General features: G+C 36.6%; 1 protein-coding gene across 1 annotated transcript; it reads right to left on the bottom strand.

Moving 5' to 3' along the window:
• Window positions 1–47,062: 47,062 nt before the first annotated feature.
• On the bottom strand, window positions 47,063–71,421 carry LOC118187529 (astacin-like metalloprotease toxin 5). The gene is made up of 6 exons (XM_035357770.2): window positions 71,267–71,421; window positions 58,604–58,674; window positions 57,563–57,644; window positions 55,123–55,237; window positions 49,497–49,672; window positions 47,063–47,431 (listed from the first exon to the last, which is right to left on the bottom strand). The coding sequence occupies exons 1-6, from the start codon at window positions 71,331–71,333 to the stop codon at window positions 47,211–47,213; spliced, it is 732 nt and encodes a 243-aa protein (XP_035213661.1). The 5' UTR covers window positions 71,334–71,421; the 3' UTR covers window positions 47,063–47,210.
• Window positions 71,422–72,089: the final 668 nt, after the last annotated feature.

The raw sequence follows: 72,089 nt of genomic DNA, 5'->3' as shown, positions 1-72,089 counted from the left end.
GAGAAGGTAACGTAATCATAAGTAAGTGAGAGTCTTAACTGCTGAACCTGTTGTGTCAGCGCTTCTTCTTCTATGCGTAGATGAAGTGGTAGGACTCCTGCCAAGATGTTTAGTGCATCAGTAGATGTTGTCCTGAAGGCCCTTGTAATTGAGAGAAGGAAGGGCCTCTGTAGTGAAGACAGGTGCCGGATTTTGCCTCCCTGCATAGGGAAGGCCCAAATGGCCGCTCCATAGGACACCATCTTCTCGACGACAGTAAGATATAACGCTTTTTGTATGTGAGAATTAATCCCCCAATGAAATCCGCGTTGCATTCTGAAATGCTGTGCTATGGTTTCTGTACGCTTCCTTAAATTATGTATGTGCGGCATCCATGTCAGTTTTTCATCTATGTATAGGCCGAGGTATCTCAAAACACGGACAATTTTAATTCGACGATTTTTGATGCGGATTGTCGGTCTTCTAGTCAGTGATCCTTCCTTCTTTGCGATTAGTAGAATTTGACATTTGTGCTCTGCTACTTGGAGTTTTTGTCTGTTGCATTGCTGGTAGAATAGATTGCAAACTTCCTTTGAGTTGGCCTCCAATTGTGCTCTAGTACGTCCTCGGACAAGTAGAGCAACATCGTCTGCATATGCGAATATGGAGGAATGCATTGGCAGTGTGAAATTTAGGACTGAGTTGAAGGTTGTGTTCCACAAATGGGGGCCTGCACAGGACCCCTGTAGACATCCTCTGGTTTGGGTACGCTTGATAATCCCACTGTCGTGCACTATTAGAAGGCAACTGTCCGTTAGGTAATGTCGCAAAGTAAGGAAAATATTGCGTGGACATTGAACTGTTCTGAGTGCTTCTAAAATTGAGGGCAACCACAGCATATCAAATGCACTTTTCAGGTCTTACTGATTAGTGCAGTATGATAACCGTGGTTGAGATTATCGTGTATAGCTGAATGTATATCGTGGAGTGCATGCAGTGTTGATGACCCTGTTCGAAATCCATATTGCTTGGGGTGTAGATATTGGCCTCTTTCTAAGTGGTGTCGTAAGCGATTCATTAGAAGCTTCTCATATACTTTTCCGAGAGCCGAAAGTAAGCAGATCGGTCGGTACGAGGATGGATCTGAAGGGTCGCGATCCTTTTTTAGGAATAATACGACCTGGCCGACCTTGAATGCTTTTCGGAACGTACCTGTTTGTAGCAGCTTATTAAAGAAGGCTATAAAAAGTGGCAAAGATGCTCTTATTGCTGTTTTGATGATTCGATAGCTTATCCCGTCTGGTCCCGGTGCCTTGTTATTGGGAAGGAGTTTCAGGACTTGTAAAACTTCCTGCATGGTGAAGTCTGGATCGTCTGCAATAGACGGAGTAGATTATGATATTACGAGTCGTCAGAATTGTCATCTTGACTAAAGACATGGTCCAGGATATTTTCTAGCGTATTTTTGGTGGATTCTTCCGTAATTAGTGATTGCTCTGGTGGTATGAATTGAAGACGCACGGGTTTAAAGAGCTTGTTAGTGGCTATTTTGTGGTGCAGCCCGTAAATTCCTTCCGTTTCAGTACAGAATTTTTGCCAGGAATGGATCTTGGCCTTGATTATTAGTTGTTTATATAATGCTCGCTCTCTTTGAAAGATAGGTAGGGTAGTGCTCTGGATTTCATTACGCCGTTCGTGCTTTAATCTGCGTCTGAGCGCACGGCATTTTTTCCGTTGGATGGTGAGCTCTGTGTTCCACCAGTTAGTGGCGTTTAATTTCTTTTTGGATCTTGTTGGTAAGAGCTCTTCGCAGGTGTCATGAAGGGTTTTTATGATGTCGTCGGTTAGCGATTCCATATCACTTTGTGTATTGGAATTTTTTAGGATTGGGGTTAGATTGCTTAATCTTTGATCAATTTTCCGAGAGAACTGTCGCTTCTTATTTGATGGCATGTTATAACGTTTAATAATTTCTATTTGTGGTAGGCTATTGATTTTGAAGGTGATAAATTTGTAGTCTGATAAGCTATCAGCTTCTTCTACCTTCCAGTCCTGCACATGCTGTGCTATCGGCACCATAGAGAGGGTCAAATCCGGCCAGCCAACAGGAAAAATTCTGTCAAAGGTTGGTGGAGAATATATGGAATTATGGAGAATGAGATTATGTGTTGATATGAAATCCTCAAGTTGTCTTCCTCTGGTGTCGGTACTGTTGTAGCCCCAGTTGGTATGATGAGCGTTGTAATCTCCAGCTATGATGACGTCTGACAGCTTGGTTCGTTGGAGAACTGACTGTGCTAGTTCAATCGTGGTTTCTAAATCCTCGGCTGGGGAAGCATATTGTGAAATGAGTAGAAGGGAGAAGTTGCTGGCTTGAAGAAGGACTGCACTTAACTCTTTTTGCTGCTCAATAATCAGAGGAGTCCAGTTAGGTTGACAACATACTAGGATAGCGAGGGCCGGTTGCGTCTTCTCTTGCTGCTGATATATCGTCCATTTAAGTGGGAATCCCACTGCTTGGCCATTTCGTGTGTACGGTTCTTGTGCTAGAATGAAGTCGATACTGTGCTCGATGGCAAATGCTACTGCTCTATTTGTCGCTGCTTGTGCCCTCTGTAAATTTATCTGTAGGAATGCAATTGGGCTCTGTGCTATATTAGCCGTATTTATTTTTTGGAAACTTTCGTCGGGACGTGAGGTTGCTGTTGAGCGCATTAAAGGCGCTGGCAGGCTTCTATGCTGTCTCTGATGGTCTGCACTCTTCGCTGGTACTGCGGACAGTCGGGGTGGTAGACTGGGTGGGTAAAATTATGTCTTGATCCATAGCGTGAGTTTGCGTCCCCGCAGTTAATGCACTGCGGTTGATGTGCATCGCATTCCCAAACCCCATGTTCTCCAGCGCAGAATGAACAGTATTGCTTTTGGCTTCTGCAGTCTGCCTGCGTATGCCCGTACTGCTGACACCTGTAGCATCTCTTGATGCCAGAGTACTCTGTGACTTTGTGGGCCTGCCATCCCAAGAAGATCTTCCTTTGCTGCATGATGGCACTAAAGTTTGTGGGCTCACATTCGAATACCCACTTGACTTTTCCTTTACGTCGTTCTCTGAGACGGTGGAGGGCTTGAAGGTGTTATTGGGCATGTTTGTAACAGCACTGATTTCCTCAAGCACTTCCTCGGGTTTTGTAGACTCTGGCAGGTCGTGAATTGCACATCTTGGCTTGCGCTTCTGAGGTCTACTGATTTCCGCCGGGATTTCTTTTTGCTTGATGTGCTGCTCGAGAGCTGTGGCATCGTCGCTGGTGTTACAGATTACTTCAATGCCGCCTTTGTTACTTCTGATAATCTTGTCTATTCCAACCTGAATCTTCGTGAGGGGTACTTTGGCGTTGAGCTGCGTTCTTAGTTCCGCTTCTGTAATGTCGGATTTCGGCCCTATGAAAAGGCTTTGTGTCTTTGTTTTCCAGACGATCTCAGCAAATGTCGGTCGGGTGACAGTTGGTGGTGGTGTTGAGACCTGTTAAGAATGCTGTTCGGAAGTCGGATGTTGCTGAGAATGTGCTAATTCGCAACAAAGCACAGTTGAGTTATTGACTCCGGTATCGACTTTGGCAGTTTTTGGTATAAAGTCTGGTCCTTTTATGGCTAGCGTTTGTAATGCGGCCAGAGAGTCTAGGAGGCGAGCACGGAGTTCAGTTGGTAAGAGGAATTCAGCGTTTCTTTTAGTGATCGTTACCTGTCGGATGTCTTCGTAAAAAATGGAAATATTTTCTACGTAAGGCAGATCTGAAGCCAATTTCTTAGAAGCGTCTAAGATGCTTTGTGTGTTAAATGATTCTTCGTCAGTTGTAAGGGCCGAAGGACGTGGCATGATTTGAAGGGAGCACCGTGATGGCAGTTATTGTAAAGAGTCTATTCAGTGGTACTAGAAATTCGTTACAATAAAAACTAAAAAGTTCGCGTTACACTATTTTGCACAATTCGCTGATCACTGAATGGAACACAGTCACCACTAGCACTACTTTGCACACTAATTTACACTTACTAATAAACATTTGAAGAAGCCTTTTAAGTTGTATAAAGGACATTAATCAAATTAGCAGTGAAATGTATACAAATTATAAATAACTTAATTAAATCAATAATTAAAGACTTATAATATGGTAATTAGATTAATTGCAATTAGCATTGTTCAAAGGTGCCGGGGACCTAGAGTACAATTAAAGTGCCGCTGTCTATAAAGAAGCCTATAAATTATAAGATACAAATAAGTGCAATAAGACTATACCGGTAATTAACCCAATTACTAATTTAGCACTATACTTAAATACACAATCAAATCAATGGGATGGGTAACAAGAGCCTTCTAGGCAATTTGAGAATTATTAAAATCGCACAATTTGTGCGAAGTTATGAAAAATTTAGCGGTAATTAATCAGCATGTGAATAACAATACATCATTAATTAACACATATTTACGTAAACACTTTTATAATTAATCGAGTTTCCGGTGTAAAACCTGAGGATACTAGACACCTATTTTGAGTAGTAAATAGTGTCAAGTATTGGCTGAAGCCAATCTGTTGGTTAATCTGCGATTAATAAATTAATTATAATGTCAGGCTGTTCTACCTTGGCTGCTATCTTCTCTGTTTTTCATCTGTAGAGCAGGAACAGTAATCCAATTAGCACTAGTGAACCAGAATAGCGCTTGCACAAACACAACTCACACTGCACTTGGACGCTTATCTTCTGTGTTTATATTAGACGCTTATCTTCTTCAGTTTTTCATACTAACTTCTTGAATTTTTGAAAGTCCAATAATTAATGTCGCAAATTAGTAACTTTGGTTCTAATTGGTCGAATTTTATGAAATTTGAAACTTTTACTTCTTGTTAGTAGAAAGGATGTTTGCTGTTGGAATTAAGTTGATTCAGTAATTAGGAGTCTAATTAGGCAGATGGTGGTAATTAGGCCACTACCTACTTTTTCAGCCGGATGCGAATTCCTTTGGGTGGTGAATCACCCAACGGTATTCTAACGGTCGCTAGAGTTGAAGCTGCTTCAAATACACTATTTGAAAACAGTAATTAATTCATATTTAAATTACTACTTAACCAAATGACGTTAAACTTCTTCCAAATTAAAGTGAAAAACCTGGGCTATTCAATGGTATTAAAAATGACCTGATCCGACTTGCAGTTGTTTGGTAGCGGTCCACAAAGCTGGTCAGGACGGTCAAAATGGCACTGTAATGCTAACACAATTAGTAAAATCTTGAAAATTCCGTAATTAAATGCCTAATTGTCATACAGTCGAAAATCTTGTATCACCGTTATCCTTGCTGCTTCTGTTATCTAAATCAACTACTTTTAAGACTGCAGGATAATTATTTCCGTAGTTATAGACTGAATCGGCGGAGCTCAAAAAATACAACCTTCACTCTCTCGAAGCTTTGTCGAGTTTTTTCGGTGAAAGAAGAAATAGAAAAAAGAGTTCTTCTGTCAAAGATGAAATAGAAGATAGAGTGTCGCCTGTGGAGCGACGAGTCGAAGGAAGAGTTTCGGCCTTACAACAACAAATTGAAGAAAGAGTTTCTGCCGTCCAAGGACATATTGAACAACAAATCGAAGACAGAGTTTTTGCCGTCCAAGGACATATTGAACAACAAATCGAAGACAGAATTTCTGCTGTCGTCGCCAAAGAAGTTGACACTTTAAAGAAATTCGTAGCGACGGCAGGAGCACTTCGGATGTTTTAAAATTTCTACCCATGCTTGCTCGTCCCTCTCTGAAGATATCGACATATGATGGGAAGACCTCCTGGCAGGTGTATAAGACACAATTTTCTATTTTGGCGGATGCGAATAGATGGGATTCCGAAGCTAAGGCCTGTCATCTCGCTGCTTCTTTAAGAGCCGACGCAGCGGATATCCTTCAGACTCTTACCGAAAACAAAAGGTTAGATTTCGAAGCTCTGTCCGGCGCCTTGGAGCTGCGCTTCGGGAAGAAATGTTTAAAAGACTACAGCAGGCTTCAATTAAAATCCCGTCAACAGAAGCTCACCGAAACACTTCAGGAGCTCGCCACGGATGTTGAAAGGCTGTCACATCACTCCTTTTCGGAGTGCCCAACAGAAACAAGGGAAATCCTGTCCCTGCAATATTTCATCGATGGCATCCGGGACCCTGAAATACAGAAAGCACTGCAAATGGCGGATGTTAAAGATCTGAAAAGAGCTTTAGTGTACGCCATGAAACTCGAGGCAGCCCAGCAAGCCACCCGTCGAGACCGCCATCCAGTCAGAGCTGCTCGAGTCCAGGAGCCAGGGGATCAAGTCACTGCTCGTCTAGACGATTTAACTAGACAACTGAACGCCTTGAGACGGAATATTGGTGAAACGAAACCGACCGTAAAGTGCTGGAACTGCGGTGCTGAAGGACACATACGACGAAACTGAAGAACACCCCAGGATACGGATGTTAAAACCGCTCCTAACAAACAGCAGGGAAACTAATTAGTGGCCATCTCGCGGGGCGGAGGTTGCCAGATAATGAAAAGCCCCAGTTTAAAGCGCTTCAGATTTCTGCAGTGAGAGGCGGCAGTAATGGACTTTTCATAATAGGACATATTAATAGAGTTCCTTGCAATATGACGATAGATACAGGAGCCAACGTTACCATTATCCGAAAAGATTTGGCTGAACAACTGGGAAACAAACTTATCTGGACGCCGCCCTGCATTACACTACAGACTGTGTCCGGTGAGAAGATCGACATCGATGGAAAAGTAAATGTTAACATCACGTTTGGAAGTGCCGCTTACCATCACACGGCATATGTAGCAGAGATCACTGATTCTTGCATACTCGAATTGGACTTTCTAAGGAAATACAATTTTTCCTTGGACTTTAAAAATAATGAATTGCATTCTACATCTGAGGACATAGCGTTATTTGGAGTTAATGATGAAGAAGTTAAATATGTTCATAAAATCATAGCACAAGACAATATCACAATACCGGCAAGAACAGAAATTTTACTTCCTGGATCCATTGCCGAAAACAGAAATTTCCGCTACAGCATCATAGAATATCCCAATAACTGAAATAGCCCAAAAGGAGTACTAGTAGCCTCAACACTCGTCGACATATCCAGAACGGTTAGCCCGGTGAGAGTCGCCAATGTAACTGAGAAGGGGAGAATTATTAAGAAAGGTGAAGTGGTTGCAGCATGTACTCCAGTAACCAGCGTTGAAAGAAAGAGTAACATCCAAGAATCCGTGTCCTCAGAGAGCATTACTTCGGAGTTATTGCAGAATGCGTAATTAAACAATAAAGAGAGGAATGCTGCCGATCGCGTCATTAAAGAGCTTCAAGTTGTTTTCTCCCGCTCGTCTTCTGACATGGGTCGAACTAGTTTGGCAACCCATAGAATAGATACCGGCGATCATTCCCCGATCAAGCAACATCCAAGACGTCTACCGTTTGCTAAACAGGAAGAGGTGCGAAAACTGTTAAAAGATATAGAAGAAGGCGATATCATCGAGCCTTCAGTAAGTCCATGGGCATCTCCCATCGTCCTAGTCAGAAAGAAAGACGGCTCAACAAGATTTTGCGTCGACTATCGCCGTTTGAATGAGGTTACGAAGAAAGAGAGTTACCCTCTTCCTAGAATTGACGACATTCTAGACACTCTTTCTGGAAGCAAGTGGTTCTCAACACTTGATTTAAAGAGTGGGTATTGGCAGGTAGAAATACAGCCTGAAGACCGAGAAAAGACGGCATTTACTACGGGACAAGGGCTTTGGCAATTCAAGGTGATGCCGTTTGGACTGTGTAATGCGCCGGCAACATTCGAACGTCTTATGGAGACTGTTTTGAAAGGCCTTTCCTACGAAGCCTGCTTGATATACCTGAACGACATCATCATCGTCGTAAAGAGTTTTGAAGAACATGTAGAAAATCTTAGGAAAGTGCTTCAGAAACTGAAAGAAGCCAATCTGAAGCTGAGTCCCGGTAAATGCAAATTGTTCCAAAAGGAAGTGACTTACCTGGGACATGTCATCTCTGCAGAAGGTGTGCGCACGGATCCTGAAAAGGTATCAGCGGTTAAATCCTGGAAACGTCCCGAAAATGTCCATCAGCTGAAAAGCTTCCTAGGGCTTTGCACCTACTATAGGAGATTCGTGAAGGACTTTTCTTCCATAGCAAGACCCCTTCACAAGCTGACAGAGAGCAAGCAAAGATTCATGTGGACAAAAGAATGCGAGGATGCATATAACAACTTAAAGGAGGCTTTAACATCTGCTCCAATCCTGACGTATCCTCAGTTCGATCGACCATTTATTCTCGACACCGACGCGAGCAATGAAAATGTCGGTGCTGTTTTGTCCCAAGAAATAGACGGCCAAGAACGTGTAGTGGCGTACTGGAGCAAGTGCCTGTCTAAACCGGAGAGGAATTATTGTGTCACCAGGAAAGAGTTGCTCGCCATAGTCAAAGCTGTAGAACAGTTCCATCACTATCCATACGGCAGAAAATTCCTGCTCCGCACTGATCATGCATCATTGACCTGGCTTTTAAATTTCAAGAATCCTGAGGGTCAAATAGCCAGGTGGATACAGAGACTCCAAGAATATGACATCACTATCCGTCATCGTAAGGGATCATCACACGGAAACGCCGACGCCCTGTCTAGAAGACCTTGCTAAGAAAGCTGCCGATATTGTTCCAGGACGGAAGCGAAATACGAGCTGCTGACTCCTGTCGCAAGACAAATTACAACATCAACATCGGCTGATCGAGAACCGTGGAGTGATGATGAAGTCAGGAAAGACCAGCTGGAAGACCGCGACATTAAACCGATAATTGATTTAATGGAGTCATCAACCAGAAAACCTACCTGGCAGGACATTTCTATCTGTAGTCCTACAACCAAATAGTATTGGGCACTCTGGGATTCACTTCACATTCGAAACGGCGTCTTATACCGGAAATTCGAATCGGATGATGGGAAGACGTTCCGATGGCAGCTGATACTTCCAAGATCCCGTATTCCTGATGTCCTTAAAGAACTACATAACAGCCCTACGGGAGCTCGCTTTGGAATAATGAAGACCTTACAGAGAGTTCCTGAGCGCTTTTACTGGAATAATGCAAAGGATGACGTGCAAAGTGGTGCCGATCCTGCGATGCCTGTGCAGGTCGGAAAGGACCGAAGAGACGCAGCCGAGGCAAGCTGCAACGTTACAACGTAGGGGCGCCTTTTGAACGTATTGCCTTTGACATCTTAGGACCTCTGCCACGAACTGCTGATGGCAACAAATACATACTCGTTGTCATTGATTACTTCACCAAGTGGCCTGAAGCGTATCCTATTCCTGATCAAGAGGCTGTTACAGTAGCTGAGGTGATGATACAGCACTGGATTTCCAGGTTCGGAGTGCGCCTTCAGTTACATTTCGAACAGGGAAGGCATTTTACCTCGGTAGTAATCAAAGAACTATGCAAACCACTCGGCATTGACAAAAACCAAACGACAAAATTACACCCCCAGTCGGACGGCATGGTAGAGAGATTCAATCAAACCATCCTTAATAACCTCTCATTAGTGGTTTCCAGAAACCAGCAGGACTGGGACAAGAAATTATCGCTGTTTTTACCGGCTTACCACAGTTCTGTCCACGAGACTACCGGCTATTCTCCATCACAAATGCTCTTCGGTCGTGATCTTCGTCTGCCTTGTGATCTATTGTTTGGCCGCCCTCCGGATGCTCCTTCATCGTCTGAGGAATATATTCAAGATCTCCAGGCCCGGTTTGAAGTGATGCACAACTTTGCACGAGAGCGAGTCAACTTGGCGACGGAGAAGATGAAGACCCGATACGACACAAGAGCTACTGAACATCAATTCCACGAAGGAGACAAGGTGTGGTTGTGGAATCCGACTCGACGGAAAGGACTCTGTCCGAAATTACAGTCACCTTGGGATGGCCCGTACACAGTCCTAAACAGGCTGAATGACGTCGTGGTTCGAATTCGTAAGTCTTCGAACTCTAAACCTAAAGTCGTTCATTACGGCAGGTTAGCTCATTACTTATGGCCATAGTACATAATGTAAATAATTGTAAATAATGTAAGACCATGGTCCTTTTTGTTTTTAAATGTGTATTTGATTTGATTTGTATTTAGTATTTAGTATTTGATTTGCATTTAGTATTTGATTTGTATTTGATAGCATTTGTTTAAGCTATCTATTGCATTTATTTTTCATGTTGTTTATTATTGTAATGTAATGCTTATTAATGCATTTACGCCACAGTTGTAAGTTTGGCTTCCCGGGACGTGCAGTCCTTGGGAAGGGGGCAGTGTTACGAATTTGGTATTTAAAAAGCTAATGTTAGTTCATTTATAAATTAAATGGTTTTATTTCTCATGCAGTGCAGCGCGTGACGAATATTAAAAGAAAGCTAAGCCGGAAAATTGAAAATACAAGAGCGCCTGCATTAAATAAAAAAATATCTCTTTTTGATTTCGAGAAAGTACTGGAAAATTCTAGCGCGTGATTTTAAAATCTTATAAAAGGAAGAAAACATCTCAGTTAGTTGTAGTTGCTTAGTTTGTTGTTGTTTAGAAAACTGCTCTTGTTGATTGTAGGGAATTCGCGGATTAGCGTTCTTTAGCTGTTTTGAATTACGTTCTATTGGACATTTGAGTAGTTAAAAGATAACTACTGTGAGATATTGTAATACTGCATGATAATTTGAGAAAATTTAAACATTTTTGTTCTGATAATAATACATTTTTGTTCATTTTTCATCGGACTTGTGCATTCATTTCGTAACGAATCCGTACGCACGCAACAATACTTTATTATACACTTCTTTTGTGGGCAGATCATTAGATCTTGCCCGACAATCTCAGACTTATACGTTTGAATTTTTATAGCTTTTTTTCCTACCTTTTTGAGTGGTAAAACAGCCTTCGTGTATGGAAGTAAAAAAGGAATCGTATGATTAATCAGTTAAGTTAAAATACACAAAACTGTCTACGAAAAAGGTATAGGACGTCTTCACATACCGTTCTTTTATAAATTAAACTCGATCAAATTTGATTAAACCCTTGAGGGAAACCATAAAAGATTTGTGATGCCAGCCTGCTGAGCTCTCTTGAAACAAATCACGGAGAAAATCTCTGAGAAAGCATAGTGTAATTCTATATTTGAACTATAAATATAATTTCAAGAATACATTACTGTATTAAGATGTTCTTTTTCAAATGTCAGTTAATTTTATAAATTTCACTAAGCGTGTACGAATAATACAGAATAGTCATAAAAGATTTCTCCTTAGCGTTATATTTAAAATCACATATTTCTTCAGTTATTATATAAAACAAGCGAGATACTTAGAGTGAAATTTCTTTTCATATTTCTTTTTAAAAAAAGGGAAAGCATAAAAGCAAGTTTTTAAAAAAGAATTTAGTATAAATTAAAGCATACCCTCTTTCCACAAATGAATGTAGAAATGCGAAAATTACCCGAAATTTTTCGCATCTGGGGAAAAACGGTAAGAATTCGTTTTAGAATGTTCGTGCTCCTTCTACGGCATATCCCAAATTTTGGCGCCAGTTGCACGATTTCGCGCCAAATCTGGCAATCCTCCCTTTTCTTGCTACTTTCTGACAACCCCAAACTCGCTTTGCGAGGAAGGTATCTTACCGCAGATGGGCATTTCGTAAAAATACATGTTTCTAACAGCTTAATGTATGGAATATAGTACGTTTTGAGAACGTGCAATAAATCTCAGTGATAAATTTTATGAGCAATAGCGGCGTAACTGCAAATCATATAAAGTAATTGTAACGCCCAAAATTTCATACCCACTCGAAAGTCATTAAAAGGCTGCTTGTGGAGGGGGAATCACCGGCAACAAAACATAAGCAAACTTTTCTTTTCTCAGTGAAATTAATGACATTTGACATGCAAATTTATTAAAATATTAAGTTAATTTTGAATAAAATAAAATATAAATAATGTTTGCATTTTTATAGCCTTTTTCTACCTTTTTGAGTGGTAAAACTGCATTCGTGTATGGAAGTAAAAAAGGAATCGTATGATTAATCAGTTAAGTTAAAATACACAAAACTATCTACGAGAAAGGTATAGGACGTCTTCCCATACTGTTCTTTTATAAATTAAACTCCATCAAATTTGATTAAACCCTTGAGGAAAACCATAAAAGATTTGTGATGCCAGCCTGCTGAGCTCTCTTGAAACAAATCACGGAGAAAATGTCTGAGCAAGCATAGTAGTAATTTTATATTTCAACTATAAATATAATTTCAAGAATACATTACTGTATTAAGATGTTCATTTTCAAATGTCAGTTAATTTTATAAATTTCACTAAGCGTGCACAAATAATACGCAATAGTCATAAAAGATTTAATTTAACATAATCCATTAATCAATCAAAATGAACTTTCATGTATTGCTTTTTGAAGGTATACGATCGATATTATCAAATTAAAAAAATCTGATGTGTACACCTCATGACTTCCTTGTGCGGAATATTAAATAATACGCCTTTTTTCTTGCATTTCATTTAAAATTATTGGATTGAATTAAATCTGCTTCGTCGATAGTGCATAAACCACAATAGAATAAAAGCACTCTTTAAAATTTACTATATTTGTTTACTATAGCGACGCGCTGGCGCTAAGTTCACTTAACAGCGTTACATTTCGTTCATATTATAACTCAGAATGCACACAATTTATATCATTTGAAGAATTATGTAATCGTTGCCCCGTGTTCTCTTCAAATACTATAATAAATCTAGAACGATGTATAAAAGAAATTAAGCAAACAAAACAAATAAGAAGCAGTTTTTCACAGACGATTGAGTATTTCTCATTGAATTAATTCAGTTCTCACTTCGCGACAAGGAAAAAATACATAAAAATTCAAAATATCTATATTAAAATTGCGAAGTAAATCTTAAACACTTACTTGCTCGAAAAAATTCCAGAAAGGATTAAGCATGATTTAATACGCAATAATAAATGAAGGCGTTATCTTTGTTGTGGCGAAGCTTAGTTTCTCTGGATGGGCTACAAATCTACTACTCTGCTGTTTCAAATGTAAACAAACATGTCCGTCATATTATTTAAAAATTAAGCTTAATCGCACCTAAGCAGCTTTGAAATTGTGGATAATTCTACAAATATTGCGCACAGATTTACTAAAGGCATAAAAACCTTAACCGGAAGGTAAGAACAACATAATTAAATAATTTTTAAAGCAAAAAATGCACAATTTACAAACATATAAGAATAATAAAACTGAAATCACTGAGCCGAGTAACATAGTGGATATATACTTTATACTTTTATACTTTTATATATTTATATACTTTTGGTGCTGCCGATTGCAACTAAAATACGACGTGCACATCTACATGTTATAGCAGCCCTATATACAAAATTTCAACGTTTTGAGGATACTCAATTTTGAGTTATGCAAGACACATACGTACGTACAGACGCCACGAAAAATTCTCTTCAGAATTCATTTTAAATCAGTTTTATAATTTTTTTTGGGGGGAAAAGAGTCTTTTATTTTGTCCTTACGTACATATGTCACGCAAAAACATCGTTCAATTGCATTCGATAGCGGTCAAAATGGGTATTTTCGTTGAACTATAATGCCTGAAACTTTTCGCGATTACAGTACTTCCATTTTACTTCGTACAAGGAAGTAAAAAAAACTGAGCTCTCACGGTTACGTTTACAAGGAAAAGTTTTCGAAATTTTTGAATGCAACACGCAATTTTTTTTTCCTGCGCAAGTTGATCAGCGCATTGATAAAACATAAATAGCGTTGGAACGATACACGTACCACGAAAATTATCAGCTTAAAACATTTGTAAAGAAGAGCATTGTAGAGGTCCAGGGTCAACATACAGAAAAGGCGCATTGGGGGGATGCACTTTGCATAATTCACAGGGATAAACAATAGAAGCACCAATTAGAAAACACCGTGTGCAAAAATATTGTATAGAGGAGAAATTAGGATTAGTATGCAGAAGACTCGTATAAACCAAAATTGCCTCTTTACTTTTGCTTTCAAGACATTTAAAAATCTCATAAATGGATAAGTATAGCTATGAGCATTATGCTTCCTGGAGGGATAACAGTTGGGTATGGGAATTTTCTTATTATCTGCTCAGTTTTCCCACGTATTTTGAATTACATTCATAGGATCGGTGTAGTAGAATCGACACTGCATAGTGTTCAGCTTACCTATTATTGACACTTCATGGTATCTACATGGCGTGAAATTAACACCAACACAATATCGACACGATAAAAAGTAGATCTTGATTGTGTTATAATAGCAAATTAGAAAATTAATGCACATTTGTCACTTGTATGGAGCTGTCACAGGCATACGTTCCACAGAATCGACACCGAATAACATCGTCATTGCCACAGCATAGAAAAGGCTTTTAATTAACAACAACGCATAATAAATGATTTTGATTAAATTATTATTTTTCGTTTACTTTTTGATTCACATTCTACACAGAATCGACACCAGTATAAAATATTAACTTGTTTTTCAGCTACAGTGTCGATTTTGTGCCGCTGGAGAGGTAGTTGATCTTACACATTGTCGACCCTTTGCTAAATTCCCCGTACTTTGCTACTCTGTGGGAAAATGAGCCATACATTAAGTAGTTAGTGTCAATAATAGTTTTACAAACTGCTAATGCAGTAATTACAAAAATTTCCATTCATATTACGATTAGAGCTATACAATAAAATACCCATTTCACCTTATTTAAGACTCTCTCTATTACGATTCACACAAAATATGAGAACTAATAAAGCCAGTCTCTGTTAGATTCTGACTGAATTTAAATTCTGGTGGAAAATATATAAGAAATGATATGTTGTTGTTGTCGTTACTTATGATCATTTGTCTGACATAGTCAGCCCAAGCTGGCAAGGAGTACCCTTTCGTGGCAAGGAGCGATAGATTACACCTGCCGTTGGCAGCAACCTTGAGCACCATTTAGGTGACAGTTCCGCCCCCCCCCATTTTGATGGAGAGCACCTTTGAGGAACGGGTTCAAGGGTCTTCCACTCCTCTCCCCTTCTACCAAACCGCACGAGAGGACTTTCGGTTCGCCTCATATTTACAGTGTCGTCATGCCGCACCGACACTGTACATTTACAAACATTCATGCCTTCTCCGTGATTCGAACCCGGGTCCTTCGACACGGCAGTCAGCGACGTAACAACTATACCGGAGGAAATGATATATTTTTCATTAATAATATCTTCTAACAGAAAATATTTTTCATTGGTAGATTAAGCGAATGTTCTTGCGCATTCAGGTCTAATTTCTAATTTTTAATTTATTTGAAACCATTGTTTGAAAAATAACGCATTTGAAATTCTACAAACAGTTTAAAATTAAATCAAGAAATTTTACAATTGGAACAGGTACTTGCATCAGCTTTAGAACAGTCGGCAGCACAACAAAGAGGTTTCTTAAGAAAACACAGCTGAAATTGAAGCCTTTTCACCCTCTTGCGCCTTCATTTGTCCTTTCCTATATTGTTAAGGTGCAACGAATCAGATTGTGTGTCTTTCCCGACGTCTCTTTCCAATACCATTTCACGGCGACGAAAGTGAAGAGTGGGTGGATTGCCAAACTAAATCAGGAAGGACGAATTGGTGAATGTCATCGAAAGAGAAACCATTTATTCCTGGAAGGGGAGGGTGTAAAAATTTGTACCTTTCAAAGAAAATCGACTCGGGAATCTGTCACTTGCAGCTTTGGGGTCTGTGGAATAGATGAGAAAGAGGTGTGACTGCAGGAGGAAAATTTATAGTCCTATCAATCTACTACAATAGAGAATTGAAATGAAGAAAAAGTTGTTCCTTCTTTCTCGAGCACATTTCTGATTCAGAAAATTGTATGTTATCGAATTAGAATACCTAGTTTTATTTATTGAACAATGCTCCAGTTGGAACGAAACACATAAAAAATAAAACTGTGATGCTAACAACTGAGGATCTTGAATTGAAATTGCCAAAGAGAAATTGAACGGACGCATTCATATGCACGTCAGTTTTATACTTTTACTCTGCTGTATTTTGAAACGCTGTAAATATTCTAGTAATAATTCGTGTATGAACTACCTAAGTTTTCACTCTCAGTCACAGTATATTTAATTAAATAGTTTTCAATAGCTAATAAAGTATTTTTTTACTTTTAGCTAAAACCGATATTCTTAAAATTTGTAAACATTTTACTTTTTAGTGTGCCATTTCGAAATGAAAAAGTTAAATTATTTGGATTAAAAGTATATTATTTAAAAATCACTGTATGAAAGTAACACGCCCGACATCATCCATTTTCGAGGTCTTTCGATCTATTCAATAGTTAATATGACATTCAACTCATTTAACATTTCTCATTTTCAGATCCGATCTCATCTCTAAAATCATAAGGATACTAAAGGATTAAATCTTTTTATTTAAATATCCATCTTTGTTAGCAAATATACGATAACTAAAAAATCAAAAGCTTTTAAAACGACTAACGAGAAATAGCGGCAGTTAGAACTGGTGGCAAAATAACCGTGAAAGTCATTGAGTTTTAATGATTTTCATAGTCATTGAGTTTTAATGATATTCATTAGTCGACAATGAAAAAAATTGTGTTAAGAAGCCTATTTATCACTGTCATGAAATTCATCGTTCTTACTTCCTAACTACTCTTTTTCATACAAAGTATATTTTAAATCACAAAACAGATTTTGAATAAATTAAGTTATTTTTAAATCTTAACATGCATAATGTTTATTCATGCCTAAAGTAGTAGGTACTTAGAATTATCGGAAAGCTTAAATAACTTTTTAAATCTTTTTAGTTCAAAGGGGTATTAGTTTCAAAACGGTATTTTGAGTCGTTTCACTTTTCAAACTGTTGCCACCAAATATTATCGCCATGTATTATATTTAAGAAACTAAATAATGAAGAAACTTCATGAATGTTTCTCGCATTGTGAAAAAACAACGGTACCTAGAACCATCCAATTTTGAATAGCGTCGTCCTCCAACCGCGCATGGGCACTTAGACGCCCAAATTTTGCGTCTCGAATTTGGTTTATTATTTATTTCAAATTTTGTAAAACTTTAACGAATTTTTAATTAAATAAATCAACTATTTCAAAGCTAAAATGGCAACACTACGAAAAAATCCGTTTCATTTCCAGCAAGCGAGACCGTGTGTCGGAAATTCTAAAGATATTGATAATATATTGCTTTTAAATATTTTGTGATATTGCTGTTGAATTGCTGTTGAATTTTGTGATATTGCTGTTGAATTGATTTTGAATTAACACTACGAAAAAATCCGTTTCATTACCAGCAAGCGAGACCGTGTGTCGGAAATTCTAAAGATATGTTGCTTTTAAATATTTTGTGATATTGCTGTTGAATTGAGTTTTATGTGGTTTAAGTGAGAAGAACATGATATTAAATAAATAAAGGTAACACACAAAACGTTAAAACAAAACGCCGGTTTAGGCTTAATATAAAATCTGAAAACTTTCAAAGCGCAGGATATTTGAAAAATGCGCTTAGATGCTGTATTTTTTTAATCATTGATTTTAGGCAACTAAGTAGTAAACACCAGAAAGCAGGTGATGGAAGTAACATCAGAGAAAAGGGCTGTGACCACTGCCATTTTGAAACATATGATACCGGAACATGACATAAACATGTTTGAATGATGTCATACATGATTGTTTTAATTTTTAAGGCAACGACAATATTTTTACAAAGTTTCGTTTGTTTTGGTAGCAATGACGAATTCTTTTTGTTTTCTGGAAACGAATCCTTGAACCACCTGTTTTGGATGACATAAGTTTTCCTTTATTATTTGAAATATTTTATATGATATTATTTTTAAAAATTTAATTTGTCATTAGAATTAATTGTTTAATCTACAATTATTTTTAATAAGTTAATCTGTCAATATTTTTAACTGAGCAGCTCATTATTTAATAATTCATTTCATTATTAACGTCATTATTCATAACATTTCCTTTTCCATGAATTTTTAAAGGCTGGGATTCGATCCCACAAACTCATATACGGGAAACTCGAATTTAACCCAAAGCCAGGTATATGCACTTTATAAACAATTTTTTGACTTTGTCTTATTGTGAAAAAAAAATCCCAGTTACTAAACTAGAGGCCTGTTTCATAGTGACCGAAAGTCACGCCATAGTTCATGACATGAACTATGGCGTGACAATGTTCAAAATAGTTCATACAGTCATTAGTAGTAGGTCATACAGTCATTAGTAGTAGGTTCATACAGTCATTAGTAGTAGGTTCATACAGTCATTAGTCATTAGTTCATACAGTCATTAGTCATCTCTGCAAATGTTCAAAATAGTTCATACAGTCATTAGTAGTAGGTACAATACATTAGATGAGAAAACTCTGAATATCTCGTCTTAAGTGATAGTAGCATAAGAAATAAGAAATGTAGTAGTCCAACCATATATAATGAACATTGTACGTGTTAAGTCGATTTTAAGTTACAGAAACTATTATCCATGATGTCCTCCAGAGGGAAAGGATATGCAAGCTCCAGTTTAAATTTTGTAGACCGAGGAACATATGTACGATTGTAACCTGGACGCCATAATTCTGTTAGGATGAATAGCTAATTAAAAAGGAGTACTACGTGTACAAAGGAACTCCTCTTCAGATTTAATTACTTAATTATTATGAAACACAATTAAGGCTATTGCAGTTAGGGACATAAAACTTATATGAAGAGTACATTTAAGGTAATAATATTTAAGCATTCAAGTTACAAAGTGACTTTATTTGCAGAACATCATGTATAATTCCTTTATTTCAACACATAGACTGAAAAGCTGTAGTCTCTTAGACCGTCATCCCCCCCCTCCGACGACTGATAGGTGGCGCGTTTGAGAGCCGTGTGGTTATAGACTTCCCCTCTGTCTAGTATGAAGTCTCAGAGAAGAGCCAGGAATATGTTTCTTTGATCTGCGTCATCTGTGAATAGGTGCTACAATATCACAATCTCTTGAAACGGGCAGTTCAACTGTAAATGTAGGACTTCGCTGTTGTTAAGTCTCAAGGGCTTCATCTGAGTTAGCTCGGTCAGGTCATATGAATCTGGTGAATGACGGGTACTCACTATGTAAGGCATTCGCGTTTGAGCATGAATTTTCGACTTTTTAAAATTTTGTGAGCTGCTACTAGGATGTAGCGTCATTCATACTCTTTCACCTTGTTTATAGGAAGCCTTTTGTAGTCGATGATCATAGTATGTCTTTTGTTTGTCTTGCTTCTGGTCGATGGGCCTTTAATATCTGCTGTTAAATAAGTAAATCTTTTGAGTTATCTCAGTCACGAAGTTATCATTGTCGATTAGTGATCGTATGCCGTGGCTAACATCATCTGCTGTTCCTAATTCTCTACAAAATTGCAAAAAGCTGTTGTGTATTTAGTGGTTTCACACTTAGTAGTGTTCACTGAAACACGAATCAGTGGCAGTTTCTCTTCCCAGGAGCCGTATTCATCTCCCACCAGTTTAGAGATTAGAGGGTTTTAGATTCCTATTCTTACGCTCAGATGAGTTTCTTTAGGGATAGTACAGAGGAGTGAGTGAGTGAGTGCACCGCTATGATGGCTTCCGACCACGGAGATGAACCAAACGGAATTATATACCATCACGGCGGGGAAGACTCCAAAGTAACAAGGTTGAATATTACATTCTAATAACAAACTGCAAGGCACTGAGCGTTATTCTCGTTATCTGCTTTAAGTTCTGAACATTTGAAACATAATATTATCCATGATTGTTTCTGTTTAGGCAGTGTCTTGAGATTTTCTCTATTTTATCAAGGGCTATTCTGCTTTTGAGTGTGCTAGACGTCCACATTGGCCGTATCTTTTACGATAAAAATCCATTTCTTACGGACGAGGTCTCTGGGAGAAGTCCAAAAAATCAATAGCCAGTGTTTCCCACCTTTGGTCATAAACTGACGTTCTAAGAAGACCGGATGGTTTCTGATTAGTCAGTTTGTATCCGTTACATTCCAAACTTTAACGTATCAAGAGATGTATTTGCGCATCCTTGGAAAATTGTATCTAGAGGCAACTTTATTGTAAATTTTTCAACCCCATAATGTCCAACGTTTGCAGCATCATGGTGATGTTCTATTTCCTGGATAGGAACTATACTATTAGCCAGGAAAGAATATAATTCTTTTTTTAGCAATTCTCGGTTTGAAGGATTCATTATATAGTTTGATTTTGCAACTGATGGACTGTTGTTGTTGTGTTGTGTTGAGACTTAACCGCTTGTCTGATAGAAACATCAGAACAAGCCCATGAAATTTATCGTGACAACAAGTAGAACAAGATTGGGACTATCATTGGCTAGAGCCTTGAGCATCATACAGGTGACAGTAAGGCCCAATTTTGATATACGGATCCCCGGGGAGGATGGGTCCGAAGGCCTCCCTCCCCTCTTACTTTACTCCCAATCTGTCTAGAGGAGTTTCGGGTTACCATGTATTTAGAGAGTCGCATGCCGCAAAGTGTTTACAAACATGTATGCCACTCCGGGAATCGAACCAGAGCCCTTCTGCATCTGAATAGGTTCCCCTAACCACTATATCATTTGGGCGGCCTGGACTGTTTCCAGTATTAATACTATGTTCACGATATGGTATTGGCTCTCTACATGGTTCGAAGCAACTCTTGAGTTTTTGCAATTAGCGGCTTAGTTGAGTACGTTGTTTTGTATTTAAATGTTTACCTTCGTCACTTTAAAGATTCACTAATGAAGATGTTTCCAAAGCTCTAGCTGAATTGGAAATTTATGATTTTTTTTTTTTTTTTACATCCATTTCTGAGAGTCAGAAATGGATGTAAAATTTTCAGTCTTGAAATTCACCTAATAGAAAGTGTGCTGGGAAAGGCCACCTTATAGAAAGTGTTAAATAATTAAAATTGCTACATACGAATAATTAAAAATAATAAAGGAAAACCTGTGTCATCCAAAACAAACAGCTCAAGAGGTTGTTACCACAAAACAATGAATTTCATCATTGAACCCAAAACAAAAAAACTTTGGAAAAATGTTGTTTAAAAAAAATACATTAACACACACACACACACACACACAAAAAAAAAAAAAACTATCATGCATGACGTTATTGAAAGTTATTGTTATATCATGCATGACGTCTGTGTCACTTCCGAGTTCAAATGATTCAAGACATATACAGCCACGCCCCTTTTATGTGACGTCACTTCCGTCATCTATTTACCAGCACTAACTACTCATACGTCGGGGGATTAATGATTAAAAAAATAAAGCTTCCACAAGCGTTTTACAAATACCCCGTGCGTTTACTTCCTTTATGCTCTAAAATTAAAAAAAAATATTTAACATATTTTGTTTTACTGTAATTCTATATATTTGAAGTATAAATGAACATGTTATTCCAAACACAGGATTCAAAAGGTGCTGCCACCCCCTCCCCCCCGAAAAAAAGAGTTCTTTGTCACAAAAAAGGGAAAACTTTGAAAAAAATATTATCGCTGTAATAAAAATTTAAATTATCATGCACGATGTCATTCAGAGAATTCTACATCTTTTTCATGATCGAATATCGCGCTGATGATATCATTTTCGCCTGCCAGTGGTTTCTGGCTAACGTTGACGATATTTTTAAAAATAAGAAATTTCGTAAAGTAAGGAAGAACTTTTTATAAAGAGCAAGTTGTGTTAAACATTATACTTCTATGCTCCAAAAGCTTGAAAAAAATTTATATTATGTGCTAGAAAACAGCAGTATTTGAAGGTGGATGTTAAACGACTTTAGCGTATTCTAAATAAAAGCAATGTATGAACATATACAGAACAATATAGTTCGTGTTGCAGAGTAAACGAAATTGAAGTACGTTTTAAACATTGAATGATTTTGCCTTTTATAATTACTGTATTTTCCTGATTTCAAGAAGACCGTAATCATTCTGAAGAAAAAGTTCAAAAAGTTCGCTTTAACATTTTTTAAATGTTAATTTTAATAATATGTCGCTCTTTACCTGAACGGAAAAAACACATTGATAAAAAATATTATTGACATTTGAATGTTGCATATTTGCATCTTATTTTTTTCCAATTTCTTACTAAATCTTTAAAATACTTTTCCGAGACTTGACATCTGCGTTTTATTCAATGCATGAACACACGTCGTCAGACTGCAAACGTCAAATTTAAATAAGTAACTACGCCAAGGAAAGTCCCCAACATTGTAAACTAATTCAACACTGCTGCCAACTGTATACTACTCTATTGCTGAGAAAGAGGTTATTGATTCTGACGTTCAAATCAAGCTTTTGCTGTTCATAGCTTTGGGAGCTAAGTAAATGACATTTGAACTTCAACTCAACTCAACTCTGCTCCAATATTTGTTTTCTTCGTTGCAACCTTATACGCATTTAGCCATATCTGGCTCACAGAATGGCTTATTTCTGGGAAAGACGATGCTAAGCATCTTCAGAAGAAATTTGTTTTGCTTCGAAAAACGAGAAAGAAAAGGAAATACCTTCCGCGCGAAATAAGATAAAAGACTGAAGTAAATTTCTTCCGGCATTGCGTTTCTGAAAAGGTGAAATTGCTATTTTCTCCGCTTTTTGGCTGATATTATTAAATTCAGGGCATCGTGAAGAAAGAAGAAATATTTGATCAGATAGCCATTTTCAGTTCTGAAAGAATAAGGGTTTTTCGGCTGCGAAGTCAGAAATACGTACAACAAGTTTTCGGTGCAGAAATGCGGTACTTTACGTCGTTTGTGAACTGGATAAAAAACTTCTTGCAAAAAAATTTTAAATTAGATAAAATGTGAAGGCATTGTTCAATTATTACTCATGAAATGTTTGAATTCAGTGATTTTTTTTCACATTTTTGTATTTTTGAGCATTACTTTACAGTACGTAGAGCATGTGAAATAAACTAATGTTAAAAAATGTCCAGTGAATTAAAAAATTCAGTAAATATTTAGGGAAAAATTATTATTTTAACTAGATGATTACGTCCCAGAATAAAAATAATATTTATTTAACAGTTTAAAATAAACTTTCACTCAAAATTAAGCGGCCTATGGCATGCTACATAGTAATTCGTTATTTCACTTGAAGAAGTTAAGAAATATAAAAGGCTGAAACCTGAACTTAGATAAAATAACATGAACTACGTATTAGAATACAAAAAGGAGAAAAAAACCTGACAAGCACTTATGGTAGAAATTTGTCAGCAAGTGATTTAATTTTAAGTTTTATGACAATCCTATAGGTAGCTCTCTAACATAAATAAGCCTAAGCTGTAGGTCACACAGTCACGATGTGGAACAGTCTCGTCGACAACAAGAAGTAGCAGAGAACTCAGCCCTAGAAATAATATCCTGGGTAAAACTTATCATATTTGATTTATTGCAAATGAATAGTTATCAGAAAACAGAATTTGCTAAATAGTTCATGATGTCTCATTAATTACTGCCCTGGAAGGATGTCTAGATTTCTTAATGGTCAGAGAAGTATCTCTATATCTTACCAGGATTACCTGTTGATGTTAGTTGCATGCGACTGAATATTATTATGCTTTTAAAAGGGACATTTGGCATACTGATTATACAGAAAGAAGTTTCACCATATCACTTCAATTTACTTGACAAATTTATTCCCCCCAGGGGGTCGACATAGAGAACCCTGCGAAGCCACTGGCTACGATTTGTACCTAGGCAGTCTCCATGGGGGTATGCAAATTATCAATTTAGTGGTTAAACCTAAAGGCCCCGCAAAGAGCACTTACTGGTCGGCCAGTGGTTTGACAAGTCTTAGAACTCAAGGCTGCAGTAGCCCAGGGTGGCAGTCCCGGGGTACTTCCTGGGGGTGGCGCCCCGCGTTTTCTGGGTAATGTCCTTGTGCGATGAGCAGCCCGTGTGACTGGCAGGTAGCAATCATCAACTAACATCAACAGATCAGTGTCGCAAAAGCGATGCCTCTCTCTCCAAGGTGCGAGGGTAGGGTTTGAATCCCTGTGCCTGGTTCGGCGGGGCGAGAGAACTCTGGGCCGTTCCCACTGGGGTTTATCTGAGCTAACGAACACAACTAACGTAGTCGACCTATCTCCAAAACCAACTTTCCCCCATAGGGCAGCAAGTTGAAAAATTTGAACTGCAGGCACAGCGGAGCTAGTCGACACATGGAACCGAGTCCGTTAGCTCAGATAAACCCCAGTGGGAATGGGTCTCTAGTGTCATTTGGTTAACGGAAAGAGGGATGTCCACAGTTTAGTTTATTTTGACAGATCTGCATGATATAACTGTAGTCATTATGCGTAACAAAGGTGATCAGCTGCTTATGTTGAAGGAACACCAAATAAAGCTTACTTTGTAAAGAGCTTTGTTTCGGAAAAGAATAAAAAGAGAACAAATCATGTGTGCCTGTTACCTGCAGACTCTTCGAATCATTGAAGCTCGGATGATAACGTGAATCACCACTAGAAGGTGTTTCTAGCCGCTAAGTAAGGTGGTTCTGCAATGTTTTACAATAACGTAGTAGCCATTTAGATAATGGAGTACCCCAATCTTCCTGTGGATTAAGTTGACTGGCAGTTATGAATTAAACGTGTGATATCGGGAGCTGCAAACATTCTGCTGTTCATTGTATTCTTCCTTCTTGGGATGATGTTTTTTGGCATAGAAAAGTGTTTTAGATTCATCCAATCAGGCGTACGAAGATTTTTTCCCTTTTATAGATGATGGAATTTTCAGACATTGTAGAAATATGTAATCCATCTATTTGATGCATCTAGCGATTATGTTTAAGTACAGTTTACTCTTCTTCTCTATTTTTGCTTCTCTAAACATTTATGAGTTCGGCTATTTCATTAGTAGCACTCTGATTAATAAAACTCTAAGGATTATTACTTTGTTTGTTATTTAGTTGGAGATTTTTACTGCAATATATGCTTTAATTAAACAAATTCATTTATTGTAAAGATCATTTTAACTGTTTAATGCGGCACTACTCAATTGTTCTCAAGATCATGCGGATAACTTGAAATGAAGTATGATTTGATGGAATTTTCAGAAATTCTTATGGTCAGATTTTTAAAATATCGAAATCTGAGCACTTTATAGCGTTTATGTTAAATTGGAATGCGGTAATTTAAATTTGGATATTACTTAATGAATTAAAAAGTCAGATTCCTAAATCGTCTTATTTGGAAATGGTGTGGATTTTCTTTATCAAGCCGGATGCATATTCGAGGTTGCTTGCTTATCTGTTTACTATTTGATGTAAAGTATGAAAGAAGAGAAAATCTGAAATCCTCTTCTCACTTCTTCTGTTTATTTATTTTTGTTTTAGTGGGAAAATGGCAGATTTGAATCGAAAAGAAATCGCTGTCGATAAATACAGAAAAAAACGTCAGGTGTTTTATTATCTGTGATTAAATTATGACATATGGCATCAGTGTCAAAAAAGTATTTCAACATCCCATTTGAAAATTGAGATTATACGTTTAAAAAGAAAAGATTTGTTTCCTTTCGGTGGAAGAGCTATAAAGTGTATTTAACGAAAATCAAAATGCAGTTTACGCTCTAGTGAAGCATGTTAATTCTTATATCTTGCAGCATTTATTTCTGTGCCCTTCTTAAATCTATTGAAGGTAAACATAGATATGAATTAAATTAATATCAAATCAATAAAATCTGAAAGTTTTCAGATTTTAAATTACGTCCAAAGGGGCGTTTTTTTAACGTTTTGTGTGTGACCTTTATTTACTAAATATCATGTTCTTTACATTTAAACCATAAAATTCAGTTCAATAGCATTGTCGCAAAATAATTTTAAAATGAGCATATCTTTAGAATTTCTGGATACACAGTCTCTCGCGCTGGAGATAAAATTGTGTTTCTTCCCCCCTTTCGTACGGTGTTGGCATGGTTCGCTTTGAAATCATTGAGATTCTTAATCAAAAATTCGTTAAAGTTTTACAAAATAGGAAATAGATAATAAAACAAATTCCAAATTTGGGCTTCCACATGCTCATACGTACTTTTGGAGTTACTGATTGCAATTAAAAAAGGAGGTACATAGCTAAATATTGTAGCCGTCCAATATACAAAATTTCAGAGCTGTACGGTCGACTGTTTTTGATTTATACGAGATACGTAGTACATACGTAAGTATGTACGTGTTATGAAATTGTTATGCATTATTTTTGTTGTGTATATTTATTACGTATTATTTTACTGTGAATAGGGAATTCTTAGTGATTATATTAATTTACTGTGAATAAAGAATTTGTACTGCTCTTATTTAAGAATTAATGTTTAATGTTTAATATTTAGTATTGTTTAAACTTTTTGTTCGATAACGGCAAAGCTCTTTTAAGTTTAGCTAAAGAGTTTGATACAGCTAAAGGGCGGATTTTTTTTACTTCCTTTCTCATGAAGGGGTCGTCGGATTGCGGCTAGCTGCGTTTCCTTCATCTTTTATTGCGAGGGTTCAACACGGGTTTTGCTCGTTCGGAGGCGAATAGTTCTAAAGGGCAGCGATATTTGACAGACTTATGGGTTGGAAAATAACTTTCTGGTTTGCGCGCGAAAGGGTATGTCATCTTGAAAGAGAGGACTAATTTTCTTCGAATTCTGGGGGCTATTTGTTACCTCTGCTCTAGTTGGCTAGCAGGAGTTCTAGTTTTTGTTTAGGACTGGTTAATTTTAATTTTCTTAATGTTTGAGCCAATGGTGAATTTAGAGGCTTTACGTTTTGAGCGTCAACTGAGGTTTTTTAAGCCGTTGCACGAGAGGCAGGAGCAAATTTTGTTTAGCAGATTTTCCAGAGCCTTAGCTGTTTGGAACCTTCGACGGCAGCCCCTTTGGGGCCGGCTGCGGTCAGCGATGACCAGTTACCACCTTTCTCCGTGGTTTGCCTGCTGCGGGACCGAACCGTGTGCGATGCGGGTTTGTTGGCGTGATGCAGGCCGGCGAGAAATTTCCCGTTACTCGGACTTGTTGTCTTTCTTAAAATAATTTAGTTGCCTTGACTCGGAAATTTTGTACTTTGCGGACGATGCTCATACGGCGAAGGTCCAGATTGTCATCTCCAATTGTCTGTTTGCCTGTCGTTATCCACTTAGTCAGAACGAACATTTCTAATTTGTGTGAACATCGTAAGGGCGATTATTTCGAGGAATGGGAACTTCGTAAGAACGATCTCCAATTTTCTTGAAGGTGTGGCTTCACCCGTTATGATGCCGCTGAAGAAAGGAAAGAACAAGTATTTCTCCTACTTGTTACCTTATTAGTCTCGAGGTTTAAATGATCGGTCAAAGCGATCGTTTCGAGGACTATTATATGCTGATCGGGAAAACTTCCGTGCTGAGCGGGCGAGATGCTTATAAGGACCCTTGGTTTCGAAATCTGTGAGTGGTTTTACTTTTGCTTTTCCTTTAATAATTAATCTTTAGGATTTTGGAATGTTTTATCTTAAAGCTTGAGCTATCATTTTTGTGTAGATGAAAATTTGAATATTTGTTGTTACTTAATTTATAGCTGAGAAAGTGATTTTTATATTAATGTTTAGTTGTCAGGAGTTATAATTTGAATAAATTAGAGGGAAAATAAATATTTCTGAAACGAAAGTTTCATTTAAGTAATGTTATTTTGTATTATATCAAATAATTTAATGGTTTACTAAATGTCAAAAGATAAATTGTTCCATATTCTAAATATGAATTATTAATTAATGATTAGTAGTATTCATACTCTTAATGAGAGATATGCGATCAGATAAGAAATTTTGAGTAAAATTTGTAGATTATGTTGTGTAGGGGTAGTTTGACCAGCTATTTTAATTATAATATTTGAAATATTTAATAAATGTGTTTATTGATTTAATTATTGTATGTTTTATTTGAGTTTTATTTGTGGTCTTCTGTAGGTCACCCATGTGATCCTTTCGGAAAACATGGTACTTTCAATTCGAAACTGGGTAATCTTATTGCGGTAGTAAAAAAAATTGAGTGTTTTGCGACTATGCGATAGGCTTAGGTTATTTTTTTGAACTGGTGTTTAGACTTCTTTTGTGTGAGATTTATCTTTCCCTGGTGTTTTGAAGAGTTCTGTGTTGTATTTAAATGTAAAGTGTTCTAGAGCTGTCTCTAGAATTTTATTGAAATTTATGGGTTTTTCAGGTTCAAGATCTGAAATAGTTTTATTTTAGTGAAAGATAGCAGATTGATGATATTGTTGCAGAAATGCATTTTCCCTTTTTGTTTTGATAATAATCTTTAATTCTACCGAAACACCAGGGAGGATATTTTCTTTTCATTCTTTGACATAAGGAGTTCAGAGTTGATAAGTTAACCTTTATTTTTCTGAGTTAATGGTTTTATGAAAATTTTTTGTTAGCTTGAAGAAATTTTGTATTCAAAAAACTTAATGAGTAATATAAGATTTTGATTACCATGAGAGAGTTTAGTTTTTTTTTTGTTTGTTTTCTTTGTTGCGGCACCAGAAAGAGCTGGTTAAGTAGATATTAATTTAAAAGTAAAATGTATCCTTAACTTCAGTTTTTCTACGTAACATACGTACGTATAGTCTTTATGAAAAAAAAAAAAAAAAAAAAAAAAAAAAAACTCTTTTGAATGCTTTTTAAATCGATCCCAATACTTTTTTTTTAAAGAAATACTTTATTCTGCGCGTAGGTATAGACTTCACACAAAAAAATCGTCGAAATGGCTTCGGGAATAGTCAAAATGGGTACTTCCGTTGAAACATGATATCCGAAATTTTTCGCAATTACAGTATGTCCTTTACTTCGTACAAGAAAGTGAAAAGAGAGTGAACATCTGTGCTTGAAAATTATTTGAAGAAGGCAGTCTCATATAAATCTCAGCTTACGAATTTAATTTTCTGTTTTGAAACAGTGAGTGCTGTCCTTTTTTGATAACTGCTTACTGATGCAAATCTTCTGCAGTTAAATTGATGCACAAGAAGGTCCCTCTGAATTACTCGACCTTTGTTTCAATAAAACATTTGCCGTAAGGTAGTATCTTTAATGCAAAATTCTTTCTATTTTATAACTATTATTCAACATTATTTCATTTCACTTCTCTTTTCGGGTCAAATCCTGTAATTAAATTTCAGCTCCTTCATACCTTCACAGTTTAAAAAAAATCAGGCGTACATATTTGCAATGGTAATTCACCTTTCAACAGGAATTTTTCCGAAATTTGATAAAGAAAATAATTTGTTTAGTAATGAATTGTTTTCATATATATTTAACTAGAAAACATGGCGGTCATACGAAATAACCGCTGTTCTAGATATAAATTGTAATTAAAATAATTTGTGAAAAGGTGTCTGCTAATTTAAACTGAATTACCCAGGGCAGGCGGCGAGGACACCTCTTTGCTTACTGCCCCACAGAGTTTCCCCCTTTCACTTGCTTAATTGCTTAAATTGGAGTACAATGAAGGAAACCACTGGTGGTACATTTCTTAAGAGCGATCGCTAGCTCAATAAATAAAGGTGATTTAAATAATGAAATGTTAAAAAGATCTCTTTGTACACAACATTTCTTGTGTAGATCTTTCCATCATTTTTAAGCTCGCCTTGCAGAGGACCATTCATTATTTTTAATTTTACGTCCGTTTTTTTCACGAATTCTTCAGCAGGCAACATAAAGTCGACCATGTCCAAATGCAGGCTCATGTAAAAAAATACCAATACGCTTAAGCGTTTGGCCCTGAGACTTATGGATGGTCATAGCAAAGGCAAGTTTTACAGGGAATTGTCTACGTTTCAATTGAAACGGCATCACTGTGCCGTGGCAACTTCACCCCATTGGCTAGTACAGTTACGCAGGCACCCAATAAACTATCGGCGACAAACAGACACTTAAGCCGCATATATATATTGGGTGAAGTAACATCATCTCCTCCGAAACGGCTGGCTCCCGGGCTTAGCGAAGCACACTTTGGATTCCGCAGGTCCGTGGCACGCCATTTTAACCATTCGCGTCTTCTTGGGACTTTAATTAGCCGAGATATTAATAGAAAACTAATTTTCCCCTACGTTGTCCCTACGTTTTATGCTTTCTTTCTTAGGTTTTCCCTATTGACGGGATTTGGCTACGTGACAAATTCTTTTTCCTGGAATATCTACGGAACGGCGCCGTGTTGAAATTCGAGACGCGTATCCTCGGATTCCAAAAAATTTCCCAAATCCATCGATACCGTTCTCATCTTCATTCGACTTTAATCGGTTGAGATATTAATTAAAAACTGCGGAAACGTTAATTTCCGCGCTCATTTTTCCGAGTGGCAACAGTAAACTATCCGCGACACACACTTTAGCCGCTTATATATATAAAGAAAAGAAGATCACAAGATATTCATTGAAAACTCGTTAGTAGTTAATGACCAGAAAAATATAAGTCATAAGTAAAGATTTTCATCTTTACACATTCAGTTAGATTAAAAGGTGTAATTCTCTAAATGAAGGATTTTGAAATTTTTAGTATAATATTACGATTTTTATTGATTTCTCAAACATCATTCGATTTTTCAGCTACCATCTAACTGTTGACTATAACGGAGTTTTAAATCAAAAGATTATGTACTTCATTGTTAGTAGACGTATCACTCTAAATAATGAATAAGTTTAATTTCTAAATCAAACTTCTGCATGGGATAAACTGAAAAATTTTTGAAAAAATGCTTACATCCCACGTATCTTGTCGCCTTACTGATAAGAAGAAATCATTTTTCTACGCGGAAATGATTTTTTTATTAATTTTCAGCATACTATATATTATAGAATATAACATACATTTCGTAAAGTTATGCTGATTTAGTTAAGTGCATTAACAGTAAAAATAAATTTTTAACTGCCATGACATTTTCGTTAGTATAAGACGAAAGATAAAGTCGTGTAGCTGCTATATATGCTCTTTATATATGAATGCTAACAGAATTTCAAAAAACAGGGACAGGGAAAAGTGGAAGGAGCACCAGAACTTCGTCAGTGACTTTTACAGGTGTTGCTCCGCCGCACTACTGTACCCCGCCGGGCATTTAGTTGGCCCGCATCGGATGCTAGCCTACCAAGACATTTACATAGTAATTTTACATTAATACTAGACTTACGTATTGAATATGCAATTACAAAGACACAGTATACAATTATTACAAAGAAATTGACCTATTAACAAAAGTTAGATTATGGCGCAGAAGCTACATGTATAAGAATGATTGCATTCAGTTTGCTAATTCTTTTCAGTTTTGATTCAAAATCCACCATTATAATTAGTCGCGTGATTGCATCTTTTAATTCGAAGCAGATAGTCCAGTGGTTAGGGAAGACGATTTCGATACCAAAGGGCCCGATTACGAATCCTGGAGAAGACATGGATGTAAATTGTGTGTCCCCTGGTAGGAGGTAATGGTGGACGCCTTATTGGATTCCTCCATAGTAAAATGATCACCGCTTCTTGCCTTAGTAGCGGGAAAGCCTAAAAATGGCTAGTACCCTCCAGGAATATTATGGTATTTAAAAGGTTTTTTTAAAGTTTTTAGTGCACTTAATTAAAATTATAGCTTAAATGTGTAAGTTTTCTGCCCATATATTTTGCATTTGATAATTGCCTAAATCTAGATGCAAACGGTTTGCTAATTATTTTTTAATGGCGAGCATCTGAATGATGGGGAATGTAAGAACATAATCTTGCAGGAATTTCTCATAAGTTGGCCCTCAATGATTCGATATGATGAATTCATCGGATTTTTTTCACTATACGTGACCGAAAAGTTTCATTGTTTTCAAAAGTCTTTAGAATTCATGTGACGTGTTGTCATCTTTCTATTTCATTAATTGGAAATGTGAGTTTTACCTTCCCCTCACATTTGTTCAAAGCCTCGATTGCTTCTCCTATCGCATGCTCCATATGAATCTCATCTCTACGCGACTGCAAAAAAGAACTCTTCCTTTCCGCTTTTACAAGTTCGTGTACACACTTTATTCATCGCTGAGATTAATGCTATTCTAACGCTGTGTACATATTTTGATTTATTAAAAGAATTTTTTTTTTTATAAATCGGTGTTTAGCAGTTACAAAGACTCCCAAAGAAACATGTTTGTTTCAGGTTCCTTCTGCTGCAACGAAAGATGGCACTCCTGTATCCTCGACGGTTTTATATGCACTAATGGAAAATAGCTTCAAATTCAAAGCTTCAAAATTTCAAAATTCTTCACTCTCTCAAAAACAACTTCAAAACCGCTTCAAATTTAAATCTACTTCAAGGTATTTTCCCGATTGAAATAGTTTATGACAATAACGAGAAGTCTCTCTAATTGAGTCATCTTTATTATCATCCATATTCACTATTTTTATAATACTCTAGATTCATTTTTGTTCAAAATATTGAGCTAGAAATACCAAAGGAAATCAACTAAAGATTTTTTCTTCTACCAATTTTAAGCTCTGCTATATTGTATTTTATGCTATGTGTTACGGAATTGTTAGAGTTCCGTTACGGCAATAGGCAAACCTTATGGCTTCATTCCGAATAAAGAGTTTTGTGACAAAAAGTATGATGGAGTTATCAGATGTAGTGCTGCATCTTTCCTTTGGAGTCATTGGTTATTTTAATTAACAATATCGTTATGCCAAATTCGTCATTCTTTTCGTGCGGATAAGCACTGCCTACAGATTGTAACCACCATGATGATAATTCTGGATGTTAATTTCATTTGCGAATATAAAACTACCAAGGGTATGCATTATGTGGAAACATGTATTCAGTAGATCGATCTATGCGCATTTATTTGTTTAATCAAGATTCTATAGTTATACTAAATTGATCAATAAAACTGATGATATATTTGTCATCACTGTAATACAAACAAAAGGTAAAACTAAGTGTTTTAGTAAACGTATGCAATGTTTAATTTTAGGGTATAGTAAGCTTCAAATGTACTATCTCGAATTTATATCATGATATTCGTTAGAATATACGACTTTTGGATCATGAAGCCTTGGGGAGCACAGGGGGCGATGTCTACCATGGCTCTCACAAACGACTTCTGTGACGCCTTAGTGACTGTGATGTCCTCGCGGATTGCAACAAGCGGCGCCACTCACGTGGTTTATTGAAGTGTTTGGAAAGGGATCTATGCCATTATGAATGTCACACCCGATTTCAATCTGCGGTTACTCGCTTCTTCCAAAACATTCAACTTTCGCTAAAAGGAAGCAGTCTACACATGTTGTGACTGGTTGTTGCAGAAGCCGACAAAGTGTGATTGACGCTGGGCCATGTTTCATTATTTCTTCTTATGTCTGTGATTGATATTAAGAGTATTTTAATTTTTATCTTCCTCTTATTATTTTGATATTCACATACTTTGGTCTTTTAATTATTTAACGATAAAATGGTTAAAGTATGTGAAGTGTTAATTTTATTCACGACACACCACTAGATGATAAATTATTTTACATTGAAATTTTATATTTACTGGGTATCTGCTAGTTCTGGATGACTATATACGTAATTCTGAAACCACGGAACAGTTCTATTTAAAGAGAGTAGAAGCAGACAATACTAAAATGTTGGTTTCCCAAAATAGTAACGAATCGTAGCATAATCGGCATAAATATTTCTTCCGAGCGCGGTATCTGACTATCGACTTGTAGCAGTACATCATATGCAAATGCCTACCTAAAATACATGTCTGGGTACTTTAATGTACGGTTCTAAACATGAAGCAGGTTATAGTAGCAAAAATCTGTATTCAGTGTTACCCTGGAATTGGCATAGATTAAATTTATTTTTAAATTGGGCTTTCATATCAACATGTATGGTTCTATGAGAGAAGAATATGTAACTTTCGAGTTTTTATTTCTTGATTTATTATTTTACATTTTCTCTCTAAAGATCTATTATATAGCGACGTACTGGATAGCTTTAAGGGAATGAACGTAAAGTAGATATAAGCAGCCAAAACTGAAGTGGTTTTGAAAGAATATCGTCACGGTTATTGATACAAGTAGCATGCCAAACAGTCCAGTTTTTAAACCAAAGTGTTATTTTATAGAATATAACAATATTAGCCTTCTGTAAAACATACTAATGTCAGGAGTGGGGAAAGTAAACTCAACCGTGCGAAAATATTTCCCATATGTCTTAAAACAACACATAAATTTGTACTATTTATTGCGTTTTCTGAAAAGTTGCTTATTTTGCAAACAAAATATTGAAGCAATAAAGTTAATGACTTTCTCATATCAAGCACTTCATATATCGAAAGCACACTTTCATTATGTTGCATCAAGCACGCTTTCGAAAGTATTTTCACACAAGTAATTTGTAAGTTTACAAAGCTAAAATTACACCAATCACATTAACATATAATTTATTATTTTAGTGTTATTATTTAAAAGCTTCTCAAAAATTATTGGAATAGAAATACTTTTCATTTTTAATGTATACAAATAATTTTACGAGTTCCCTATGTGCCAATACATGCAGCTTGTCACTGGTTTCTAGAATACGAATTCTACAATATTCTGTGAATAAGATTTTTATTTTGAAATAATTATTGAAAACTGAAAAAATACTTTTGTAAAAATTTGAAAAATTGCGTTGATTAAAAGTTTTTACGACAGTCTCCATATTTTTATATTAAATTAAATATTTATACTTTTAAAACTCTTTCACGACAATCTTAATCTATTAATATTAGAAGAATTTTCCTAAATTGATGTTCTATTTTTAATGGCAATCATAAATAAATATTTCGTCCTTTAATTTGAATTTGAATTTTCAGAAATCATAACCTCAGAACCATTAAATTAACTCTTAAATAATATGCCTGTCAGATTTTGGCTTATGGTAAGCAGACTTTCTTGTTTGTTTTTTTACATTGAGATACTAAGTAGGTAGGTAGGTGACGGAAGACGGGACGCCTGGTGGCTATCAGAGATAAACAGGCATGTGTCCCTCGCCTTCCACTATCTAATGGCAACAACTCCCTGTGGCCTCAAGAGACCACACCGGGAGCTTATTTACATGGCCAAGCAGGGGCGACTTATTGATATTGCTTGTCTAATTACATAATTACAGGTATGAGACTTGTGGAACGGATTTACAGATGAGGGTCTCAGAGCTAAGTACTAAATGTATGAAAACACAAAAACATAAAAATGTACAGAAAACACACACACACAGAGGGAAAAAAATCGAAAAAAAGGGGGGGAGAGTTATGCACTTGATGAACACTGAAAACTATGACACATAAAACACACTTAAAAATAATAATAAACATATACCACATGTCAAATACATATATTGTACATTGTGAGGTGTGTTTACAGACGAGGGGCCATAATATGGGATTAACATGTGAATGGATTAACATTGATATGGGGGACACGGAGAGGTCCTGGCGAATATATGTTTATGGAGCGCATAGGTTGCTGAGTGTATGAGCACGCCGAGCGCGGTGACATGTTCGCAGCACAGGGTGATGTGCATGTTGACTTCTGTTAGTGGCGGACGTTGTGGGATTATGCAGCGTCACATATACGAGTATCTTGGCCAATAGCTGCGAGCTGGTCAATGACCTTACAGATTTTATTGATTGCAGGTTTGTTTTTAATAATGAACCGTTGAAAGGCGTCTGTAGGAGGAGTGGGATGCTTAATGTAGTTGTCTGCTGTGAGTGGGGCAAGAGTAGATATAGTGTTCTGGTGATCCAAGTTGGCCGCACACACAAGCATCTGTAGTGGAGATGTTGTGCCTATAATAATACGCTGGATAGGGGACATGTCCCGTTATGAACCGGGTGAGTTGGGGTATAGCTATGAGGCGTGATAGAGAGACTTTTGGTAGGAGATTGTAGGTTCGCCGTCCGGTGTCACACGCGTTCCATTCCTCTTGCCATTTTTTGAGTAGGTCTTCTTTGAGAAGCCTCTTTAGATGCGATGGTGGTGCACGGATACGGATTTGCTGAACTTCAGAACTGATGGCGGCTTCTTTTCTATCTGGTGCGACCCTGGATTAGGAACGCAACGTCATCTGCATAGGCAACTAGTTGTGCATGCTGTGGCCAGTTGGTGGAGATGATGCTGTTGAAAGTCAGATTCCACAGCACTGGTCCGGCGCAAGATCTTTGCGGACATCCTATCTCCTGCTGTTTGATGGTTGTAATTCAGGAGGTAGCGTACGTACTAGTTACACGCTTTCCACGACGCTCTGTCTTTTGTCTTAATAACTGTGGAAATATTGCGATTTATATTTCAAAAGTAGTTGCTCTGTATAGCCAAAATCCCAAAGAATGCGGATATAGCAAATTTGTGATTCTAAGTGCCTTAGTAAATTAATTACGAGTTAATTACGTTTTCTACACCGAGGATTACAGTGTAAACCTATCTACGCGACTACAAGTGCCCTCCCAGCAGCCGCTGCTTGCCGACGTGCCTTGTGTCTTATACCATTGGATGAGTAATATCTTCACGAGTAATTTGTTACCAGTTACAGTTACAAGTTTGTAGCTAAATTTGAAGTCGAGGTATTAATTTTTAAACATATTTCGTGTGTAATTCCGTGAACTTTGACCTTTCTGCAATATCAACGATCGACCGGATGAAATCTACCCCCCGTAGCTTTCGATTCCCATTCTACTAACAAAGGGTGAATACTGGCAAGTGGAGCATTGTTTCTTCGGTGATTGCGCGGGAAATAATTAAGCCACGACTTCAGTTCCAGCATCATTGTTCTAGTCACTAAAAGAGTGACATAAGTTCCAAAATTTGGACAATTAGTTCAGAAGACATTATTTTTATTTGCAATTTTTCGGACTTGGTAAATTTCGTGATGAGTGACAGCTATGTATGCAGCGCATAGTGAATGAATTTGCATATTTCCATACATATATTTACTTTTGTCCGATTACTTCAATAGTGTAAGCTACATTAATTGCCTGAGAGATTCGCGCCTCAACTACTAGTGTTTATATTATTCAGTGCTCCCAATGTTTCTTCGTACAGTGTAATTAGTGAAGCTCTGTAATTAGTGTGTTATTCTTCAGCTATTGTGCCTTTTGGATTACCATGATGTTTTTCACAGATGAAAAACAGATGAAGTTATAGTGCTCAAGTACTGCTATCTTGATAATATTCCTTGTATTACTGAACTGTGCAATCAACTGCATTTTCAAACACAATTGAATACCTCTCTATCATATTCGTGAATGTTAAGAATCAGTGTTGTGTGACGTCAATTTTGAATAGTGTTGCAATATTGAATAGTGCTTCTTGCCATGCAACGAAAATCTGCAGTACCGGCTGAAGAAGACCATACCCCTATCAATGGCATATTAAACCCTTTTTCCTTACTTTCTTCAGATCGGACGCACGCAGAGAAAATTGTAGCATTAGCAGAAGATATCAGACAGGCCTCGGTGACATCCAGAAGGAAGAAGTACCTCTTGCCGAACGACGTAAGGATACGCATACAAAAGTCGTTAGAAGTTCTACAAGGGCTAGTTCTAGAAGGCCCGGAATACACACTGGAGCCTGAGACAATTGAAATTGGGGTCAACACATCCACCTTCGTCTGTTGCGAAGCAGTACACGCACAGATTTCTACAACCTCGAGCGATCTTTCAGCACTGAGTGCATCAGTTTCTGACGCAGCAACATCAGCAGTTATAAAGGAGCCACCCCCACGCTCTTTTGCAGAAGTAGTGAAACTAACACAGAGGCCTAGTTTAATAATAAAGCCTAGTGGTAAGAATAGAGAAGCACAACTCAGGAAGGAGCTCCAAGAAAAAGCACCGATTAGCAGCCTACAAATGGCGGTGGAGCATATCTCCTCATCATCGAAAGGAGAAGTAGAGGTCTTTTGAAAATCAACTAAAGACATAGATCAATTAGAAGAGAAATTACAAAATGCCAACCTTGACATTGATCTGCAAAGACGGCAAAGAAGAAAGCCACGCTGCACAGTTCATAACGTCCCGTATAACATCATGCCCGAGGAACTCATCGGGGGAAATCGCTGCAACAGCAGAAATCCCATCCAAAGTCATCAAAGCGCTCTTCAGACTCCGAGAACGGAACCCAAAGCGAGTCAAATGGGTCCTGGAGTGCCAACCGTCCATCCTCCCGGCAGTCCTTAGGGCAAGACGAATTTTCACAGGCTGGCACGTACACGCAATCACAGAGTACCTGGTCACCCGTAGCTGCTACAAGTGCCAGCAGCTCGGACATACCCACCGCTAATTAGCTACCGCAAATTCACATCGTAAATCACTTCAAACTCTTCAGAATATACATCTCCGTATCCTATCCGACTCCCCCTGGTTTGTTCGGAACACAGTCATTCAGAATAGTTTCAAAATCAACTCTATCAAGGAAGAAATTCAGAAAATTGCTACCAAGTTTCACCAGCAATGCGATCCCCACCCCAACAATATCATCAAAACTCTTGGAAACTATGATCACAGAATCATTCAATCAATCAAAAGACCTCGTACCATATTTTACAACAACAACTGGAGATAATTGACTGTCAATAACACCACGTGACCTGCAAATTCAATGGATTATTCTTCCTAATCGCTCCCATGCGATTTCAATGTTTTGGGACTTGAACATATTTTTTCCTTCAGGTACGCGACTATTTACTCAAGATTTCTTCATTCAAATTGTATTCCCATGTATATGTACTCGTACCAATATTACTCTGTTACGAAACACAGGTTCTACCTTCAAAGTTTCACATCACGTGACCTGCAAAAAGTGCTATCTTATCGTTCTCTTGCGATTTAAAATAATTTGAGACTTGTAAATATTATTTCTTTACGTACGTGTCTATTTAATCAAGTTCACCTTTATTTTCTACTTATATTTACTTGTTTATGTACCAAAATTGCTCTGTAAAGTAATGCAGATTCGATCTTGAAAGTTTCACGTCCTTGGATAAATTTTACTCTCATCATCACACCGCTTCGATGCATTACTCACTCTCACTTACGTAACAATTTCACATTCATCCTCATAATTATTTTTTCAATTATGTCCGTCCAGTTTTTTACAAAACTCAAGACGTTATTAATCCTACAGCAAATAGATGGCGACACACTCGCCTTCCTCTGCACCTAAAGAAGAAACAAGCACCTTTTTTAAGGAACATTTATGCGTACTATGACTGCCCCAGTAGGGGAAATAATGTAGGAGTAAAGACCCTCGGGTCGAATACTCGTCATCACCGAAATTCATGGCAATTCATTCATGGCAATTCATGCCCAGAATAAATGCGCATGAAGAAGAACTTCTGTGCCTACTGCGCCGAACCGCACAATGTCAAAAACTACAAAGCAGAACTACCATAATATATTAATTGCCGTGACGCAAACGATAGACATGGAACCATGCACGACTGTAGGCACCCAGCCTACGCAACTGAATACGCAGAATACCAGCAAGCAGCTGCCTACATCCGCAGCATCACCCAATATTAATAACAACACACCACGTAATTGCGAAAGTCAACAAGCACAAAACGTTCAGATAAACACAGTGTTTAACTCAAACGAAGAACCCATCAGATTTTTACAAATCAATATGCAGCGAGCCAGGGCTGCGGTCGCTCAGACAGTTCAATACGCAATTGATAATAAAATAGACTTTATCATTGGTCAAGAGCCATATACCCGCTATGGCGCGGCAGCAGGTTTTCCATTGCAATGGACAGTATTTCAAAGTTCCAATCACGACCATCCACCAAGAGCTATAATAATAAGCTGTAATCCGGACTGGTCTCCAACATCTATCTACAAGATCATGTATCAGTGCTCCTAGAAGAACATTCCTTCGCTTTTATCTTAGCGTCGATCTATTCTCCTCCAACAGCGGATATTGGCCCGACGACAAGATTCATCCAAAGTATCATACATCCATGTAAAATCCCAAATATGATCTTCGCAGACAATTACAACTCATATAATACGGCCTGGGGATATCGAACTACAGACCGGAAAGGGAGAGAACTAGAGGACTTCATATCCTAAAGTAATCTAATAGTCCAGAACACAGCAGATGCACCGCCATCCTTCGACAGGGTCGCCAGGTTCGCAGGGATGGCCAGACCTCACCCTGACCACTCTGCACATAGCACCTCTTTTGCAGGACTGGAAAGTCGAAGAGGAAGAGAGCCTCAGTGATCACAAGTTTATTATTTTCTCTATATCGCAGACCACCTCCGTGTCCAAGATCAAACGCTATAACATTCCTGGCCGGAAATTAACAACATTTACGAAGAAAATTAAAGTGCAGCTAATGTGCCTCGAACCTTTGCTCCAACTAGCTAACACGGCAGCAGAATTAGAAGACTTCTCCGTAACATTACAAGAAACAAAGCAAGCCATATGTAATGAAAGCCTCCCTCTTAGAAAACCTAAGAGACTCCAAGGCATTAACTGGTGGTCGAGTGCGCTCCGAATGCAGCAACGAAAGTGCAGAGCACTGCAAAGAAAACTCAAAAGCGAAAGACTGTTGGGGATAGAGTCCAACACCCTCACCATATTTCAACGGGAGCGAGCGCGGTACAAAAAGATGATTACTTCCTGGATTTCCAGGCTAAGATTACTTCCTGGAGGGAATTCTGCACCTAAGCAAAAAAGACGTATGGTATTCACCACAAAATAGCTACCGGTAAAACTTTTAAACCTTCGCAGCTACAGATCTCTCTCTCAATCACCAACAGTCAGGAGTACACGGCAGACACCCTACGTACGCTCCTAAACGCAGTTTTCTGCAAAGACGATGTACTGCAGGACACAGCAGAACAAGTTCTCCTCAGGACAGTAACAACCACACTGGACACCCCAACAGACCCGGATATTACAATTAATGAACTTCAAAAAGTTCTTGAAACTCTGCCGCGCAAGAAAGCCCCTGGGCCCGATGGGAGGCACTATGCTATCACCAAAGCAACGATTAAAACTCACCCTAAATTCTTTGTTGACTATTTCAACAAGCTTCTGGCAGCAGGTATATTCCCCAAACCCTACAAGATAGGGCAAGTTATTTTTATTTCTGAAAAAGAACCGGAACCCAGCCGAGGCCACATCCTTTCGTTCCTATCTGTCTTTTATCGGCAATGGGTAAGGTACTAGAAAGGATTATCATGAACAGGCTACGGTACCATTTACACACGTAAGGATGCTTAAGCTCGAGACAATACGAGTTTAGGACGGGCACTTCTACAGTCCACGAACTCTTCGACATTAGAGAAGCAATTTTAGAGAATCGACGTAGCGGCCACCATACTGCCATGATAAGTATAGATCTCAAGAACGCTTTTGATACATTATGGTGGCCGGCTATCAAACAGGCTCTGCGGAAGGCAAAATGTCCGAGCAACCTGTATAAGATGCTAAGCAACTATCTACAGGATAGAAGACTAGCAGTTCACAACTCAGGCATAATAGAACAGGAGCAGACGATAGGCTGTCCACAAGGGTCGTGCGCTGGTCCACACCTGTGGAATCTAACTTTCAACGAAGTTTTAACAGCTACATGGCCAGCGCACACCCAGATCTACGCCTACGCTGACGACACAGCGCTAATAGTGAAAGGTCGAACCCGAAGATAATTAGAGACTCACTGTAACGAAGTGTGCCAACAATTCTACGCCCTATGTGACAACCTTAAGCTGAAAATTGCAGAAAACAAATCCAAAGTGTTACTAATACCTAAAAAGGGAGGTTCTCTTTCAAGAAGACCAACCATAAAGATCAACAATCAGAGGATACAAATAGTCAATCAACTAAAATATCTGGGCCTTACGTTCGACCACAAGATGACCTGGATACCACACATCCAAGACATCAAAATTAGAACAGCGACAATAGCGAAGCAAATGCGATTATTTCATGGCCACAAATGGGGCCTCAACCTCATATTCAGAAGGTCCTCTTCACCACAGTGGTGGAAAAGATAGTCACTTATGGAGCAGCAGTATGGGCTCACCCAATGCAAAGCAGGAAAATTAAACACCTTTCTACCATTCAAAGACCCTTTGCATTGGGTATCACCAGAGCCTACCGCACGACGTCTTCAGATGCGATCAACGTGCTGGCTGGCCTCCTTCCCCTACACATCCGTGTCGAAGAGGAGGCAGCAAGACAAATCGTTCTGCAGCTTAAAAGACCTGTCACCTTTGACGAAGAATATTTTAATCCAAAGGACTAGGAAGCTAAATGCTGCCCTCTGAAAATACATCCAGCAGACAAAGGCCCCGGAATAAGCATAATTACCAATCCAACTACGGCCCACCGTCCAGCACAGATTACTATCTTCACTGACGGGTCGAAGATAGACGAAAACATGGGCGCTAGAATAAAGACTATACGCAATAGGAAACCCTGACCACCCATCCGATATTATTCAGGGAATACAGGAAGATCTGCGAAAAAATTCCCAACTCCACACAAGACTTGAATGGATCAAAGCGCATGCCGGCCACTACGGCAATGAGTTGGCTGACTATCTAGCCAAAGAAGCTGCCACAGGAGCAAAATCTCAACAAATCAACATCCCATGGCCAGTGTCTTACCTGAAAAGAACATTGGGCTTAAAGGCAATCGGGAAATGGCAGCAGACATGGGATAACAGCGATACCGGCCGACGGACTTATTACCATGTCAGCTACGTGGACACTACCAAAAGTTTTGCAAACATGCCCAATTGGTAAGATACATTACGGGTGACGGACCATTTCTCGAGTACTTTAACAAACGCGGTATAAGTAACACTATCCAGTGCGCCTGTGGACAGACTGGCTCTCCGGAGCATTATCTGACCTCCTGTCCCCTTACAGAAGGGCTACACATCAACCTTCCGTCGACCAATAGACAAGCTTTCTGTAAGTTTTTGATAAAACAGAGACACTTGGTTAGAAAAATAGGGCTTTTTAATGGATAAACTGACCGACCTTGTCACAGACCTGTGCCATACTTAGTCAGCCATATAGACGAATAGTAATTCAGTGTCTAGCACCAACTACCAACACCACAAAATAACTGTGAATTATCGTAAGGAGTATCCAACACTCCTAGTAATATAGCAAGAATCAACTATTTAATCAATTTGCATTATGCCAACCAAACGAATTATGTCTATTATCTGTACCGCACTATGTAAATAAGGACCATCTGTACCTGTTTATAATTGTATCTTAAGTACCATCACCATGTAGTCATGATTTATGTATGTATATGTATAATGCACCCAATGCTTCTATACTCAATGCAATTATGCGCCTTGTATTTGTATATATATGTTCTAGTATAAATGTTACTGTATTGATCATTAACTGTATTAATCATAGCTGCATTATTGTATTAATATTATTTAGCATCATCAAATTAATAGCACCAATTGAACCTTATTACCTACTTTCAAGTCTACGAGACTAAGGTACTATGTGCATTAAGATTGTGAGCCCAATGATTACTATACTATGTATATATATCCTCGTATGTATGATAATGTAACCATGCATCCGAATATAACATCACGCAACATGACACTTTACCGCATAGTGTTAATCTAAAGTCTTAATTCTAAAATATCCATTGCATTAACTAACTTCTATAGCATTATTATATATATATATATATATATATTTGTTTATATATTATGTATCGTCTGTATATGTACCATGTATATAATGCTTATAAATCCAATGATTACTGCGTGCCTAATAATTGTGTATACGTGTTTTAGTATGTATATAACTGAATCCATGGCTCCGCGCATATCATCCTGTAGCATGGCACTGTACCACACAACGTTAAACTAGGATCTTACACTAAAACTAACAGCACCAATGAATTGTTCCAGCATTGTACTAATCTTATGTATTATGTACGTATATGTATAGTGCATCGAATAATTATGTATCCTATGTTAATTATGCACCTAATATTTGTATATTTTTATATATATAGTATTAATAAGTAGAAATATTACTGTATTCATGCGTCAGTATTTAACACTGTTTAATATGAAGCCGTTTCGCATAGTGTTAAACTAGAATCTTACTATAAAATTAACTGCATTTATTACTTTCTATAGCACTGTATTATGAACCATCTGTTTATATATGTATACCATGTACTTAATGTCTGAGAATCTAGTGATTATTATGTGCCTAAAAGTTGTGTATATGTATATTAGTATATATATTAGTTTATCCATCCAATCGCCTACAGCATCATGTTACAAGAAAAAATAACAGCACCAATTACTTGCCCTAGTATAGTATTAAGAAACTAATATATGAATATGTATATGTATATGCGCCTAATGTATATGTACCCAATGATAATTATGCACCTTATAATTGCGTATAAATGCATTATTTTTAAAATACTATAAAATTAATTGCATCAATTATCCTCAACGGCACTCTACAATGTACCATCTGCTCATGTATATAAATGTGCCATGTACCTATTGATTATGAAATGGAATGATATAAGCATTGTAAATAGGTGTAGCATTGTACATAAGAAGCTGTACCCCTGCACCCGCATACATTTCAACATAACGTGACACAGTAAGGCAAAATATCAACCTAGTGTCCTATTATGAAATTAATAAGCACCTATTACTAGTTATAACATTATTTTATGGATCTAGAGTTTAAGTATATGAAGTAAGTATCAAATGTTTATGTCACCAATGACTACTATGTACCAAATATAAGCGTATATACGCTTTTGTCTATATGCAATTGTGTATGTCATTGTTTATATGTAATTGTACACATGTATCTACTAGTGTCATCACATATCTTGGCACTGTATAGTTAATATACATCTATTACGCACTGAATAATCCTGTACCTAATGTGTCTGTACACAAAATGTCTGTATATATGTATATGAATTTATGTTCCGTATATATGATAATGTAACTACGCATCTGCACATTTTATCCTGTAACACGGCACCGTATCTCAAAGAACTAACTAGAGCCCCACTCTAAAATTAATTGCACCAATTATCTGTTCAGCATTGCATTAAGTACCTATTGTTAATGTATGTTAAAGTAGCACTTACCTAACGCTTGGGTATCCACTAATTACTGTGTACCTAATACACGTGTTTTAATATCTTTGTACATTGGTTAATGTACTTAGGAAACAGTACAAATAATTCAGTAGCAAGACATTGTACCACACAGTACTAATCTAGGGACTAACTTTTAATTCACTGTACTAATTACTTATTCCAGCATAACATTGCGCACCTAATATTTCAGTATGTACATGTCTTCTGTAATCTAATGATAATGCTTCAAAGGATCATAGTGTACTCAACATATGAGTACACATTATGTATATATGCTATCGTATCCATGCTTTTGCATACACCTTGTAACATGGCAATGTATTATCCAGTGTTTAACATTAATTAGCTTTAACGCCATTGTATGAAGTACCAAATTTGTATGTATGTTTATGTATTAGTATATTAGCACAATGAATACGTATGGTTATCTAGATAAAGGTGGACGTGGCGCTATACCGATTAACCGTATTGGTAGAGGGTTGGTGCCCACGTCCTCTGTCGCATGTCGCATGTTTGATGGTTGTCCCGTTGTTGTGTGGGACCAGGAGGAAACGATTCTGGAGGTAACTGTCAAATATGCCATAGATGTTACGGGGGCATCGAGATGAGCGGAGAGCTTGTTTAAAGGCAGGCCACCAGAGGCTGTCAAAGGCACTCTGAAGGTCAACTGAGACAAAGGCCATGTGAAGCTGTTGTTCTTTGTTGTGGTGGATTATCCGTCGAACTTCCTCCAGAGCATGCAGTGTGGAGAGGCCAGAGCGGAAGCCGAACTGCCTACTGCTTAGGATGCGGTTGTCTAGCAGATGAAAGATGAGTCTTTGTACTATTAGTTTTTCGTAGACTTTCCCTAGAGCCGGCAACAGGCAGATCGGTCATAGAGAGCTTGGGTTTTGATGATCTTTGTTCTTTTTAGTGAAAAAGACTACATGACCAGTTTTAAAGGCGCTTGGGAAGAGCTCATGTTTCAGTAGGGTGTTGCAGAAGTGAAGAAAGGAGATGGGATGTGATTTGTAGGCGACCTTGAGGATGCTATAGTCTAGGCCGTCACGGCCTGGTGCTTTCTTCTTGGGCAGGGTAAGTTAGATAGGTACTAAGTATAACTAAGGATAGGAAGACTGTATAATATTTACATTATCTAATTTTACAAAAAATGAATTTTTTAAAAATTTTAAAATCTCCAAAACCTGAATGAAGGCTTATGTGTAACAATTTTCGTAACTAGAAATAGAACGTGAATGCGTGTATGAATACGTGAATGCGTATCATGAATACGTGTTATGAAAATTACAAAATGCCTATTAAGATCCTTACGTAAGGATCTTCCTTACGTAAGGTCCTAAGATCCTTACGTAAGGATCTTAATAGGCATCTTGTATACACTAAAATTAAGAAACATCAGTCTGATAAGTTTATAACATGAAAAATAATTTTAATTATTGAAATGAAATATTATTTTTTGTATTTGTGACCATTTGTATTACTTACTATTACAGTAATACAAATGGTTCTGTTTTGAATTACTGTTACAGAAGTAAAGAACTGATGATCAGTAATTGTTTACATATATCCAACTGATATGTGCTGATTGTAGGAAAAGACATGAACAAAACAGGTCACATTCTTGCTAGTGACAGTTAATCAAATAAACGAAACAAACCATAGTTGGTCAGCTATCCTGCTGACGGAATACGGTCAAAGAAATTGATTGATTCAGTAGATTTTCTGGCATACCATTACAAAAAGGACACGCAATGTGTATCTAAATACATAGAGATAGAGAGCATAATTTTAAAATCCTTTATTTTATTCCAAAAAATCTATACAAAAAAGAAATGCATGAAAAAATCAGTTAAGCGGTTTCATTCAAACTCCTCTGAATAGACTCTTGTAATAGAATAGAACTCAAAAAGACTGCAATAGAAGTTCTAAAATTAGCAGTTGTACATCTTCTTAACCCGAGTGATATCAGATTTGGTCATTCCTTGTTTATAATAAGGATCAAGAAGTCTTTGCCCATTTTTGGCTACCATTGTATCCGATCTGCCGTCTTTAGAGAAAGCTTTGTTTCCGTAGATCATCACAGAGTCGTAATCGAATGGGGTGAGCAGTAAGTTTTGCGCATAGGAGAGCTTCACGAAATTTGACTCCATTCCTGGCAAAGGAAATGTATATACTGTTAAGAATTTTGTATATATGTAAACAATTTTAGTGAAATTACAAGTGAAATTGTAGTACCTTTTATATAATATAACATGAAAAGTCTGAAGAAACGAAGCTTTGCTGGAAAAGTAAAAGTATAGAGGCAAGTCTATTTAACATCGAGGTAAATAGCTATCTCGGTAAACTATTGAGATAGTGCCACGCTGGCGATAAGTTGCCAAACTTGGAGACCACTTCTCGACAGTTCAGTCCGGTTCCTGTATAACTGTAGCTGAACTGTAATTGATCCCTATTTGTAATTGAAACTGCATCCGGCCCCCATATGTAACTTTAAACGTATATGCCTTTCAGTAATTTCGAGAAATGGAAGGTACTATAGATTTCTGGACGGCTGAAGGAAAACTATATAACATCGGACATAACATCATTCCACAATTGTTAAGAGTATTGAGGCATCTGTAAGAGCTTCGCCTTGTTAGATGTGTTTTGCATTCCGATTTGCTAACCGTTATTAGTTATTTGAAGTATAACTACTGATTGTGCACCTTGATACTGAGATGATCTGTATCAAGGTGCTTTTGTGGAACTTTCCAGAACTATAAAGTGTTCCTTGAACGGAATGATCTGATGAACGTCAAAATGACATGAAAGGAAGAAGAACTTGGGATACGGAAATGATTAGTGTTTCAGTTCATTTAAGACGACACAGGAGGGAGAAACGACATAAAAGAAAAGTTAAAAAGTAGTAAATTTCTCATTCAGAATGTACTTTGTAAGGTTGGAGTTTGCTCAGAATATCGTGTTATGCCTCGAATAATGCTTACCAGCAAGTTTCAAAACTAGATAGAGGTAGGATAGTTGCCTATCGAAAGTGTAGATTATCGTTCCGTGATATTGCCGGTAGCACTAGTCGACACCCAACCATTGTCATTTGAATACGGAATCAATGGATTGCTGAGGGTCATGCTGAACGGTATGCAGGATCACAACGTCCTCTCTGATTAACGTCAGATATACATTGCGAGGTCTGCTCTGCAAAACCGTACGACCGCATCATGTCCATTAGTCAAGAAATGGGTATGTTTGCAGCACGCCGAGTATCAGCTCGTAAGGTGCGTCGACGTTTTCAGTCGACAATCAGTAGGATGACCATTACTTCGGCTTCCCTTAACAATGCAGTATAGAGAGATAGAGAGAGACGGTGACTCTGGTGCGCCAAACGATAAAGCTGGGTACAGGAATGTCACAATGTCGCCTTTTCAAACGAGTCACGGTTCTACGTGCAGTATTCTGATCCCCGTATACATGTCTGGAGTGTCCGATGAGACCGCACGTTGCCTGCTTGAATTCTATATTTGCATAGATAGCTATTGAGTACACGACGCCCACATCTCTAGTTCGGATGAACGGTCATTTGAACGCAGATGGGTACATTTCAGACATCTTACGTCCAGTGGTTGTGTCCTATCTTCGAGTCTCCCAAACGCCCTGTTCCAACAGGATAATGCAAGACCACATATTGTACGTCGTGTTCTGGCCTTTCTCGATCCACAGGTTATTCGACTGCTGCCCTGGCATGCGCGGTCTGCAGATCTGTCATCTATTGAAAACATCTGGTCATGAGTTGCTGAGAGACTGGCCCATCACCCCTTTCGAGCTAATAGGTTTGATGAAGTGTGGCATGGACTTGAAGCAGCATGGAATGAGTTGCCCATTCCTGTCATCCAAGCCCAGTTTTGCTCCATGCCTAATGGTGTAAGGGCCGTTTTAGCTGCCAGGATGTTTTAGCTGTTTCTACTAATTTCGCATCCCTGTTGCTTACAAATTTAATCATACTGTTTACATGCAATAAATATCTTTTTTTTATTTGCTTTCTTTCATGGTGTTGCAATTTTAATGGCCAACAGTGTAGTTTTATCGAGCTAGCATCGTTTCTGTGTGCTTTTAACCCATTAAGAATCCATACGAAGGCGGCAATATTATGTTACGTGTAACAGAATCTATATTTTATAGTTTAATATGGAAGTAAAAGATTAAAACATATAATTATAGTTTACCTCTTCGGACATTTTCCAAATATATTACAAGGAACTGATCTCTGTCTGATCTGTTCTGTTCATGGTAAAATCCTAAAGCATGGGCTAATTCGTGGACTACTGTTCCTACATAATGACAACCAACACCCAAAGACACTGGTTGCTGACCACCAATTTTTCCAACGTTAGAGTAGCACCTGTTGGATAAAAATCTTATGTATAATCAATAACAAAAAAATGCACATTTGTTTACATAAGACTTCATACCAATAAGGGTAATTTCAATTATATGAATCAACAACAAGCGTACTTTCCATTTATTCTAACTAATAGTAACTACCTAATAGTGTCTAAAAGTATCTAGAAATACTGGAAGTATTCTAACTAATACAATCTAAAGGACTAGAAAAATATTAAATCTACTAAACTTTGTTAGCAAAAAAGTCATTGTAAATTTAAGAAGGTACTGGGATTAGCATTCAGTAAGAAATAATAGCATAAAAAAAAAGACAAATTAGAGTCGGAAATTTTAATATCGGTAAATTGTGAAAACTAGCCTTTTTTAATGAAAAGTTAACATTTTATTTCCGATAATTTAATAAATTACGTATAACAATATAATGGTGAATGCGTTACTGCTTAAATTCTACCCGAAAAGTCTCACAGATTTAAAGCAAATTTTACACCCAGTGAACTTATACACTGACTACCAATAAGTATTTGGACACCTATGCAAGTGACGATATCTGTGGTCCTAAGGTACGTTACGGACTCCGCCGGTATATATAGTGTAGGAAACAGCATCGGCTTTAGTCGCATGCAAGATGCCTTGTAGTTCGGAGCTCTTTGATTTCGAGAAAGGTATAATTATCGAGTATCACAAATGTGGCCAATCCTTAAGGGGCATATCTAGCGATCTGAAGTATCCAAAATCGACAGGGGCCTATGTGATTAAGAAGTGGAAGGTGAGCGGTGATTGTCGGAATGTGCCCCGAGTCTGCAGACCAGCGAAACTGGGAGATAGAGACCGACGAGTGCTGTCCAGAGAAATTCGGAAGAACCGCACCCAACCGATGGCCCTCATCCGCGAGGAGTTTCAAAGGCATCCGGGAGTATTGTTTCAATGAATACCCTCCGTAAGGAAGCACATCTGCTTGGTTTTCATGGTCATGCTGCTGCCCTTAAGCCTTTGATCACAAAGTCCAACCGCGCTGCTCGTTTAATGTGGTGCAAAGCACATCGAAATTGGACCGTAGATCAGTGGAAACGGGTTCTTGGGAGTGACGAATCAAGGTTCACCCTTTACCGTTCGGATGGCAGAGTCTGGGTCTGGCGTCTACCTGGAGAACGTCTTCTGCCAGAATGCATTGTGCCAACAGTCAAGTTCGACGTTAACCAAGGTATGGTGCCAATGGAGTTCATCGAATGGACTGGCCTGCCCAGAGTCCAGACCTGAACCCTATCGATAACCTCTGGGACGAGTTGTATCGCCGAATTCAGGGGTGCACTACCCGTGCAAAATCGGTGAAGGAACTTCTATGTCTTCTCCAAGCCGAGTGGAAATAAATACCACTAGCTGTCATACAAAGACTTGCGGAAAGTATGCCCCGGAGGTAACGCTGTAATTACCTCTCGTGTGCCCCCACGCTGTAATTACCTCTCGTGGAGGCTCTACCAACTATTGATTTTGAATATAGTTAGTTTTTCTTTTCTATCACAGGTGTCCAAATACTTATTGGTAGTCAGTGTATCTAGTAACTGACAGGATATTTGCATTATGACAAATTAAATGTGCTGTCGGAGCATTGTATTATGAAAACATTATATATAGCTTGAGTTAATTTTAAGTAGCGAACCTATGAATGTTTTCATGAGTAATATAAAAGAAAGAAGAATTGCTTATTTTGAAATTCTCGTATCGTTTTTAGTTTCATGAGTGTTTTTAATCAAAATCTGATATAGCAAAGATTATGAAACTTTTAAAAAACCAGTAAAATTTTAATTACTAAGAGAATGGCGAAACTAACTGAACCTACATGCAAGAAAAAGAAGATGCTACCGGAATGCGAGAAGTAATAAGTGACTCTGATTCCAAAATTTTCTATAAACCAGTTACTTTTATATCTTTTATTACATAATTTTTGAAAGGGAGAAATGTCTTTCCTAATAAAGAAGAATCCCATAAAAATTAACTCTGAAAGAGAGTCAAGGCATCAAAAAGAACTGGGATATTTCGAATAGGAAAACGTAAGGGAAAATATATTCGAATAGCATATAATTTTTTAATGACTACCAGAGAGAGAAGAATTAAATGTAAGCAAAATTTTTCAGTGCCTTGCAGTTTTTTAATGCAAAAATTAGACCACAACTCCACACCTTCAGATCTCACTTAGACCAGAGTTTACATAAATTATGTTTTTTGCTCACTTAATTTCTAAAAAGAGCTAATAAATAGAAAAAAAATAGTTACATACGTAAAGGGCGACTTTTTTTCATTGTTTTCATAATCAAGAGACTTACAGATATAACAATTTGTTAACTAACTATTTTGAATTACTTACTGTTTTTAAACTGCATGGGTTTTGCATTTTATATTCAAAAATACAGTTTATTTTTATGCATTTTAACCCTTTCTAAGATTGTTAGTGTCTAAGTTATAGATTGGCTGCTTTCGTCTTACTTGCTTTCGAGTTTTCAATAAAACTTTTGAAAAGAAAAAATACCAGGAAACTGCCACCAAACTGCTTTAATTGGCACTTTTACGGAATTGCTTCTAATTGAAAACGTAGACGAAGTTATAATCTCTATCTACAGTAAACTCGCTGTCTATGATGTTGATCTTTGAAATCACCAGTACTTTTGAGAGGATAAACAAACATTAATATGGAATATTGTGATACTTTTAATTCTTATCCTCATGGCAAAATGATTGTTTTACTAAAAACAAAAGTAATTATTTCTCGATGTTAAGTTTATCATGCACACTTGATTCGGCGACTACGATTTAACATTTTTGAAATGATTCATCACATTCGGAAGCTAAGGTTTTTCTTTCGTCACGCTCCCAATATTTTGGCTCCACCAAGAGATCGCTTTTGTTCGTCTGATTTTAAAATCGATTCAGTCTATCTAAAGCACTTTAGTATTGATATTCGAATTTTATTTTACAAACATTTTGATCTTGAAGTGTTATCAAAGACGTTTTGAAGAAGAACGCTCTGCGTTTTCAACATTTTTTTAACATATTTCAAGAACTTTAAATGAGATAATTTATCATGACTACCGATTTGTATCCATCATCTGCTAGAGGACCAATTTAACAAATTAACAAAATTCCTTTAGACTCTATATTGTATATTGTCATTAAAACAATAATCCGAACGACGCTAGTGTATTTCGGGAAGTCTCTATGCCAGCGATTCTCAATTTTTATTACTCTATTCTTCTCCTTTACATAAAATGCCAGTATATCATTACCTCCAGATCTTTGACATTTTTTATGAGGTGTTTTTCAGATAGTAAATATGCAGAGTTTCCCTTCATTTGAATTACCAATTATTTTAATTTTGGTACCTTTCCTGAACTTCTTATTTCCCCTTGCATTGAGTATACTCCTTGAGTATTTAAACAGCTGAAGCGAGAAGATTAGACGGAGTGTGATTTCGCTAGTATAGCTCACGTCAGCTACGTTTTCCTGCAGCTGTTATTCTTAGTTGAGGCTACGCATTCTAGCCGTTTATAAAATTTATCGTCGGTGTAAGTGGCTGAGTCAGCCTTAAAGCGTCAGCCTTGAGTAGAATTGTCTTCGACCATACCGGCTTCGAACTGAGCTACGATGACCTGAGAAGGCATGTCTGTCTGGGATGTCCGAGGGAATGGTGGGATATTGATCTGGTTGTTTCCCGTCTCACAGCCCGATAGCAGGGTGTTATATCTCGGGTGTCATTCAGTTTTATAGGTGGACCCATTTGCTTGTCATCTCTGACACATTTAAAGTACGGCGACACATGCTTGATATTATACGTAGCATCACGTTGCTTTTCTTTTGAAAGACGGCGGGTTTACATTTCAAGAAGTAATGTCTTACCAAACACAGCACTCATTCTACAGATTGTTTTCATTACTTGTCCTGGCCATCTGAGTAGCCAGATCTCTTCCCAGTAGAGTTTGTTTTAGATCTGATGAGAAATCTTCATATACCATCCCAAGATGTCACCGATCCATCTCGATAGGTGTAGAGAGTTTAGAAAGAAATCCAGCACGAGGTCTTCTATTAACTCTATGAGTTAGTGTCAAGCCGGAAAAGTATGCCTAATATTCAGAGGTGAGCCAACACCTTACTGATTTATTAAGCTGTTCAGTTTCCTGAATAAAGTATTCTGTTATTTTGAAATTTAAATCACTTCTTTTTTTTTTTTTTTTGAGTATGCATTTATCAATAATTATCGAATCCTTTGCATTCAGATTAATTTTTCTTGGTGCATCTTTTATTTGTTTATATATTTATTTTCGTCTTAGAGTATATACTAACCAAATTTGACTTTGGTCCACAAGAAAAAATAGAATTTGAGTCCTTAATTAATTTCTTTGAAAAGGAAATCTAATTTGAATCCAGAAAATTGCTGTTCAATAAATTTCAGTTTTCTAAATTATAATTTAATGTTTAGTAAATAAAATTATGTAGCAAAGAGTTTCTTAATTTTAATATAGTATCCTATATACATAAAAGCGTCGCGCAGCAGCACCACAGGTCTGGGGATCGATCCTCGGGCTGAGCAAGATTGACTCAGACTTTCATCCCTTGAGTGGGTTGATGAATTGGGTACCAAGTTTGCTTTGGGACTAAACACCGGGGCTTCTGCGACACGCTGACCACTTGTCCAGGCAAGGTGCACAAGCATCCCGGAGCCCACGGTCCAGAGAGCAGATATCAGGGCACTGCCGGCCATGACTCTCTAAGGGCTGTTTGTGCAGCGGAGTTTTGCTTTTTTATATACATAACTTATAATATCATAATTTTGCTAAAAATATCATTATGTTTTCAAATATTCCGTACCCATGCAGCCCTCACATATAGCGAAATTCCGTACAATTCCTGCTTCGTTAAACTACATTAAACTGTAAACTGTATGTAACAAGAATATAGATACATTTTACATTCTGTTCTCTTTCTCCTCAAATGGGAAAAAAAAGATGCAAATTGCAACTAATAAAAAGTAAAACGCAAAATGTGTCAAGAATCGATTATATCAGGATATCACGCTCCCTTTGTAGAAATTATTGCCAAATGTAAATCCGAAGCTTAAATAGTTTATCTTTTCCGCTAGAGCATTATGTATGAGTTTTTGTATTGCCAGTTTGTCTCAATATCTTTTAGTTATAATATTTATTATAACGATATTCCTCACACACATTGTTGAAAAGTGAAAATCTTCCAATCAATTCAGTGCTATATTTCCACTAAAATAGTTTTTATTTTTGTGCTAACTTGCTTCTTTCAGTTATATGGGAATCCCAAAAACTATTGAATGCTACTTTCAACAAAAGATGATAAGTTAGTTGCTAGCTATTTTGTGAGGCAACATAATGATTTTTGTGATTGATGCCATTCATACGAAACGTCATTTGAAATGTAATTTTTAATTACCCTTGTCCCGAGAAGATTCTGATGTAGTCCTTTTCAACGGTCCTGGGAACGAATTTGACGCATGTTTTATCATGGTAGTTTTTCATTCCTCTCAAGATGAGATCTGTCTTTGTAGCTGTTAAAGGGTAAAAATGAGATGATTAATATCAAGAAAAAAGTTTTATTACAGTATTATTACCCATTTTTCCTATGTTTTATGTTTTAAATCACTTTCGTAATAAAAAGGAATTTTGTAAATGTATATATGCCATGTGACAATTAGGTTTAAACTGCTGACAAATTATAGCGATTCCACAAAGAAGACAGGGTAGCGTTTCCTCCTTACTGAATTTCTAGACCATATGTAGATAATATACAGAATAAATATTCCTTTGTTCTGCAGATGCAGATTCAACTTAGATAGTTCACCAACAGCTGGAAACATCTGAGATCAAAGGATTTAACGATTTCCTTTTACGAGTAACTTTTCTCGTAAAAGGAAATCCGTTTTTTCTGTCCCTCTCTTAACCCCCCCCTCCGGGGGTTGACTCAGGCGAACGCCTTAGTCCTGGTTAGGATCTGTACCTAGGCACTCTCAATCACGAGGGCATAATAACAGACTTCACAGAAGGGCTCTCGGGCCCTTCTGTGAAGAAGGGCACTAAGAAGGCACTAAGGGCTCTCGGGACAGAGCAAGGCTCGGCAGGGACCATACTGGTACTGCCTTGTCTTCTCTTGCTCTGTGGGGTCGCAACAGGGTTGATTGATCAAGGGCGGGACGGCTCTTAATTCCGATAGGCGCCATTAAGGTCGCATTAGGACGGAAGCCGTCTCGTTCCATCAGCGTTGTCTCTCTCTTACATTACTATGTCCTTTTCCTCGCTCGCTCGAGGTTGCTCAGAGTTTCTACGACTTACTGACTTGTTACTAGGGCTGTGGCTACAGAGCATTGCTCGATAAGTTACTAAATTTGTCGGCGACTCTAATGTTTATAGGGGATTGGGGGAAATTGCCTTGAGAATTCCCACGCTCCAACTTAGAACGCGGTCCATTGCCATCTACAGAAAGTTTTGGAGACAGGTGGCTGATACACATTATTAAACTGGCAATTTAATGCATGGGAGCTACCTTGGGGGGGGGGAACAATCTCATGCTCACAAGCGGCCGTTCGAATTTGTTCTGGTCTTTCGGATCACCATGGTTATGAAGTGAAAATCCTGAAAGTTTTAGTTACATTTTGGTTAAACAGCTGTATACATTACAGCTATTACGATTTAGAAAGCTTACTTTCAATTCAACAATTTACATGCCGTTAGTTATTTTCCTGCCTGTGTTGCCATTAGCAACAAGCTAACAGAGTTTGGTAGATGAGAGTTGAATTTTATCTAAAATAGGTAGGAAAGCTTATATCCAGAACTATATTTGAGTTACCAAAAATTTAATTTAATTTTTTATTTGCTTTATGTAATTTTATTGCCATTTTTTCATGAAAGTGTTGTGTGTTTTAATATAATAGTGCATGGTAGTGCTGTGTGTTTTAATTTAATTAGGTTTAGCCTTTGATTTAAATGGCAAAATAAAGTTTCGTTATTATTTGATGAATTTATGAGAGCCAATGCTGCAGAAAACAATGTGATGTAGCGAAACTACATCCGAAAGTTAGTGAGGTAAAGGCCAGTATGATTACTGAACACGAGCTATGGGAACATAGGCTACTGAATCGCTATAACAGAAACAAAAGTAAACTGATTTATCCAGTTAAAAAGATATTACTGCTATCGAGATCTACATCCCATCCTTTTATTGAAAGCCTTTCTATAATCCTTTTTTAATACGTTGCTGAAATAACGTTTGCATTCGCTATAATGTCTAGGAAATGTACGTATTAAGTTAAAATTTTCGGATATTTTATTTTTTGACACCAAAGACCAGACATTTTACAGAATGACTGGTTTTCATTCATTGCCTGCAGCACAAATACGTCAATAATAGAATTCGAAACATACTATTAAATAACAAAATAATCTGTAAAAAAGTTCGAAATATCCAAAGATTTCCTACAGTCCAGAGAATTTATCGTACTGTAAGTAAATAAATTCTGTTCCTTATTTGAGATTATTATTGACATAACGATATCATTTTCGTTTAATCAATTTCTGAAAATGCCTGAACTTGATCAAAAGACTTAATATACACCAGCTATTTGAGTTTCCCTAAATTTTTGCAGGTTACACATTTTACAAAATTTATAGATCAATATTCATGTGTTGTATAGATTCCTCTAAATTTTAATAACTTCTAAAATTATACTTTTTATAACATTCAAATGAAAAAAAAGTTAAGGAATCAATAACAAGCTACGGATGAATGGAGTTCTATCGTAAAAAGGAAAAAATACTTAAGTATTAATAAAATGCCTGTCTAATAAAGAAATAACTTGTTCTTAGATCTAAAAACTTACATAAGGAAGAATCGATGACGTAAGGAACTTTAGCTCCAGGCCATCGGTATCTTGTCTGTGGAATGGCATTTCTTTCTGGATCCTGAAATATACGTTTTGATTAGTAGATTGGTATCAAAAATGTTTCTTGTCAGTCAGTGCTTATACCAAATAGTATTGAAAAGTTAACCAAAAAATTTTGGGGTTCTTTAGTAATGAAATAGAGGATTCATGAAGTCTGGGAAGTGCGTTTTATATGAAAATGATTGAAAACGCTTTTATTTAATTCAGGCATTTTATAAGATGCAGAGAAAAATTTAATAAGTTTCAAAGTTATACCATTAATGGCATAACACAGGTCATAATGATATTCATTTTCTACTCATTTCAGTCCATATTTTGGGAAGAATCTCTGATGTAATGCGTGCAGTTGCCTGTATGATTTACTCTTTGATGTGGGTAAGATTATTATATTTTTTATGCTAACTACTTTTTTATACTTAGTTAGTTGAGATACTGTTTCGAAGCTTTGTATATTTCGTTTTAGGATAATGTTCGCCCAGGTACCTGAGTGTCTTAAATACCGTTCCACAAAAGAAGCAGTGATTCTTGGATTGCCAAGAAAGGATCTTCTGTTCTTTACAAAATCCTTGGAAAATTGCGATCCCATTCTGCTAAACTGAAAATACATAGGATTTCTAGTTGCTTTCTTCATGATGCAACTTTGCATCTTTCGAATGGCAGACCTTGGAATGTATTTTTTTCTAGATAACTTGTTCTTGATTCACATCGTGCGGCTGCAGTTGCAAATTTTAGGATGCTGATTGAGCACGATCGACTCCGAGCTCATGTTCTTTGTTTTAACATTGTGGACTGTCCTAGGTGTTCTCTTTGTATGAGCGAGCAAGATATGGCTGCTCTACATTTGGACGAAAGTCCTGCAGTATCTGCTTTTAATTGCCGAGAAAAGCCCGTTGTCTAATGGCTTAGTAGCCAAACGAAAGCATTTGATAAATAAAAAAAATATTTGAAGTGAATGAGATATTTTAAAACGGCACTTACATTTGGACCATCAATTCCGGCCATGTCACCTCCGAACAAGTCGGGATTCTGCATTGCAATGCGGCTGAGCTCTGAAACATAATATCACAGCTGCGTTAATTTCGAATATGTTATTCTGCTATTATCAGCATTACAGAACTTTTCACGAATCATACTTACATAAATTTTGTTCTACAAGTGATCAGAAAGAAAATCTGATAAATTCTTTTAAACAAACAGCAGTAAAATGTGCTGAAAAGGTCTTTAATTTAGAGCTGAAATCACAATGGATATTTTCCAGATGCTATTGTGATTTTAAATACCTAGATATTTGAAACACATTGAAGAGATTAGTACTGAAAACGTATGATTTCCTTGATGTCTAATCACCTATAAGTTTACTTCTGGCGACCGGTTCCAATAAAGATGAAGTAAACTACTCTTTAGCATTTTCAACAGCATGGGTTAGGTTAAATGAAAAAGCATTTGAGGGCTATCTGCCTGCCGGTTTTAAGATATTAGATTGAAATGAATGCAATCAATATCTTCTCTATCTACACAGAAAATATTTTTTTTTACTCATTTATTACGTGCGTCGATATTAGGCACTACACGGAAAGGGACGGATACCACATGGAGGACGTTTTAAGGGAAACTGGCTTGTGTCCACGTTACACATGCAGGAAAACTACCAAAACATTCACGAAGCCAACCTATTCAACGGGACTCAAACTGCGGACAGAACTGCGAGTGTTCAACAGTTTTCGAACTCAGTTGCTGGTGGGTCTTTGAAATGATACTGAGTTCTAAGTTTAAGATTTTTCATTTTATTCAGGAAGTTTTATTTAAAATTTAGAGTGAAGACTGACATAAATTTATTTGAATAGTTTCTCAATTTATTAGACGATATATTATTTATTAGAAGTGAGATAATAAGAAAATGTTCACTTAATGCTTAGATGTCATCGTTTTACCCTTAACATGCTTTTTTTAAAGGTAAATACCGAATTCTCTACTCATGATGAGCTATCATAGACAAAATGTTTCAACTGAAATTTTTTTTCAGGTCACTTGATTAGCCTCTTTTACTAAGAATAGTTATAGTGTTCTGAAACTATTGTAGTCTGAAGCTTCATTTATACGTATGAAAAAACACCGACCAGTTTTTCCACGAATCTGAGTAAAACAGAACGTTGAAAGCTGATTACAGAAATTGAGAAACTTATAATGGTAAGATTAGAGCTATTAATGATGTATATTTTAAGTAAAATACGGTTACCTTCCTAAATTCAAACCTTTTAAAGCATGTAATAGCATTATGTCCAATCTCATATAATATTTCTTCAATTGTAAAGTGAATCATTTTCCTCCAAACAATTGTCATTGAGAAGAAGTGGCTTCTTACAATCGATAGCGTCTTAAAGTAACAGATTTTTTTCGACTTTGTTAATTATTCCAAAATAATTTTTTAAATGCTAATTTAATTAAATATTCTGTTGTTGTTAAAAAATCAAAGTTGATTCCTAAACAAATATTTATACATGTGTAAGGTTTCTGTTTATTAACTCATTATCTTATCTATACTGCCACATCTACTTGCGTTAGCTCCGACCAGAACACAAATTCATTACTTGAATATAAAATTCCTCAAAGTTAAAAAGGAGAACTTTTTCAGTGAAGTGGATCTTCCTAGCCCTGAGATTTCTTCTCCTAGCTCTGAGAATTACTTTAGGTGCATTAATCTTTTGGTAGCTGAGTTTGCTCGAGATTGTAGAACCAATTTTATTAAGTCAAAGTTTGATAGAAATATATTTTGTGAATTTATGTGCTAAATACTTTGATTTTTGCGCTTTTATGCTAGCTTAGTAGATTTTAGACCAGCAAGTAGCAGAGATTAAATTGTAAACACTCATTATATTGTTTGGAGTAATAGCATGAAATTTCACTCGCATTACACAGAATTTCGAACTTACCTTTAGTCAAAAATAGCTAATTATTTATTCAGAAGCCATGAATGAAGTTCAAATCAGTGAAAGAAACAGAAATAAGCAGCAAATATTATTAGGAGTTTTAAATCACAGGAATCTTGAAATTCTTTTTACAAAATCGTCATGAAGTAAGGGTAGTTTTAGTGTTAATTTAATCAAATGAATCTGGTTTCGTATTTCTTTGCATGAGAGGTATTTAAATCTTTTCTGTTCTAAAAATTATCTAGTAAATAATTTTTACTGAATAATTAATCTTACATGAATCTTAAAGAAAAGAAAATGTCCTTTTCTTAAAAAACCCCTCTGTTCCGTCTTTTTGGTAGATAGGTGGCGCTCTTGATGCGCGCCGATGAAAAATATTCCACTTGACGCTTGAACATGAAGAATGACGCATGTCATATTTATTTGATGCTTGATTATGTTTCATGGCCGCTATAGGCGGAAGTAATATAAGTAATATAAGTTTATCGTTAATAAATGTTATTTCTATATTCCGTGAACTCTTGAAATTTTGATTTGAAATTCTAATGCTCTCCCAACCTTGACTCCTGAAACAAAACGATCTTCGAATTTATGACTCATGAAGAGAGACAACACACACACATTTTCTGGTGTCTGAAACCCGCGACAAGGGGAATTACCTTTTGAAAGGTAAGAAATTTGATTTATTTGTTCTTGGTATCTATCTTTGAAAACGAAACATAATGGATGATTTAGCAAAAGAGAAAAAGAAACGTGCTATTGTACGTAGTAAAGTTACTACACTTCTAAATAAACTTGAGAAATTATTATCGGAAGAATTAAGTAAAGAACATGTAGAAGATTTAAATTCATCATATGAATTGTTAATTGAATACCATGAGAAACTTAAAACTCTTGACTCAAAGATCGATGCTCTCATAATTGATGAAAAAGAATATGATAACGAACTACTTGTATGTGAAGAGTATGATGAAAAAATTATAACGTTTAAAGCTAAGAATGTTAGTAAAGTAAAGAAAATTAACAGTAATGAAGTTGTTGAAAGAAGTATAATTACAACTAGTAATGGTATTAGTAGTACTCTGAGTGGTAATAATGTTGTTACAAGTAGTGCTTCAGTAAAGTTACCTAAATTAAATATTGAAAAATTTGCTGGTGATCCCAGTAAATGGCTCGAATTCTTTAATTCGTATGATAATGCTATTCATTCTAATCCAAGTTTATCTAAAATAGATAAGTTTACATATTTGAAAAGTTTATTATCTGGTTCAGCATATAATTGTGTTTCTGGTTATGCTTTATCTGAAGAAAATTATGATCTATGTATTAAAAGTTTAGAAGAGAGGTTTGGTCGTAAAGATGTTATTATATCAAAATTCATCCAGATGTTGTTACAGTTAGAACCAGTTAAAAGTTCTTCAAATGTTTTTGAGTTAAGAAAACTCTATGATCAGTTACAAATCTGCGTTAGAAATTTAAGTAGTTTAGATGTTACTAGCGGTTCATACGGAGAGTTATTGAACCCAATAATTCTTAAATTGTTACCTGAAGATTTAGCTCTTGAATTCCATAGAAAAAGAACATCTAACCAAAATATAGAAGTAAGTGAATTAATAGAGTTCATTAAAATAGAAACTGAATGCCGAGAAGCAAGCATTTTGATTAATAGCTCTAAAGGTAATAAATACACAGGGGTTAATCCTAAACAAGGGTTCAAAAATTATAAAGTCAAATCACAAGCTTCTGCTTTTAATTCATCGGTAAAAATGTTTTGCATATTCTGCAAATCAAACGAACATACATCTGCCGGATGTTTGAAATTTTCCGACGAACAAAAACGAAACAAATTGAAACATGAAGGTTGCTGTTATAGATGCTTTCTGAGATCACATTTGCGGGCGTTTTGTCGATCAAAAATACAACCATGCGAAAATTGTAACGACAAAAATCATAATAAACTTTTCTGCCGTTTGAAATCGAAAGAAATGGGAGATGTTAACTCCGCAGATACGCAAAATAAAACTTTAGTATCTACTTCCCACTGTAACACTCTAAAACCTGAAAATAGTGTGCTTTTACAGACATGTTCTGTTATTGCTCAAAGCAAAAATAAATCGAGAATCGTAAGATTATTAATTGATTCAGGTAGTGAACGAAACTTCATCACCCACAAGTTAGCGCGCGATTTGGAATTACAAGTCATTAGAAAAGAATTTCTAACAATTTATTCGTTTGGAAATCAGCGCGGTAACTCGCAAGAATTTGATGTATATAGTCTAAAAATAAAAAATAAAAACGATGATCGCTGCCTTGTTGTAGAAGCTATCGGGATAGAATTAATATCATCAATAAACTTCCAGGCACCATCAACATGTCAAAACATTAAAGAATTTATGACTAAAAAGGGCTTGGAACTTTCGGATACAAGTCCCGTTAATGAGAACATAAATATTCTGCTTGGCGCGGAGCATTTCTGGTATATACAAACAGGAAGTAATTCAATGATAAATGATGGTTTGTTTATAGTACCGACCATATTTGGATACACAGTGATGGGTAAAGTAAAAAATAATAATACTCGAATTAACGCGTTGTTTTTATCTACCGTTGAAGGAAACACATTTGATTTGCAGTCATTTTGGAAATTGGATTTGCTAGGAATTGAAAATGAAAACAAAACATTTTCGGAAACTGATTTGGATACTATTAAGCATTTTAACGACAGTTTAAAATTTAATAACGGCAGATACGAAACAAAACTCTTTTGGAAGGACAATAAATCACAACTCGCTGATAATTTTTTCGTTGCTAAACAACGATTTCTAGGACTTAAGCATAAATTAAAGGGAAATGATTTCCTATATAATGAATATGATAATATAATTAGAGAACAAGTTGAAAGGGGGATTGTTGAACAATGTAAGTTTGTTGAAAATGAACCTAACTGTTATTATATGCCTCATAGGCCCGTTATACGTGAAGGAAAAGTAACAACAAGAATAAGAATAGTTTATGATGCCTCTTCTAAGTCTGAAGGAGCTAAATCGTTAAATGAATGTTTGATATCAGGCCCTAATTTAAATCCTAACTTGCTGGATATAATTTTAAAATTTCGCGTACATAAAGTTGCATTTTGTGCAGACATAGAGAAGGCTTTTCACCAAATTCAAATTGATAGTGAAGATAGAAATTTTTTAAGGTTCTTATGGTTTGATCATTCTTACGACAATAGTGACAATAGTTTAGGCTTTAAGGTTTTCCGAATGTGCCGAGTGCCGTTTGGAATGACAACAAGTCCGTTTATTTTGTCCGCCACTATCAAACATCATATTAAGGGTTATGAAAAGAAATATAGCAAAGCTGTTGACATGTTAAATAAGTCCCTATATGTTGATGATCTTATCCATGGAGCAGACTCCGTTGAAGAAGTTTTCTCATTATCAACTGATGCAGTTAAAATTCTTCAAGACGCTGGTATGAACTTAAGAAAATTTGAATCAAATTCCGTATCTTTAAAAAATCAGTGGCAAGATATTGGTTTAATTAATAAGGAAGATAATTTGGATAAGAAAACGTTAAAGGTGCTGGGAATAATTTGGGATTTGGATGAGGACACATTAAAATTAGATGTACAAGAACTTTTACAACCAGTTGACTGGAAACACGTTACAAAGCGAAAGGTATTACAGATTGTGGCAAAAATTTATGACCCAGTTGGATTCATTGCACCCTTTGTTATCAGAATAAAATTCTTATTACAAGAGTTATGGGAATTGGGTATTGAATGGGACACAATTTTGCCCAGCTATTTGAGTGAAAAATTTAAAACTTGGTACTTTGAAATTGAAGTTATTCTCAACTTGTGTATTCCTAGAAAATACATATTAAATGATGAATGTGTAAATTTCGATAAAATAGAGCTTTTTGTCTTTTGTGACGCCAGCCTCAAGGGATATGGAGCTGTTGCATATTTTCGTGATCCTGATTCTTGCTGTACGTCTTTTGTTCTTTCAAAGAGCCGTGTATCCCCACTTAAAAAATTAACCTTGCCTCGTTTAGAACTTATGGGAGCCATTATTGCCGCAAGAATAGTTAAATATTTAAGGGAATTATTTAATATCCAAGAAGATAATGTATTTTGTTTTAGTGACTCTAAAATTGTTCTTCACTGGATCAGGAGTACCGCTGATAAATGGAAACCCTTTGTTGCTAATCGTGTACGTGAAATACAAGATGTTGTATCACTTTCGCAATGGAAATACTGTAAGGGAAATGACAATCCGGCTGACATAGTTTCACGTGGATTAAGAGCTTCTGATCTAGTGGAAAATAAACTTTGGTTCAATGGACCAGTGTGGTTAAAAGAGAAAAATGTACCATCATCATCTTTTGATCCTTTGATCGAGCCTATGGTGGAAGAGGTACAGGTAGAACAGCGTCAAACTACTGTATGTTCTGTTATTAGCCAAGAGGCTGAATTTGAATTGACATCCAGGTTTTCATCCTGGAAAAAATTGAAACGCGTAACTGCATGGTGTTTAAGATTCTGCCTCAATATTAAACCTACATCTTTAAAACTCAAGGGTTTTTTAACAGTTCAAGAATTGGATAAGGCAAGCAATTTGATTTTTAAAATCATGCAAAATTCCGAATTTAGAGAAGAAATTAGACTTTTGAAAGCAGGGAAGAAATTGAATCTCAGCAGTAAAATCCTGAAATTAAATCCTTTTCTTGATAGAGAAGAAATCCTTAGAGTCGGTGGTAGACTCTGTAACTCGAATCTTTCAGAAAACACAAAGTATCCAATCATTCTTCCCAAAAGTCACCAAGTTACTGAATTGATAGTCAAACACTTTCACGAAGTGAACCTTCACGGAGGAGCCACATTAACATTATCTGCTCTGCGACAGAAATATTGGATCATTAATGGCCGAGAAATTGTAAGAAAAATAATTTGGAAATGTATAAAATGTTTTAAAAATCGAACAAGCACATCCAGTCAGATAATGGGCGACCTACCTGCTTCTCGCGTATTGCCGGATAGAACATTCTCGAATACAGGACTAGATTTTGCAGGCCCCTTTTTAATTAAAGCTAGGAAAGGAAGAGGAGGAACGAGATATAAATGTTATGTTTGCCTTTACATATATTTCACCACAAAGGCCATTCACATAGAAGTGGTCAGTGATCTAACAACCGAAGCATTCCTAGCATCTCTGAAAAGATTTGTGTCACGCAGAGGAAAACCCAAGAAAATCTTTTCCGATAGAGGAACCAACTTTGTTGGGGCTGATCGAGAATTAAGAAGATACATAGCTACACTTTCCTCTGACGAAGCATTTCAAAACTACCTGAGCGGTGAAAATATTCAATGGATCTTCAATCCTCCTGCTGCCCCTCACTTTGGAGGCCTTTGGGAGGCTGGAGTGAAACAAATGAAGATTCACTTAACCCTTTGAAGGGCACCGGTATATAATATATACCGTTTGTTTGTCAATTTTTTAACCTCCGAAAAAATGCTAATTTTTCTACACCTAAAGCTATAATCGTAAGTTTCTAGTGTTTCCTTTGAATTCTAAATGGTAGCATCACCCTATGAATGCTCAATATTTTGCAGTTATGAAATTAATATACCTCTTTGCAAGGTATCATGTTGGAAGATTGATAAATTCTATTGGAGGGAAAGAAAAGATTCAAAACCTGCAAATATATGACGTACACATGCTGAATCTTATATATTTACTTCATTTTTGTCAGAAATGATAATTAACAGAAGATTATTTATACGATTTTAAAACCGGTATATAATATATACCGGCGCCCACACTGAGGGTACCACGCCAATAGATGGCAGCACCATTCTTCTCCTTTTATAATCTGTGACATGACAGAATTTCTTTATTATTACAACAGTTTATGATGAAATATGATTAATTTATAAGTCGTTTAGGATTCAGTATTATGTTCATGGAGGAATGGGGAGTTTATTGACTCTGCGCTAGGACTGAATACAAGTATATTAGTTTCATTTATTCTTTGTGTACTCAGCTCGAGTTTCATTCGTCTGTGTTTAGCTAAAATTTTTATTTCAGCACTTATCTCTTTTCCAAGAGAAAGACTCATCGATTTCAAATTTGCCATCTGGGGTCAAAACTTTACACAATTGTGGGGGTTAAATGTGGCATGTTAGCCCCCAAAAGACACCCGTTGCTAAGTGTTTTCCAAAATTCTAGAATGCAAGGAAAATGAAAAAGGTGATTGACAACCAATTTGTCATTCGGGAGTCACGCCTTCTTCCCTTTGTGAGGTATGATAAGATCACACAAAGGGAAAGCTCACTTAAAATGGAAATGTACTTAAGGTCCATCTCACCCGAAGTCGCGAGCTCTCTGTCGCTCTTCCTTCACAAAAACTGCTGGTTTGAAAGCATGCTTTTATTCTTTAGGGAAATTCTTTGTTAATTTCAGATGAAAGACTAGAGAACACAAGAGAAATCTGCGCTCTCGTTGATAGAAATAGGTTGTTTCCAAAATAAATTCTCACAGTTGGTGAAAGGAGGAAAAATATTTCTAAGACCCGTTTTAGATGCAAACTCAAATTTATCCAAAAGTTGAAAAGAAGCCCCTATGCAGCCAAAGGGGTTGAAAATCAGAATAAGAGCTTTGAGGTGTATCAAATAATAAAATTGTTTAACGGCGTTTCTTCCTGAACAAAATGATACATTACAACCTATATTTACAAAAAATAAAAAAGGGACCCTTACGGTCCTTGATGATCTAAAGTGTGTGTGCGTGGAGGGGGGGGGGTGCGATTCTTCGTATCATAGTATGAAGCATGGTTGTTTTTTCACATATTATCTAAAGTATAAAATACAACTTCAAAAATGCAACATACTTTCTCAGCTGAGTCGGTCGTAGTGCTTCACTTTTCAATTTTTTTAATTTTCGGCTGAGTTACATCTGCTTGTACTATTATACTAGTTCAGTTACAGCATGATACGATTTACACATGAAGTGTTATATTTGCTAAATTTTTTTATAAAATAATATTGAATTTAAATCAAGTTGAAAAGCTTTTTACCCATATTTTACATAAGTATGTTCAGCTGGGTTGCGTCATCAAAATGCATAAAAAAACATAAATTTTATTTTTAAAATTTTAAATTTCTGTCAAAATTTAAAAAAAATTGTCTTTAGACTTACATAACTATATTCAAGAACTCATCACTACAGACGCACATCAAAATTACCCACAATTAATTTTAAAAACAAAGATTAATAGTTGGCAGCTACCTGGAAAAAAATGTCCTAGAGGGGCGCCGGTATAAAATATATACCGGCTCTCAAAATTCAGGATTTCGCTCTAGATTTTTTTTAAGTCTCAATTTTGTATCCTTAGGGTCCATAAGTTATAGTTCATGCAAAATTTTACCACAGTTTAAATTATTTTATATACCGCCCCTCAAAGGGTTAAAGCGGACTATTGGGACCCAGGTTCTGACATACGAAGAATTTCACACCTTAATTACACAGATCGAGGCGTATTTGAATTCAAGGCCAATAGTTTCCATCTCATCTGACCCTGAAGATTTTAATCCTTTAACACCTGGACATTTCCTAATTGGGACTACATTAACCGCAATTCCTGAACCTGATTTTACAAATAATAAGCTAACACCTGCTGAAAGATGGAAATTGACACAGCAAATTTTCCAGAGCTTTTGGAAACGTTGGTCTAGAGATTATCTTTCACAATTACAAGGGCGTACCAAATGGTTGAGGGATAAACCAAATTTAGCCCTCAATGACTTAGTCTTGATAAAGGACGAAAATTTGCCTCCATTAAAGTGGCGACTTGGACGAGTAATTGAACTATATCCTGGTGCTGATGAAAAAGTTCGTGTTGTGAAACTAAAAACTTTATTGGGCGAAATGAAGCGTTCTATACATAAACTTTCCCGCTTACCATTGAGTGAATAAGACTCTAAAAAAAACCATTAATTGTATATTCATAATTTGTGTCTTTATTATTATTATTAATTCAATTATGTTTCAGATTCAGAGAATGGACCACAATTGTGGATTATGGTAATTTAGCAGTTTCATTATTTTGTTTTCCTTCTAGAGATTGTAAGTATGTTTTATTTGTAAAATTTTGTGCTAAATTTAATGTTGTTATTCAATTTAAATTTGTCATTATGCATTTTTATTTTATATGATATACTGTTGAACTTGGAAAACTTGTTTGAATCTAAAATTGAAGATTTTTATAACGATGTTGTAATGAACCAATGTTCATCGGGGCGGAGTATGTTCCGTCTTTTTGGTAGATAGGTGGCGCTCTTGATGCGCGCCGATGAAAAATATTCCACTTGACGCTTGAACATGAAGAATGACGCATGTCATATTTATTTGATGCTTGATTATGTTTCATGGCCGCTATAGGCGGAAGTAATATAAGTAATATAAGTTTATCGTTAATAAATGTTATTTCTATGTTCCGTGAACTCTTGAAATTTTGATTTGAAATTCTAATGCTCTCCCAACCTTGACTCCTGAAACGAAACGATCTTTGAATTTATGACTCATGAAGAGAGACAACACACACACACCCTCTGATTAATAGATTCATAGCTCAGTCGGTTAAAATCTTCTGCTTTATCTGAAGATTGAGTTATAAAACTATATATATATTTATGCGAACAGAATTTAAGATTTTTGGCAGATTCGCAGATGGTATGAAACTTATACTTAAGAAGGTATTTGATTATGGCAAAGCACTTGAAGGTTAGCTCGCTTTAACGGAGGGATGCCTTCGTGAAGAAAGATTTAAGGGAAACTGGTTTATTTATTCGGACCAGCCTGTTCGACTATTAAAAGCACGAAAACGCCCATGCAACCAGCGTATTCGAGGGATTCGAACGTCGAACCGAACTACCAGTGGTCAGCAACTTGACTGCTCGGCAATTGGTGGGTTATACTTAAAAAATAAACATTTGCAAAGGAATTTACTAATGTTTTTCAGATTTTTGACAATTAGCAGCTCTGATACGCATAAGTGCATTAGTATTGAGATCTTTGTAAGAAAGACTAATGGGAAAACAAGTAAAACTATAAACTAAAAAGGCCAATTTAAATGCTGATGACCTGGCAGAAAAATACAAATAGATCTTTTGCGTTATGAAGAGAATTTAAAGTTGAAAGAAGGGAGCCCTTCGGGACTTAATCTCTTACAGCATTCTCTTTGTTCTCAAATGACTTCCTTAAAATGGTATTTTAGATGCACCAGGACAAATCTGAAATCATAGTTAACAGTAAACAGATGCAAGATTTCGAACTACTGAAGAGTCAAGAAATATTTTCTAAGGATTTAAAGTTTAGAAATTACCAATCTACTACTGAAGCTAAGATGTCATCTCCAATCAATATAATAAACTGTGATATAAGATTTCTAAAAGTAAGTTAACTAAAATTATGTTAAATTATGTTATTTGCAGTTATACACCATGTCCGCAAAAGTCCTTAGCCTGGCCTTTATTTTCGTAATCATCGTTGGTCATTGGTTCCAGGTACAAAAGTATTTTAAATGTGCACAGAATAATGTGTTCTTATTTTTTAACTTAAAGTTATTTATTTTATTAAAAATAAGAAATCTTACATTTTGTACATTACTCCAGTCCCTATACTTACATTTAAGAAAATGTTGTACTCATTATAAAAAATAAAACACGAAAGGTTTGACTCGTGTACGGCAAAAAATTAGCCTACTGTGTCTACTGGTCTCTGTGAATCTGGAAATCTACTTGGACCAAGCCATGAAACTACCGGGGTATGTATGGTGTGATTTGTTTTATCGTGGCTTCTCTGGACCGTTCTTCATTGACCGCACAGTTACCGATGAGGAGTATTTGCAGAAGCCAGAGATATTGCCTTCCATTAAAGATCTCTAGGCAAAGAACATTTTTGTCTCCAAGAAGATGGGAACCCAGCGTACGACCATCCTCTTTTCAGGATGTTTCTTAATAAAAAGCTAGGTTGAAGAGGGTTTGTCGACTATCCTCCATATTTCTCAGATCTCACGCCTCTAGCGTTTACGTATGGGGACTCCATAAATCATTCACTCACAAAAACCTTCTTCAGCGCATAGCTGATCATAGCAAACACAATACAGTAGAAAACATTAAAATATGAAGCTACCAAAAGTGGGATTTTCCTTCTATTCGTTTGTAGGGTTTTCCTTATTTTGCATAACAAATTTATTTAAAGTTGTTTTGAAGTGCATTCTTGCACTCGTTTATTTTTCAGATTTAATTTGTATTATAATCTACGTTTAGTTACCACCGCAAGTGAACGGTGTTTTGTAACGCACAAAGTCCGTGCTTTTCTATTAAATTAGTTTGATTTAATAAAGGGTTATTTTGCTCCTTTCTTCTGTGTTGGTATTTAATTCACTCCTGTGCGAGAATTCTCCAAGTTCACTCTAGGATCTATGTTAGTGTATGTGGAGTAGAGATAGGTCTTACACGTTTAACAATTATTCCCAATTAAATAGTGTATACAGTTTTTGAGCCACTCTATGTATTAAAAGTTAAAACATGTTTTTTATATTTAGATTTATCAAAAATTATTACCGAAAAGAATACCAATTTATGAAAAAAGTAATGAAAATACTTTTAATAATGAAATTTAAATGAATAAAATATTAAATTGATCACCTTCATCATCGACCTCCGCAAGGACCACAGTGGCCAGAGCAAAAGCAAGTACCACGAACAGCTTCATATTGACCCTTGAGAAACAAACTAAACTGTGAGTGACTTCGGTTCGTCCGTTTGTCTTTTGAAATACCACTCTTATCTCCAAGCTATCTCAATCTGAAAAAAATGCACCTGTGTTTCTCACTTCTTATAAAATACGGAATGTCTGATTAAAAAAAAATGGTGTCAATTCGAGTTTGACGTAATAGATACCATATCCTATAGCAATACATTATTTCAATCTGAGAAATCTGAATGCGCGTGGAAAAATGAACAGCTGAAAATCTCGCAAAATGCCGTAATCTGAAGATTTATTTTATCAGCAGGCGAGACGTGTGATAGCAGTTTCCTGTTGATAGTTTTTAATTTTTCCTCTTACGCAAAATAACATTAAAATTAAATGAATTATTTTTATGGTCCTTTCATCCATAGCGTGATATTTTTCAACCGACAGTAAATAAATATGGCTCTGAAGAACAAATTTAATTTTTTTTTGCAAAACAAATATCACATATCTTGATATCAAGGGATACTTAATTATTTCATTGGGAAACTTCATCACAATGAAAAGTTTTAAACAGTTAAACTTATATATTTCGCACATATCAATCATAGCTTATATATAGAGCATCCGTAAGGTCATGATGCACTTTTGATCGGTCACAGGAAAGCAACAAAGCCAGATAGAAATGTGAAATCTTCACCAAACAAAAGGAAAATTCTCCAAGTTTTCGTAGTATGATGTGCAAGCATGTGCGCACACAGGTGATAACTTCGCGAA

The sequence above is a fragment of the Stegodyphus dumicola genome, chromosome 2, assembly GCF_044657685.1.
Source record: "Stegodyphus dumicola isolate Sdum_Otavi_A_Nest chromosome 2, ASM4465768v1".
NCBI lineage: Eukaryota > Metazoa > Arthropoda > Arachnida > Araneae > Eresidae > Stegodyphus > Stegodyphus dumicola.
This window is presented reverse-complemented; position numbering and strand designations above follow the sequence as displayed.

What these genes read in the sequence shown, in the direction of transcription:
- LOC118187529 (XM_035357770.2), bottom strand. Translation starts at nt 71,333, where the DNA reads ATGAAGCTGTTCGTGGTACTTGCTTTTGCTCTGGCCACTGTGGTCCTT. An exon ending in CCGGAATTGATGGTCCAAAT is followed by an intron (nt 57,645 to 58,603) that starts GTAAGTGCCGTT and finishes CGTATATTTCAG; the next exon opens with GATCCAGAAAGAAATGCCAT. An exon ending in CGTCATCGATTCTTCCTTAT is followed by an intron (nt 55,238 to 57,562) that starts GTAAGTTTTTAG and finishes ACCCTTTAACAG; the next exon opens with CTACAAAGACAGATCTCATC.